Source organism: Lynx canadensis, chromosome C2 (genome assembly GCF_007474595.2).
Source record: "Lynx canadensis isolate LIC74 chromosome C2, mLynCan4.pri.v2, whole genome shotgun sequence".
In the NCBI taxonomy this organism is placed as follows: domain Eukaryota; kingdom Metazoa; phylum Chordata; class Mammalia; order Carnivora; family Felidae; genus Lynx; species Lynx canadensis.
The window spans coordinates 42,277,325-42,348,317 of NC_044311.2; the positions used below are offsets into that span (position 1 = coordinate 42,277,325).

Consider the following 70,993-nt stretch of genomic DNA (forward strand, 5'->3'; position numbering starts at 1 on the left):
TCTAAAAGAATTTACAGTTTCTGTGTCAGGTAACACATTTCACCTTTAATGAATGTTAATTTCACATGCAAATGATTTTCAGCCGAGATTTTTCGCAAATACTCATAAGAATAAATCAGTTACCTTAATTTTTCAAATACACTTATAAACTAAGGTTTTTTTACACCTTTACTACTATTAAATTTCTTTTTGCTCTAAGAGAAATAACATCGCTGTAAAAGCTTATTTCCAACAATAATAAAAGAAATTTCCTCCTTTCTTCTCCATTAAAAGTTGTGATACTCACTTGAATAAGAATAGTTTTGGCAATATGGTACGTCTTTATTGGCATCAATTAATTACTATATGTCCTCTTGAGCACAGCTAGATAAAACCACCTACAGATTTCACAATATAAATATTTAATGGTATATCAGCTCTGGCCCAAAATATGCACAATTTCTAGATGTCTATCATAAATTAATCAAACTGATCATCTCTTATCTTCAATTTGATTCATTATAATTGAATAACTAAATGAGTATGTGAACTAAATACCTGAATAGTTGACATCTAGGATACATGTGAAATATATTTTGTCTAAGATGTTGATTTTTTTCTAGCTTGATGTGTTTTATTAAATATACATCCATTTCAAACCACACAAATTTGGAAATTTCTTGAGCTCCCAAATTGATTTTTACAACTAGTTTGAACCTGTGATGCTTATATCTATCATCATGGATTAAAAATTCGAGGTCCCAACTCACCCATAAGCCTGAATAAACGTCATCTACCACAAGCACACCTACAAGATAGCTAGGAACATATTGCTAAAGGCTAGAAATCTATTACTGCCTTGCTTTCTCCATGTCACTGTAGAGGATCTCAGAGAAGAGAACTCTAAAGTGTGCATTTCTACATCTTTAACTTCTAAATACTTTAAAAAGATTGGATGAGAAGGGCAGAGAGAGAGAGAAGCGACCACCCAGAGTCATTTCATCTTTAAATGAAACAATTCTTTAAAAATAGTTAAGATGATAACAAGTCTGCGAAAATGAGCAAATATCCTCTGAGAACTGAAATATGATTTCTGTGCACATCCAGTTGCCTGCATTTCTAAACTTAAAGCCAAACTACATAGGTTACCATCCACATTGTCTGCCAAGCTTGCAGAACTGTTTTTGAAATGGTTCCTATCTGACACATTATTAATTAAATAATGAGGGTAAACTAACAGATCTGATCTGTTAATTAAGAAATTCTTAGGAGGGAATTATTGAAAAACAGAGGAAGTCTCCTTAATTATTTTCTAGATCACTTATGTTTACTCTTGTTGCAAGTCTCTCCAAATGACAGTTCTCTGCAAGGTGCTTGTTCTTAAGTTTTATCTTTTCGCTCTTGCATTCTGGTGCTGTTGTTTACGCCTTTCTGCTACTTTTGTGCAACATCAAAATTCAGAGTTTTTGTTTTGTTTTTTGTTAACAAACTTCTCCCTGCTCTGACCCGTAGCCCACCAGAAGGGAGGCAAATTCTGCCCAGAGAACAAGAGAAAGGGCTTCCAAGGGAGAGCTGGTGACCCACCACCTGCAGATGGTTAAAGGAAGCCTGAAAGAACCTGGCCAATGTTTGGAGAAACCACTATGGCTTTCAGACGTTCAAATCTGTGGCTTGAGTTGGTGCTGTCCTGGTCCACTGCTTCCTCTTGGAATGAAGGAAGTAAATACTCCTCTCTCCCAAAGGAATGACACTCCCTAAAGGAATACTGCAAATGTCCCTGCTTTTCTTAATTTGTCCTCCCTGTCTCTGCAATCTTATCTACCCCAGAAATTAAGCCCTGGAAACCAGTGAGGTTTTGCCATCTTGCTGGTAATGAAAGGAATGTGGAAAATTCTGAACCCAGCTAGAAACCACAGCTAAGGGAAATTCATTTTTTTTTTCCGATGTCAAAGTTCAGGGAAAGGCAGCTAAGGTCTCTAAATCATTTCAAACCTACAATGTGCAGGTTAAAAATAAGGTTTAAACCAATTTTAGTTTTTTAACAAGATGTTTTCTCCTCCTGCTAAAGTGTTTAGTTTTATTATTGGGGGAAATATTCAGAACCATAAAGCTGAGGAATGGGGAAAACTTGCCCCGTCCCACGGGGTTCCCGGAGCCCTGAGAGCCTCTTGACTCTCATGGCCCCTCCAGGAACAATACATCCTCCAGGATCTTCAGGTTCATTTTCCAAAACTCCCCATTACTAATTGTCCTGAGCACCAGCCCCTCAGTTTTCCCTACTGCTCCTCTCTCTTGTTTCATTCACTCCCCATCTTTGTGGAAAAGTCATTCGTAAGGGAACTGCATTCTTGTGCCCATTTTATCGGCAAGAATCTGTTGCCTCCCCCCTAAACATAAACTTTCCTCCAGTACCAGCTGTGTTTCCTGGTCATCTTACCGACTTTTTGGAAAGAAAGGAAAAAAGAAAAAAGAAAAAGACTAAAGAGGGATGTGTATCCCACGTCTAAATTGTCTTCTATTTAACTAGCAACTAGCAATCATCCGACATTAATTTATACGGTTTGTACAAATACCTAAGCTATTTAAAAGGCTGCTCTGGGTCGTGTGTGGCAGGGAACATCTATCTGGTGAATAGGCGGTGTCACACGGTAGCATGCTCCCTTGTCAAGGCCGATTGTGTTTTAGGCAAACATTTGCGCAAACATAAAGGCAAAGGTCAAGGACTGTTCAGTCCCAGTATGCGCTAATTCACCTAGCGAACCAATGGGGCAAAAGTTGCATTTTATATGCTCGCCCCGCCAGACCCAGGCGCAGAAGTCGCGCCTGCTAATGAACAAAATCGCCTCCGATCCACCATCAACTCCCTTGTCAATTTCTCTCTCTCGGCTCTCTCAGAAACAACTGGCAAGGTCGCATTTGCCAACATCTGGATCGGCTCTGCCCAATCTTTGGCGCAGCACGTATTTATTCCACGTTCCTGAGTAGGGAAGAACTAATAATAAATAAAATCTGGCTCACGGCGGACGTTTGCAGGTCGCTGTTTGCCGCTTAAATGAACGACCACTCGGCGCAGGCGCCCATATATCCATGCCATGAAATACACAGCGCACCATCAACAGTATTCATACCACTGAACCGAATCCCAGAGCCTCAGGTTAGTGACAGGGAAGTGTATATAACTACGCATTCGTAACACACGTCTGTGGAAACGTATGCGCGCGCACGGAACCGCCTTTCGAGTTTCTTTGGGGCCACTTTCCTGCAGTTCAGCGAACACAGGGCATTGCTTTCCGGGGAAATAGGCTTCCCACACTAATATGTCTACATCATCTCCCACAGATCACTCCTAGTTCTTTTCCTAGCCCCTGGAAGGAAAAAATACAAAACGATTTCAAGTGGATGTCAACTTGAGCAACTCCGAAGTGGAATACTTTTAGGGTTAAACAAACGCGCGCGCGCTCCAGCCCTAGGGTTTACTTTGCATCGATAATCATCTGGCGAGAACCAATGGCTGGGTTTTTCCAAACCGTCCATTTAAGGGAAGAGTTTTTTCCCCTGATAAACCCGAGGGTCGCAGCTGTGCGCGTCCACAAGCCAGTAGTTTTTACACGTGCGATATTCATTCCTGAGATTCTGGCGAGCCACTGGCCCAGCTGCGGAGCGGCGCGGCGCTTGCCCCGGAGCCAGAGTCCGTGACTTGTTGCCTCTGTGGCTGGAGCGTGGCTCTCCAAACCCCAGCACTCAGGGCTCGCGGGCCTCTGGGACTGTGATGACAGGGCTCGGGAAGAAAGCACCTCGCTGTAAAACACTCGCAAAACTAGAGCAAAGTCGCTGGAGGCGGCCACACTTTCTCTCCCCTACAAACAACAGGAAAACTCGACTCGAAGTGCATTTTTACTGTGTTCCAAAACCAAAGAGAAAACAGGGGGGGATAAAAAAAAGGAACTTACCCCGACCTGCCACAATACTACATTTTGAGCGTCCTTTAACACTTTGATTCTTCCTTTAGTGCTGCAGCCTTTTCTTGCCTCTTGCCAGAAACCAACTTTCAAACTAGCTGCGGCTAAAAAAACAAAAAACAAAAAACAACAAAAGAAACAAAACAAAAACAAAACAAAAAACAAACAAAAAATACCAAAACAAAAAAAAATCTAAAACTAAATAAATCCGGGTGTTACCCTTCTCACCTCTTGCCAGCTAGAAATCTGCCTCAAATACATCTTCCTTCCTTCTTTCTTTACCAAAATTTCCAAAACACGCTTCACAAGGCTTAAAGTTTGTGTAGTTTGTGTGAGCAAGTGTGCTGGTGTGTGTGTGTGTGCGCGCGCGCGCGCGCGCGCGCGTGTGTGAGTGTGGGAGTTAGTTGCTTTTAAAAAGACGTCGTTGTCATTCAGAGTAATAAAAGTGTGGCCCCATCTTTGGGTGTGGGTTTTTACATGCACCTCTCATTTCAGTTAACTTTTTTAGAGCTGAGAAAAGCTGCTAGCTTACTTTCGGGAGACTTTGCTCGTTATTCATCTGTTTAGTCGCCTCAGAGGCACAAAAGCGGATCCGCGGCGTTATGAAAAATGGCCTGGGCGCGGAGAATGTCACAGTGGTCGGCGTATTATTTTAGCCGTCTTAAAAAAAAAAAAAAAAACTCAGGGAAAGTTTGCTTTTGATGAATTCAATAAAAGAGAAGCTGCAACGGAAGAGATTTTCAGCTAAAATCATACAGCATGGGGCAGAGCTTAAAACAGCCAGATGGCCAAAGGTAGAGGGACCCTCTTGGTTTCAAAACCCAGATCTAGAATTCGCCGGCTGAGCTTCTTAGTTTATTTAATCCCGCGTGTATCTTTTTTTTTTTCATTCCCCAATTGATTTCCCCGCTCTTTTTTTTCACCTCCCTTTTGGTCCCCCACATTTCTCCCCACCCCAGAAGTTGTTGGTGAGACCCCATCTTGGGATTTCCAGAAGTCACTTTTCAATTTCCCCTTTGATAAAAGTTAAACTTTTGAGCGCGGAGCAAAGCAAACTGTGAAGGCGGTAGGCCCCGCTCATTGCGGGCCTTCGTCAGGTTCTTGGTTCAAGTGCCACCGGCCTTTGACGTCTCGGGACAACTAAAGCTTTGGAATAGAAGTGCAAATATGTTCATCCCACCCCACCTCACTCCCCACCCCTACCTCGCTGCCACCGCGGAAAATCAGAAGAGTTTGGCTCACTACTCCGCCTTGTACCCTTGTAGATCCCTCCCTTGCATTCCCAACCCACAGAGCAATGTATTCTCGGTAAATTTCTTAGGGGTTCCCTGTAACATTCTTCGGGGTCAGAGAGCCACAGATTGGTGTGGCCACAGAGGTTCCGTGGGAACTGTGAAATTAATGTGCATCCTTCTTGAGCTGCATTCTTGGAGTCAGATGTTTGTTAAACAAACAAATAGGGCGTGGGGGGTGGGGAGGTGGAGGAGTAATAAACGATTACAGCACCTGGAGCTCTTCCTTTCCAGATAGAAGGAAGGGCCTGAAGCCACTGAGGCTACTACTCCTTAACATCGGCCCTGAAAAGATTTAGTCGGGTCAACGAGTTTGGCCACCGCCTCCGGGAAGTCCTCCGGATGGTCTCCACCCTAGCCTGACTGACGCACTACTGGCCGGAGAACTGGGTGTGGTGAAGGGGTGGGTTTTCAGACGGATTGAAGATTTGGATCGCGCCAACGCACGTCCAAACCTGGAAGATACCACCCCCATCCCCCGATTGCAGGGGATTTGGGGACCTGTGTGGGGAAAAGGGCCGGATCCTGGGGAGCAAAGATTAACACTAGAGTTGTATCGACTTCGGGGAGCCTGCCGCGCCAAGAAAGGGCAGACAGTACCTTGACTACCCTAGCTTTCTCAAAGGGGCAGAGGCAAACCAGGGAAGAACAGTGGGCCCTTTGACGGCAATCTGCTCCAAATACCGGCTCTGTCATTTCCTGGCTGAGGGACCCTGAACACTGTCTTTCAAACTACAACTCTGTTTCCTCATCTCTAAAATGGGCACAGAAATAGAACCTGTTTCAAATGGTGGCGGTTTTTGTTTGTTTGTTTTTTGTTCGTTTGCTTGAAATAGGACTGTGAGTACAAAACGGGCATAAAAAGTGCTCGATAAATACTTAAGCTGATGCGTTGTTGTTACTACTGCTCTTGTCTTTTGCTGTAAATGCTGACATAGGCTTTGCCCTTGAGGGTACCTCATAGCATAAGCTCACAATAAGTGATTCTCCAGACCCACGTCCTCACTGTCTTGGCTCTGAAGATCCAGATGCGTCCAGTCTGGGATCCTTGGAGCTGGCAGAGATCTGGACTATTCAGGAATGGGACCAGCTCTCCCCGTTCGCGCCAGCCCACTTCCACTGAGTGCCTGGCCACTCCTTTCCTTTTCCTGGGCAGGTTGCAGAACCCCAGGTATCTCGGGGAAGACATGAAGTATCCTCAACCCTGGTCCCTTAAAGGCGCATTGACCCTGAAAACAAGCCTCCAAAGCTGAGTTGGAGAAGCCCTTCTGGAAAAGACGAGACGCTGCTTTTCTACCTTTTGGAAGTGAAGGAAAAACAACCCAGGGAAAGAACGGGAGAAAGATGTCAGGGAGACTGAGAGGGTCAGCCCAGCACACCCCAAGTTCACACCTCGGTTTTCCCCGCTCACGTATTTTTATTTTTCGCAGAGGATGCCGGGAGAAGACATCTTCCTTCTTAAAAGCTGACCTGCAAAGGTTTGGGGGCCGGGGGAATGGGGCGCGGTCCCTGAATGCAAGTCGCAGCCCCCGTTGCTCCCGGACCCTGGAGGAAGGAGGCATAGCAGTAGCTGGGAATTCAAGATAACACCTCTGAAATCGGCTATCAAAGTCAATGGCCCCATCTTTGGGGGCAACCGTGCTAAAACCCCACAAGATGTGGGGCTAGCCTGCTTCAACCAGCGTTTAGTGGCACATCTATGAGAAGCCCTTTGACGGCCGCTTTGGAGTCCCCCATTTATTTGTGACGTTTTAAGTGTGGAAAGGTAGATTTCTGATCTCCACCGGGTCTGAGGGGCCCATGAGGACTAGACTTCCTGTCAATGTTTGTCTCCTTTGGGTATCTCACTCCTCAGATTCAAATTAGGGCACTGCCTGGTATCCTGGTATAAGAAGTTCAGGTTCCCCACGACCTCAATGGGTGGGTACCAAAGTCCGCCTCCGACCGGGGCTCTCAGAGTTTCGCACCTTTGGAGGCAGCTGGACCCTCTGTCAAGTTGCCTCCCTCTCTCTGTCCACTCCTTGCTGTCGCCAAGGCTCCTTCCAGAGCCCGTGACAGCATTTCCAGCGGCTCTTCACCTTGAATATTTTTACACCTCCCAAAAAGGAAATGGGAGAGAGGAATTTCCTGTCGGAAGTTTGGGTCTTGGTCATTTGTACATAGTGGTATGGTGCTTTGGTTTAACCCGAAGGTTTCTGTAGTCAGAACTCAAACAAACTGCTTGTAGCCAATTGATGTTTGTGGGGTCAGGTGGATTTAAGTAACTGTTCTAACAGACCCCTTCCCCTCTGGGCTGAAGATTTCTTAAAACTAATAGGCTTTGCTTTGTACTTTACAATTATAATAAAACTATTGGGGACTCCCCCTGCTTATAGTGACCAGCTCAGACATGATGAATCATGGTGTGGCCAAAGCACTCGTTTTTGCCTCCGCTTTTATGACCCCCCCCCATTCCAACAGCTCCGGTGGGCCAAAGTTTGCTCACAAATCCCACCCCACCCCCATCCGACATCTTTCTCTTTCTCTCTTAATTCTCACTTGTCCTTGGCTTTCTGGATGGGTTCTGGCTTTCTGCACAAGTATCAATCGAAAGGAACTTGGGCACAGGGTGGATGGCGTACCCGCCCGAGGTGGAGCTTCGCATTAATTGTCCCAATAAATTGAGATATAGTGTGCATAAAGCAACGGAGCAATATGGTTATAGTCCACGTGTATGACTTAATTAAGCTATTTGCAGCTTGATGCTGCAAGTCAACGGGTGTGCAAGTGGATTAACAATTGCCCGCTCCCTTATCCTCAGGATGGCGCATAATTACTTTACTAGCGGTACATATCAATTTTTGATGATTGCGGAAGTCATGCTCGCTTCACCAAGAAGCCGCTTAATAACTCTCCGTTGTGTATTAAAATAGTAGTGTTTGGAAATATTTCGAAGTCGCTCCCAACATTTTTATAGGTTCTGATCGTGGCCTTTAATAGGCCGCCGTTTTATTCCTGATATATATTTTATAAAGGGGCAAAGGCTAAACTACAAGTCCGTGCTCTGAGAGGGAACTGGAGTCCGCCTCCTGCTTTCCACAGCGAATGCCTCGCGTGTATGCTCAAAGCCGAGGTGGCAGAAGAGGACGTAATGGACTTGTACAAAGGCTTGCAGGGGGGCAGCCACCTCTAAAATTGCTAAAATTGTCTCTTTGGCACCGCGCGCGCGCGCGCGCGCGCGCGCGCTCTCGCGTCCCTCTCTCTCTCCTCTTTCTCACACACACACACACACACACACACACACACACACACACACACCTCTTTCTACTTAAAGATAACCCTGGGAGATTGTGAGTCCTACCTCATTCTAGCACCCCCTTCTCACTTCCACAAATGACACTGTGTCCCAAAGGATTCATGCCCCTCATGGGCAAGGCTAAGGGAAGTAGGGCGTCTGGTGGCGCCGCGGGGTAGTGTGTACTAACACGGGTTGATAAAATTTGCAAGAGAGCTAATAAAATTACCCAACCTGATGACAGAGACATTGACATTCTGACTTCCTGGGCTCCTTGCCCTTTGTTTAGAGTAAGATGGCGCCAAAGCCCCAGCTCACTTCCACCGAGGCTGGGATGGGTGGTGATGATGTGCATTTGTTCTCTGTGCTTTACTATTTGAATCTTAAGTCAAGGCTGATCGTTTGACCTCTCTGAATTGGATTAAATTCATCACCTATAATTTTATTAAAAAGCCCTGTGGCCATCAATCATAATGAGAGCATGGGGAGTCAACATTTTCCAGGAAAATGTGTCAACTTCACGGCCACATGGCGCTTACACCATCCCTTTCCTGTCCTAGGCTGAGCAGGCACACACCTGCTGTTCCCTCTGAGCATAAAGGGTCAGTGAAGCCCTCAATGGGCATGGCATTTGGGAGGAACCAAAGCTGGGGGAGATGGTGCCCACCGGCTGCTTTAGGCCAGGTTGTAAATGTAGTTCCTCCCAGTGAATTCAAGGGAAGGTTTACGAACGGTGCACCCTCCCTCAATATGAAGGAGATTTCATAAAATTCCAAAAGATGAAAACCAAGATCAGAGCTGTTTTTCCTCATTCCTGATACTGCTACTGTAAATCACTTTGAAATCATAGTATATATATCTCAGCCACACTTGCATCTGAGTTTCCACGTTATTGCTTGCTAGTGAAATAAATGTAACAGCAGTCTCCAAAAAAATTTCATTGTAAAAATGTCTAGTGGTCTTTGAGACTGACGTCAATATTTATTCTTAAAGCTAAGGTTGCAGAGCCCCTGTTTTGAAGGTTTCCTGGTCGAAGTTGATTTGTTCTTGTACCTGAAGCAGGTGATGTTTCTGCAGAGACATCTGAATGACAGCGGGAGTGAAGGACAAATCTAATAAAGCCTAATAAAGCGTGAGCGTCAAAATGTCATTAAACTTACAAAGATGAGACTCAAAATCACCAAAAAGGTAAATGTCTTCATTAGTCTGATCTCTGAAGACTGTCGAACATTTCATTAATTTATAATTTATGATTGTTTGACAAATATTGAAAAGTATGTAAATATGAGTGGGATAATGTCTTTTCTGCGGGAGATGAGGAAATGACCCAAACTGTACGTGCCTGCAAGATTACACACAGGACCCAGCTCTCTGTTATCAAACTGTGCCGCCCCTTTAGCCAACATATTGTGCAAGTGACAAGTGAAATAGTGCAGATAAACCAATGGTTTAAAACGTAATAAAGACAACAGCCATTTGCATTTTTTACATTTTATTACAAAGGTAATTTACTATGACACATTTCTGAATGTAATTTATGAAAACATGTTAAAGCAATTACATCGTGTATACAGCCCTCAGAGCTACAAAATTCAGATAAATAATAATATTATAGATCTTTAGAGACTCACTATTGAAAACATATCATGAAGGGAATCTTTTATTTCAAAAATGCATTGTACAGAAGAAAATAATGGCATTAAAATTTAAAATTAAGAATAAAATCTTGAAGAACAACAGAAAGTAAATGAATAATATGCTTTGCTGGAGCTGTAGAATTAACTCTTCATGATGACAATTTGCTTACTTCACAGGGCTTATTATCAATACATTTTTTTCCTTCCTGGAGTCAATATTAGGTGCAAAGTGTTAAAGGTTTCTGGGGAGGGAGGTACAAGAGAAATGCATGCTCCCTCTTTCAAACTTCTGAGCTCTTTCCTTCTCTCCATTTCTCTTTCCCAAAGCACAGAATTGTACCAGCTTTGAAAAGTAAAAGAGAAATCCATTCCCTGAAGGTCAATATGTCTGAACTGATCCTTCAAGCAGACATTCTACACCAGCCTGTCATAAGCTATCAAAATGGGAGAAGAATCCATGGGGGGAAAGGGAAGAAAAGTTTATGTAATAGAGCATGAAATAAAAATGAGGGACGTTTCATTTCTCTCCCAACTCCCTAGACATTAATTTATTTTGTAATAACTCCACAATATATTTTAAAATTGGGAATGCATGGTTAGATACTTTAGATTCAGCCTCTTAACTATTCTTATCAACTTTTCTTTGTTGGTGGAGGGGTTGGGGCAGGAATCATCCTTCGTCCTGTATGTGCACGTACAACACTTTGTAAATGCATTAGCTTTAAAAGAGAACCATAAACTAAATCTGAAATGGGCCCTTCTGCCTATGGAGGGCATGCCCTGGGTTTATTCCACAATCTTGAGACTATCTGCAAGGCCTGCTGTATGTTTGCTTGAAAGATCCCTTGGGGAATGTTACCTGCTATGACAGGCTTACAGCCATCACTCCCCTTCCAGCCTTATTAAAATCTCTCCAACCTAAAGAAAAAGGACCTTGACACCACTCAAAGCCGAATTTGTGGGTCACTGGGTGCATGTAACAATTGTGCCCTGGTCTTCTCTTTCAGTTAGGGAGTCCCAGCAGCCCACAGTAACTGGCCCCCAAAGCTTCCCCCTCCTTCCCAGCTCAAACGCCCAACACCCCACAAATGGATGCAGAGGGGCTGCGGCCCTTCAAGAGTGCCTATAGAGACCCTTCCAGCTATTAGAGGTGGGCATGGCCTAACGTGTCCTCATCGCCTCGACAGCAGTAGGCAGGTGAGTCCCCGCCTACAAACTTTTGCTCTACCCAGCCTCCTGCTAGACATTTGGCTTCAGAACTGACAGTTAACGTTTCTACCACCTTCAGGTGAAGCTAGTGCTGCCGCCCGTCCCACCAAAGATCCCTCAGGTCCGTATTGCTGGGGGGACAGTTCCGCAGCCCAGGGGTTCTAAGTTTTCGGGACTGATCCCCGACCGCCACACCACCATTTTGGTAGCGTGGGTCGCCCTTGAACCCTGCTTTAGAACAGATTCTGACTCTTATACTGGGATTCGCGCCCCTCACCGCAAACACCGATCCCTACCCCAGCCAAGGCCGGTGCCTAAATCTGATAGCCCCTGGCCCTAGCAGAGTCTCAGCCCCCTCTCCCTTGCCTCCAGATCTGCACTGGACCAAGGAGGTGGGCTGTGGGTTAGTTTTAGCCAGGGTGAAGTCAGTCCTCAGCTCCAGCCTTTGTCTCTCTTGGAATGTTTAGGGGCTGCATATGCTTTTGTGTTGCAAACAGCAAGCGGGGTCCCCAGGAGTCCCTGACCCCATGCCTTGGCAGGAGCACGGTTTCCCCGGACAACTGTGGCTGGGCGGGCTCCGGGCGGTAGTCTAGCGCAGGCACACTGCCACGCACACCAGAGCCAGCGCAGACTTGCAGCGCCCCGCGCGCGCGCGCGCGCGCGCGCGCGCGCACACACACACACACACACACACACAAAGAAAAGTTCCTAAACAAACAAACAACAAACAAACATGCTGATGGTGAGCTACCTGAATGCGTGGACTAGATGAAGGGAGAAATATAATGAACAAGGGGATCAATAAAGAGAGGGGAGGAGAGAAAAAAAACCTGCTGTTGTGTCAACTTCAGTGGGCAAATAATTTCCTAATAACAAATGAAACAATGAAAGGGCTACACTGTTTTCTATTACTCTCTATATATGACCCTGTTTATATCTGCATGGCCATGTTTTGATGACTTAGAGTGTATGCAAAAACAAACTTTCCCCGCAGTGTTCCCCCCCCCACCCTTCTCCTCTGCTTGTCAAGCTTTTCTTTCCAAACAGTCAGATGATTTTAAAAAGAAGGCAAAGGAGAAGAAGAAAAAACCTCCACCACCATCACCACCCAAGAAATGATAAATAGCATCGCATAGCTAATCGCTGGAGGGCGCATTTACCAATTCATAATCATTTATTCTTGGTGATGTATGGCTCTTACACTTAAATCTGAAAAGCTTCTATTTGAAGGTGTAAATAGCTTTTTTTTTTTCTTTCCTGCAGTAAACCTTCCTGCATTAGCAGTGATTGATCTCATGTACAATTCGTCCCAGAGTGCTATTTTACAGGGGGAACACTAGCTTTTGGAGATTAACTGGGGAGTCTGTTACATATTAATGAAGCCGGGAGATATACTAACGTTTTGGTAATTTAGTTATTTGTGTCTATAGCTATCGTCGTTATTTTCTTTTAGACCCCTGCGGTTGTTATCCATCGAATTAAAAAGTGGTCCTTAGAATTATTTTTTCTTCCAATAGCAACTAAACGCCATTTAATGTGAAAAACAAATGTTGACTTCTCTCTTGAAGGAACTGTGTCTCTTGGCAAGACATCAAAGTGTTTTAAACTGTATTAGTGGGTTATGTTAGTTTTCTTACCCTGAGTCTGCGCTAAAATAATGACTAACAGGGAGAAAAGGGGGGGGGGCAGTCTGCCTGCCTCTAAGAAAAATTATTTAATCTGGGAGAAAGGGATACAGTTAAAACTCTAGGATAAAAGTATTCCTGGCAAAAGCTTCCGCAAAACATTTGGAAATCCAAACTTAATGTTGGGAGTAGGGTTGGGGGAGGAGAAGCAGAGGTTTCCCATTGATTTGCAACTTGATAATTAATATCCTGCCAAATGAGACATCAGCTTCATTAATGCCTGTGGGTTCACAGATAGAGACTTTTGAGTCAATTGCAAATAAAATCCACATTCCGCAAAGAACTTGCTTCATGGCCCTGGATAAAATGGCACCGATTCTGTTTTCTTGTAGGATTTTTATGGGGAGAGAGTGTATCTAAAATGCTCTGGCTTCCCACACTAGACCTAGGGGAGTGTCTGCAGGCAGGTAGCCTCCCCAGATACTCTCCAGTTCCCAAGTTCTGTGGAGGATTCAGAACCACTGCCAATTGCAGGAGTAACAGGATGAGAGGGGAGAAGCTGTTGAGAAATGCTGTGCTTAGAGTGCTGTGAGCACCTAAGTGTGCCTCGCGTAATAAAAGGTGGATAACTCATTTCCACTTCCACGGAGTCGGGGAACTGCCTGCTGAGTTCAGGAGAGGCCAGGAAGTGGCATAACCTCCCCTAGGGACACATCTGCTTCTGGGTCTTGATCACATGAATCTTAGCTCCAAGGCCCTTCTGACGCCTACCCTAGGCCTCATCCTTCTCCCCTCCCCCCCCAAATAAAGTCTTCTCTACATTCCCCTCCCTCAGCCAGTTATCACTCTCCTCCCAGAAACTGGGATCTGGAGCTCTAGACTATGGGGGCCTTCCAGCCAGGGTTTGCCATGAGGGCAGCTTCAAGAAGCAACAAACTTTCCAGGGCCACAAAACACTGAAGCGTGATGGCGCCAGTTGGCCAGGGCGCGCCCCTTTTGTTTTGGGGGGCGATTTATGTTCTTTATAAAAATGTGGATCGGAAAAAATAGAAAGGGCCTTGAAAACGTTGTTACAATGAAAAAGGGACAAATTAGAAGACATTTTCCGTGATCAAAGGCGGGAGGGAGAGCGCGCATGGGCATTCACAAAGCTTGACTTATTCACTCCCCTCCTTTGCAAGCCGGGGCAACAAGCGTGTCCCCCATTGACAAGGCGCCCTATTCAGACTGCAGGTGCGAAGTGGGCCGGCGCGCCCGGCCACATTATGTCAAGGTTGTTGGAGATTAGTGTTCGGCCTTAATAACTAAAGCGCTTGATTTACATTGGAAAAAAGCCCCCTCAGCCGTGAAAACAAAATCGTTGAACGCGTGATCATTGCGAGGGCGGCTGATATCCTAATACTCGCATTGTCCTAGGCTGGGCCCTGGCGAGACAGGCCTCCTCAGAAAGGGCAAGGCCTGGGTTGCTGGTCGTGGACCAGGTCCCCAGTCACATACCCTGTTCGGATTCAGAAAGAAAAGAAAAGAAAAGAAAAAGCGATGGGTGGAGTTTTACAGGAGCCTAAGGAGAACAGAGTGAGGGCTTCCCTGAGAGTTCAGATCTGGGATAGGAGAGTCATGGGAGTCCCCCGGCCCAAGAATAGGCCCATGGTCCATGGTCTTGTGGCAAGTTTGCTGGGCCTCCAACATTACTTTGGGGGCGAGCTGGGGACATGTGCTGAAGTGTCACGGGCAAGAACAACTTTACTCAAAGATGATGATCATCTAGGGGTGACTGGAGAGCTGGAGGAACTTACAAAGGACTAAGACACATCCACTGACAGGCTGTCTTCAAGAAGAGCTTTGCTTTCAAGCTAAATCCTCCAAGAAGAGCCCATTTCAGAGAAGTGCAGAACAGCGGGCAGCCCCTGCTAATCTTTCTAGTTTTGTCTTCCCAATAACTGAGAGGGGCATCTACCTTGGCCTTGGTCCTGCTTCTCCCTATACCCTATAGGGGTATTTCAGGGAAGATTCCATTCCCCCATACACTATCTGTGTCTCCCATACACCCCTCTTCCTCCACTCATGAGAAAAGATCCAGAGAATAAGACATCTGTAGTTAGAACCTAGGAACAGGCATTTCAATATGGATATGTATCTATTCTAACTGCAATATTTGTGTGTGTGTGTGTGTGTGTGTGTGTGTGGAAGTCAAGCAACTTAAAGCGATTTCCATAAGGTCTGTCCTAAAAGAAAAGGTTTGGTGGGGACAAGGTGAGAAAGCTATTAACTATTGTCTGGCCCTGAAAAGGTCGTAAGTCAGTGCCTTGGTAGCTGACCTGTCAGGGGAAGGTATAAAGGCTTTATTCATGCAGTCGTTTCAATGTTCTCAGCTCTCACAAAAGTGTTTTTATGATTCAATTTTCTTACCTCTTTTCTTAATTAAAAAAGCTGAACCATTAGAATAGCACCTGCATCGTGTCCTGACGGTGCCTGCATACTAATTCCAGAGTCTTTACAACCAGTAATTATAACATAAAATCAGAGATTGAATAAAACAGAAGGATTTTGCTCCCAAAGCCCTGCTAATCCCCTTTTAAAAGGGTCTGGTGAAATAATTCAGAACAGTATCCGGAAGTTGGATTACCGCTCCTTTTTTTAACTTTTTACAATGAAATGATATTTCACACTTAAAGAAAGCTCTGTTTTTCTACAACAGTTTTTTTTTTTAATTGGCAGGGTTTTTTTTGAATGATAGAAAGCATTTGACTATGGATTCCTTGCTTACTAAATGCACCAGCAGAAAATGTAGGGGAAATTTTTATAGCGCATTTGAAACACTTAAACGTTCTCAGGTGAAAGTGGCTGCAGTGTGATTGAGAATTGTTTCTGTGCATCATGCATTAGGCAACTTTCCTTGTTTCCCTCAGAGAAAATAAATAAGCAAATCTTTCAGGGGCAGATACCTATTATTCATGACTTAGAAATATGCACATTTCAGGCAGAACATTTTTGAGAATATGCTGGGTGCATTTTTAAACACTTACTGAATACATTGATGAGTGCAAAAGCTAGAGACCTCCATTAACCCTGCCCTCCCCCAGAGCAAGACCTTGCAGTGGCTTAAGCCAAGGAGTTTGAGCTGTCTGCGTTTTCTCCCCTGTTCTGGCAAGAAACACTATCTTCATCTGGCTAATCTGATCTTGCTTGGGCCAGCCGTCAGCCACAAACAAGGAAAAACTGGGTCATCCTTCTGATATTCTATATAAATCATCCAATAATATTACTAGTGTTTTTTTTAACCCTTCTTTTTGCCATTATCCTACAACTGCATGGTACAGCCAAACCCATAGAAGTTTACCCAATTTTGCTTTCTTCCCTCTGCAAACATTTCCCAAGTCTGCCCATTCATTATGAGGTTCAGAACCATGCACAGCCCTGCCTGACTTGTTTTGAATTGATCAATATTCTTGCCCTGCATGTTGGCTCATACAGAGTCTCACTGGATCTAAAGAAGCCAAAAATGCAAGACAAGTTTCAAATCCATCTCCCTCCTCATATTTACATTTGATTAACTTGCATCCTAAGATGATTTTTTTTTCTTTCTTTTTTTCTATGCAGCTGTTGTATATGTTTGCAAGACTACTGGAAGATTCAGAAGCAACCCCCAAGACCACTCCTAATTGTCTAATGAGTTTCCTTTTCCTGAATGATTTTGGGATCTGAACTTGATAAGATTCCTAGAAAACTCTCAAGCATTTTCCTCACTGAAGATATTTGAGCAAAAAAGTGGTGCTGTCCTGATGCCCAAACAGGAAGTTGGTGACAAAGTGAACATGCTATCATGGGATCTTTGGTCACTTAATGATATCAAGACATGATTAATTTCCCCACAATAAACATCAGTATGAGGAAACTATAATTATAGAAAAAGGCTTTGGCGCGCTAGGGGAGACTCAGTCAGTAGAACATGCGACTCTTGATCTTGGGGTTGAGTCTGAGCCCCAGGTTGAGTGTTGAGATTACTTAAAAATAAAAAATCTTAAAAACAAAAGTTCTGATGCCTTCCTGGGAAAAATATGCTTTTCTGTGACTTTTGCTCAAACGCTCTGTCCTCCGTTGCCCACCCTGGCACTCCCCCCCCCACCCCCCAATCGCATATTTCCTCTCTTCTCACCCGGATCTTGAAAAACCCAACCGACCTAAGACAAAAATAAATCAACCTCTGGGCCGGGCAGGCCGTAGAGTTCACTGCAGTGCCAGTGTCTTAACAAGTCATGGGGGTGACATTAAGACGATTGGGTTTCTCCAGCTTCATCTCGCACCGAAATAAACTCGATTCCCTTTAATTTTTCTTGGACCTTTTAAAAAATAAATGTCTCTGCCTTAGCGCCCTGCTGCACCAGGCTCTGGAACTCTCAGAGAACGTTACCTCACCTGGTTTCAGAACCCTCCTCTAGCCTCGGGGCTGTCTGGAGAGGTACACCCTGCTATGGAGCTTGAGGCCCCTGGCGGTACATTTTCCGGTCAGGTCTGGACATCTGATTCTGGGAGGAACTAGGGGACATGTCTGAAAGTCGCAGTCGGAGTCATATAAAGTAACGATAGTAACATTAACAAGCACTTAACAACATGTCAATGTTAAATGTTTCAAGGATTATCTTATTTAACGCTCAAAAAAAAAAAAAAAACCAACAAAGTGAAGGAGAGTCTTTCAAACTCTATTTTACCAGATGAGGAAACTGAAGCACAGGACAGTGGAGGAAAAGCTCAGTGGAAACCACTAGCAGGCTAAGATACCCCCAAACTGCCCTTGGCGCCGCCATTGCGCGGTGGGAGGTGGGTAACCCCCAGAGGACACGCGAGTTCGTCTCCTAGGGTGAGGCTAGCCAAGGGCACTAGGGCACCGGTGAATGCAACCTCCCCCAGAGGCTACCCCATTCAACTTTCTGCCAAAACATAGTGGTTTCCGTAAGGAAGTCTGAGCTCTCCTGGTGTCAGGGGCTGCTGAGGTGTTTCGCAGCACGACCAGCACGAGTTGCCAAGGGCAGCCATCCCTCCTCACACTCTCTTCTCCCTCCATTCCCAGGAATGGCTCGAGCCCTAACCCCCCGACCCCCCCCCCCCCCCCGGGGCCCTCGCGGCAGGCACACTGCTGTCCGGAGACGGATACAGAGGGCAGGGGAAAGGCCTGGCTCTGGGCTCTCTCCAGGCGCGCACCGAGCGAAGCGCTGAGCCCGAGAGTCCTTCCCAACCCCCATGCTCTCCAGCGCAGCGATTCTGTCGGTGAAACGGGTTTAACGAGCGCTCTCTCCAGGAGGCCGGGTCGGGGAGACGGAAGCGGCAGTGGAGGCAGGCCCCTCTAACCTGTCCCTGAGACGGAGGAGGGGGACCTTTCCTCGAGAGGGACGGGAGGGGGCGCTAATCTCAGTACTAACATCCTATGGCCCTCCTCCCTCGCGGTTCCCAGCGACTCGGACGGGTCTTGGCGGCCCCAGGCGCCTTCCCCTTGTGGCCGCTCTTTTCCCACGCGCGCGTGCCCCTATCGCCTTTGCGAGCCGGGGCCCTTCCCCCAATCTTCTCTTCGGTACTGCAGCCTTTGCCCCAAGAGCTGCTTCTCTAAGGTGTTCTCGATGGAGCCCTAGCACCCCAACCCCAACAGCTGTGACCCTTCCACGGAGCACAGCCCCCGATCCCCGCCAGACCCACAGGAACCAGTTGAAAGAGGCCAGGCGGAGCGTGTGCGGACGCGGCGCCTGCGCAGTAGGGGGGCAGGGCGAGGGGGTCGCAGGAGCTCTCCAGGCTCTGTGAGCGCGGTGAAGGTGAGAGCGAGGCTCTGACGATTCAGGGGGTTCTGACACATCTGAAATCTCTAGTGGCAGGACCAAATAGGGCTTCCGCACTCGAAGCTACAGCCCACTGAAGATCCCGGCCAGGACCCAGGAAAGAGTCGCTGTGGGCTGTAGCCAGTCTAACGGCTTGGCCTTTCGCAGCTCTCTGAAGGGAGTCGTGAGGTCTGAGCTCCCGCCACTCCGGGAGGGAGTGGGATCCAGCTAGGAAGACTCCTGCGGGCAACTGTGCCCGAGGTACCCCATCAGGACGTAGGCAGGGCTTGAAGCCAGCTCACTCTCGCTTGTTCTTTGCCTGTGTTTATTCCGGATGACTACTGGGCTCTTGTCTGGGAAGTGAGAAGTGGTTTGTGAAAGGGTGCGACTTGTCCCAGCGGTGGGAAGGCTACCTTTCCAGGAAGCCATTGAGAGCATCGTTTTACCTTTCCGTCTTCTGTGACGGAAATTGGTTGATGAGTGCCAGTGTTAGTGGGATGAAATTGGGGACGGAGAAGGCCTCCTTCACAAAGGCCGCTTTGGTGGGGCCCTCCGTTTTGCTGTCCTGAACCACTAGGCTTCCGAGGTGTTTCTGTAAAGCCCTGAGGGAGAGGCAGGGAAAAGGACTGGAGGCTTCAGGAGGGCCCCAATTCTTTCCCTGGATGATGAAGTAATAACAGGACACTCGAATTCAAAAGAGGAAGGGAAACGTCACAACATTTATTACCAAAGAAAGTAGCAAAATGGAGCTCCATGTACACAACGCTCTTTGGAGGGAAAGAGAATCACAGATTTTAATCCATTTTTACATATTTACAGCAAGATGAAGCCACAGCTTTGGACTATGTTTTTTCATTCAACAATCACTTTCAATCAAATACATAACAACTTTTATTTTTATTTCAGGTTAGTTCATAATTTAAGGATCTAAGGGGGAGAGATGATAAATCACAAACAGTGGGGGTAGAGATGTATATACCAAATAGTATAAGGTTTCAGTCAGGCTTCTTGTGTGTGTGTGTGTGTGTGTGTGTGTGTGTGTGTGTGTGCGTGCGTGTGAATTTATGATTACAAAACATTTGCCTGTCTGTATAATTCACATTCATTGCAATCATTACATTTCCCATAAATTAGTGATATAAACAAACATATGGGGACTTCCAGTAAACAAATAAAAATCAATATAAGAGACAACATTTTGCAGCAACTATAATAACAGCATGGGTTACAGCTTGGGGAAACTTCTTTACAAATCATTTATTCAGCACACACAGAGTAGGGAGGCCAGTACATCCTTATGTATGTAAACCACCTTTAAAACCACATCGGGAGGTTTGGGGAAAGCTGGACAGGGTGAAATTTTCTTTCCTGGGCACAATATTAAATGAAGAACTGCATATGTGGATGGGAGGAGGGTATTTGCATGCACTTTGGGGACACTATCTTGTAAACTGAACTTTCTGAACTCCAATTGCCAAGACTCTGAAGAAAACAGGAAATGATAAAAATGTCTCTCCTTCAGGCCACTCTACTTTCTATTAATGGCAAAAAGGGCTTGCTGATTGCTGCTAGTGGGAAGAAACACACAATGGGTCTATTTTTAGAAGAGATTGTCTTTGAAGGAGCAGAAAATATTAACAATTGCTTGGCTGCAGTCAAAGGTTCCAAGCATCCTTGGCAAGAATATTGGGAGTTTGAGGGGTCCCCAAAGGAGGTTCATCCAAGTGACCTGACTGGGACTGATGAGTGCAGGCCAGTGCAGACCGAAGCGGACACACAGTTTGTGCTTGGGGTATGTACCCTCTGCCTACACCTCCTCTGCATTCTTTCCCCCATGTCCCAGAGCCTGTGCAAAAGGCCCCTCAACATCTGTGCGCCTCCACAGAACTTGGGCCTGATGTCTCTGTGTTGCTTTTGTTTTTCCTTAGCAGGACTGAGTCCTAACGTTATCAGTTAGTGTACTGTGCATGTATTTTTTTTTTAAGAAGTTTGATTTTATCTCTTTAGAAACGGTTTGAAACTAACGGGGCAGAGGGAGTTTGACAGAGAGGAGAACAAATCGCTGACAAAGAACCTTTTACGTTTCATCAGCGTTGTTAGGACGACAAGCAGGAATGTCTCAGATAATAACTCCCACTTCAAAGATTTCTCAGCTCAATAGAAAGCGGACCATCCTTTTTATTCAACCACAAGGACTGGCACTAAAGAAGACTCTACTGTTTGATTTTTTTTTTCACCGTGTTTATTTTTCCCCTATTCACTGGGGTACTTGGATAAAATAAACAACAAGACAATTAAGGGAACATGGACTTCTAACTTTCCTGCCATCTTCCCTATCCCCTTGGCCTTGGGCTCTTGAGTTCATGCCCAGGGCCAGCCTAGGCCTGATGGGTATCCTATGCCCCACACTAGGGAGAAACAATATGGGGGCCTGCAAGAGACCTCTGGGATAGAGGGGGCAGAATGGGTTGATCCGGGGACCAGAGTGGTAAAGTCCCAAAGGCACAGTTTGAACTCCTTAGATTCATCCAGTGTGTCCCCTCCACAAGTCCCTTTCAAATTCAGGCCTCTACCCTGCTCAAGTGGCAGAGAGGCGTTTTGCACAAAATCGAGCTGGGGATGCTCATTTGTTAAGCTTCTGAGGTTGCCCTAAAGTTATTTACTCTTGACCCTGGAGCTTCTTTGGGGGCGCAGTCAAGGTGCACGGAGTCCGGCTCCTCCTTTCCTGAATGCGTCCCTGGCATCAAAACGCCCCCTCCCCACAGGAGTGTAGGGTGAACCCCTAAACGCGGGCGACGCTGGTTCCAAAGAGGAAGTATATACTGGAGAACGTAGTGACAGTATTAAATGGCGTGAAAGCAAAGGTCAGCGCAAATGTATCTTAATAGAGTGTCTGCAGTGAAGTGTGCCGCCTTTGAAGCGGCCGCTCCCCGCGCGCATTTCCATGGCGAGCCTAACGCGGCATGCTGATGCACCGTCAAACTCACACTTTCAACCCCAAAACCCGACTCTTTGAACAACCCGAGCTTGATTAGACCTTTCTCCTTTTCTTTCCCCTCTTACAAACCATTTCCTCGCCTTTAGAAACTCGCCATCAAACCCAAATGCGCCCTCTGATCACCGCAGAAAGCAGAAACAAAGGGGGCTGAGCGGCGATTCAAGCGGCCCTTTTCTTCCCTCACATTATTATCCATTTTTATTATGATCGGGAACAAGTGCCCATTCGCGTGGGTTTTGTTTACCGGAAATTAAATGAAAATGATTTAGTCCGCGTCAAACAAAAATATATACTTGTATACACAAGAAAAAAGGCCTGTTAGACGTAAATATTATGTCCTTAATGAAAAGCCTGGACGGGCTCCAGGCTTGGCCTTTCAGGATTTCAGTGCAACTTGCCCATTGCCATAGAAATCCTAACTTACCATGAAGATGCACCGTGGCGAAGAAACATTGCTTTGTGCGCGGACCCTTTGATGTCGCAGGCGCTAGATGCGGGCGCTCAGCTGCGTTGGGCGAGATTACCTTGCGAGCAGCGCGGTGGACATCTGTAACAAGCAAATGAAAAATTAAAGGCTATTAGGGGCCGACCAAGCATTTTTATTTTATTTCACTATTTTGGATGGGAGTGGAAGGCAAACAGGGGCCTAGAAACAGAAGAGAAAGGAATGAGTCCGATTTGTTGAGGGAAGAATTTTTAAACCTCAGAAGAAGCAAGTTCTGCAGATGCCCTCTCCACCTTGGCGGTGGGGCGGGTGTTTCCCCGATGGGAACGAGTCCTTTGCTGCAGGCCGCCGGCCCTTGGCCAGGCGGCCTCTGGACTCCATTGTACGGGTGAGAGCAGTGGGGGGAGGGGATTGCGGGGCCACTTCCACAAGAATGGATTCACTAAGTGTGTGTTTGGAAGATTCTGGTTTTTTTTTGAGAGGTACTGAAAACACTCCCATTCCAGTTAGGACATTGTTTATCTGATGAAAGTGTGGGGCTGCAGGGCAGGAGTGAGAATTGTCTAATAGTGTCTGAAGGGGAGACTGTAGAAGAAAACCCAGCAGAGTAGCAGGGCCAGGACTTGTTGGGCAGTCTAGCGGGCTCCCCCTAGGTGGGACTAACAGAGCGCCCATCTTCCAATTCTTAGGGGATTGGGATAGGTCTACCAAAGCTTTTTCACCCTTCTTTTTTCTTTCTAACCCCCTCCCTCATGTTAGCAAGGATTTGGGGGCAGCCCCATCCCCTCCCTGCAGAGGGTGAGAGGCTGGGCAACAGGCCTTGATTCCTCCCCTCCTTGGCAACAATTGCAGACTTTCCTCTCCTCTGCCCCCAACATCTGGTTCTTTATCTGGGGACTTGGTCCGCAGGATATCGAATACTCATTCGATCTAGACCCATTGGGTATTTGCCTTTAAAACATTTATGATTGAAGTTAATCTCTCTTGTCCTCCCCCCCCCACCTTTTAAAAAATAAGACGAACAATTGTATGATTTTTTACAAAGATTATCCCAGAATTGATGAGATTCATCCAGGCACTGTTCCCTAGGCCAGATCCCTTCACTGTGGAGGCCTTGGCTCGGTGACGTCATTGGCCCACTCTGCACCCCCAATGCCAAGCACCCACAAGATTTCAAAGGCAGCTCTTCTACAAGGGTAGGGGGGTGGGGAGAGGGTGATTGTTCCCAGGAGGCTTCAGAGCATTGAATCCTAAAGCCCCTCTAGCACTCCTTTGTCTGCATTTTCGGTTGTTAGGACTCACACCTTATCTCAGAGGTATAAGTATAGGGAGCAGATATTTCTGGGTGCTTGGGCCAGCTCTTGGGAGAATGGCATGTGATCCACAGGGGTAGGTGCTTAAACTTCTCTCCCTTTTAACTCCTTTGTATAAGTAGTTGGAAATTTTGGGGCCTGGGACTTGTGCATTTTTGTTTGAGAGGATAGCTGAAGGAGGAGAGAATGTAGGGAGGCAGAAGTAGAAGGAAATAGGCAAGATAATGGCTCAGGGATTCCCTCTGCCACCTTCTGCGATTGGAACTTTCGAGGAGGCTCCCAATGGAAGCTGGGAAGGGAGTCCCGGTGGCAGTCCCAGCCGCCCAGGCCTCGAGGAAAACATTTCACATTCTGTGAACCACGAGAGGACTTTGTGGTCTTAATTTCACCGCCTGCAGCTGCCAAGTTCGCACATAAACTCTCCTAATGTGTATTTTTTTTTCTTTCGTCTCTTTCTGTACTTTCTCCACCCAAACACTGGTGTCACGCTACTCGGTCGTGAAGGCGTCGATGGGGGTGGGTGCAGGGTGCTGGGTGTGATTGCGGAATAAATATGGGAACCATATTTATACTTTAAAATAATGGATATTATATTAGCATATTCAATGAGCTCTAACAACTTTTAGCGGTTACCTTCCTCCCTCTCTCCCTCCTTCCCTTCCATCCTTTCTTCCTTCCTCACCCTCTCTTCAAGACTCAGTAACCCCGCCTAGACAAGCAGTCAGTGTACCGGAAGCGGCAACCAGAGCAGCAGCGCTAAAACCGGAGGCGGTGGCGGCAGCGGCAGCGGCGGGACCAGGTGGTGGCTGGGGCTTTGGGGGTGCGGCGGGGGCGGTTGCGGAGGGGCCCGCGCCCTGACACACGTACCATTCACTCAGGTCGGCGCCACGCGCCGCCACCGCCGCCGAGGAGGCCACCGGCGGGTCGCGGCCGAAGTCCGATGAGGGCGACACCAGGGCAGACGGCGTGGCTGAGTCGTAGCCAGAGCTAGGCGGCGGCGGCGAGCGCCCATGCACCTTCATGTGCTTACGCAGAGAACTGGGGTGCGTGTAGCACTTGTCGCAGCCGCGCACTTTGCACGTGTATGGCTTGTCGCTCGTGTGCACGTGCGAGTGCTTCTTGCGGTCGCTGCTGTTGGCGAAGCGCCGCTCGCAGCCCTCGAACTCGCACCTGAAGGGCTTCTCCCCTGGTGGAGGCAACGCAGAGACATTAGTGCGCGTGGGTCGTGGCCCCAGTTTGGCCTCACCACCCTTCTCAATTTCTCTGTCATTTTTAGAAAAATACCCACAGAAGATTTTCATAAACCTTCTTTCCTTTTGGCCTCTCAGGACTAGCACCCCCTTCGCCGGCTCAGAGCGAGCCCCGAGCTTCCTCCAGCACGCCGTCACCCCTCCCCCTCTCCCGCCCGGGCCGGAGCGGGGGGCGGGGGAGGGTACGGAGGAGGAGCGATGAAGACTCCATCTTTGTCGAGTTTCCATCCTGATCCACTCTGGTTGTTTTCCTCCAAATTTTCTCCACTCGGAACCAGAAGTATCTTTGCCCGAGAATAGAGTTGACCGAGGAGCTAGCGTCCGTTTGCTTTAAAATTGCTGTTCTAGCCAAACGTCTGTATTCCTCCCACCACCCCCACACCCCCCACACACAGTAGTCAACCCCGCACGCACCCTACCATGGCCCAAATTATTTACTAGAGTAGACTTTGTGCAAACGCCAAGGTGATGGAATAATTTAAAGATGCGCAGCCGTTGCACACGATATGTGCATAATGTGGATTCGTGCTGCAGGAAAAGGTATTCTGAGCAATGATTCACTTCAGACGCGATTTTTACGGGAAATGGAGCCCCCTCCCCCTTCCCTTCTACCCCCTGAGGGCAAACATTTAGCAGCATTCTTCAAATCTTGCCTAAACCGTCCGGGATCCCTCCAGATACGCGCGCCGGCAATAATATTTTATTACGCTGCTGCAGCAGCCTCCCGGAGACGCTGCCGCTGGCAGCCTGCTCTCCCAGTCCGAACTGACTTGAGAGGTCGAAAAGCCTCCCCAGACCACCCACGCCCGGCTCTCGGGCCTTGCGGGCCTGAGCTGAGAGGCGGGCGCTGCAGGGTTTGCCCGCGCCAGGCGGGATCCGGGGCCTCTCGCGTAATCGCACCCTTGAGCTCGGCGGCTTCGGGATGAGCGCAGCTGCTGAGATCAGACCAGGCCAGGACAAGCGGGCAGCCGGGGTAGACCCGCGAGGGGTTCGGATTCGTGGTGCGATGCCCTATAGAGCCGCGGGAAGGCGCGAGCGCGCGTTAGGGTGGAAATATTCGCCGAAGACAGAGCCCCAATCCTGGAGCTCACTGGCGGCTGGATTCGCTGGAATGTGGGGGTGGAAAGGACCCCAAGAACCCGGAAGCCCAGGTTCCTGCTGGAGCTGCAGATGCTGTGGCAAGGTGGAGAGGAAGTGTCTAGGCGCTTTAAACAATGGATGCCACCGGGCGCCCAGGGTTGAGAGAAAGGCTACCAAGCGTCTGGCTAAGAAAGAGATGCATGGCTGGAGGACTGTTGCCTTTGTGGTCGCTTCTCCGCCGCTTCCAGGAAGGCTGGGTGCTTTGGGGCAGGTTTGAACACACAAAGCCCCTATTCCTGAGCCGGGCTGAAGCTCAGGCGGAGTCAGAGGTTTGCGCACAACCCTTGCCTCCGTGCGGCTGCGGATAGTGAGCCCAGGGTTCTGGCAGGGCCGGGTCGTTGCGTTCTGACCCTGCAGGAGTACTGCTAATACAGTGGAACACTGGGCGGTGCTGGCATCTGCCATTTCTCGGCACACTGGTACCATTTTATTAAAACAAAAACAAAAACGAGAAAGATGCAGAATACACCAGTGTCCCTATTTGCCCCTTGTTTTCTCCTCTCTGATCCCTGTTGGCATCTGCAAAACTAAAACTTTTCTTTCTCCCTTCCTTCTTTTCTTTCTAAGATTACTTACAAGAACCATGCAATTCAGGGCCTGCAAAAGAAAACAAGATTTGCTGAGAACACAGAGGAGGAATAGAATTTGAGGTTGACCGCCCCCCTTCCCCAATATTCCCCTGCACACTTATCCCATCTTGCCAGCACCTCGTTGGTCATTCACGTAAAACAGAAACAATGATTTCATCCCAGACGAGGAGCAGAGGGGAAAAAGCATGGCACTTCGAGCAGTCTGGAAGTTCTGAGGCCCCAGGGATGCCAGGTGAGGCCGCGCCCACTCGCGCCCTCCCGGCCTCTCCCCAGCTGCAGGAGGCCCCCTGGACTTCACGCTTAACACTGCGCCCCCACCCCCACCCCCATACACTGCTTCCCGCCCCCTCCCTTCCCACAGTGTCCGGGCGCTGCTCCCTGGGTGGGTGGGTGGATGTGCAGAGGCAGGGTAGGGCCAGGACCCTGCAGCCGGTCCGGAGCGGCCGGGGCCTGGGGCTTAAGTCAAGAGGGGCCGGAGTCTCCTCCCAGAGGCTCAGCACCCGGGAGCGGCCTCTTCCGCGGCCCTGAGCCAGGCCCGCCGGACAAAGTTCGGAAGCCGCGGGGCAGTTCGGCTAGCGCCATTTTCTCGCACTTGTGGCTGGACCAGGTTACCGAGCATCTGTGTAGCGGCGCGGTCACTTCTCTACCTGGGACCCCCCGCCCTGTCTCTCTCTAACGACTGGCGGGGAAGGTGGGGCGAGCCCCCAGCTGAGGGGTCCCGAGAAGGGGGGGTTGGGGGACAGGCGGCCGGGTCGGGCCGGAGCTCGGCGGCTGCCCCGCATCTCCCTCGCGGCGGCACCATTGTTCCGGGATTGCTGTGACCGCCACAAAGTGAAACCTTTCGGCATGGGGCTTGGGGCAGCTGCCTCCCAAGCCGGGCCCGGGCTTCAGATCCGGGAGAATCTCAACTCCTGAGAAATCAGCTCCTGTTCGCCGCTTCCGCGACTCGAGGAAATGAAACGTCATTAATATTTGAAAAGGCAATTATTTTCCTGTTGAATCGAGAACTGTCTTCATGAATAATTTGTAGTGAGGTCTATTGCCATTTGAGAAACATTTTGTTGTTTTTTTTCCCCCCCTCTCTCTGTCTTTTCATTACTTAGGAGGGGGGGTTTGAGAGAAACGCTGGAGCAGGAGAATCTCAGTAGGTTTTTTTTTTCTTTTTTCTCTCTTCCTTCCTTCCTTCCTTCCTTCCTTCCTTCCTTCCTTCCTTCCTTCCTTTCTTTCTTTCTTTCTTTCTTTCTTTCTTTCTTTCTTTCTTTCTTTCTTTCTTTCTTTCAACTCCAGAGATAATGAGTCAGGACTGCCAGTGGAAAGGACGCACTTAAAATTCTGTCCTGAATGGACGCAAACCTGAGCCAGCCCGGGCGCACTGAACTTGCTTCTCTGCTGTAGGTCGATTGCACTAAGAATTTAACCATTTTCTGCTTCATGGACTTCAAACAGTAGGCCGGCAAAGAGCAGTAAAAGTTTGTTTGTTTAAAAAAAAAAAACCCGTCATTAAAAATGAGTTCCTTCTCTGGCTCAGGACTGCGCGTCTACCTTCGCAGTACGGGCCATCAACTCCTGGAGTCAGCGGGCCTGTGGGAGGTGATGGGGCCTCACTTCTCCTCCCCTCCTCTGGGATGAAACTCGGAGAGTGCTAAAGGGGAACTCCCCTGCTTGCGGAGGGGGTGGGAAAGATACTGGAAACAGTGGGGGGGGGGAATTGTACATTTCTAGATATACTATGGAAATAAAGGAAACTAAGAGTGGACTTTGGTCTGGACTCCACCTGTGCCAGCGTCCTGGCCAAGGACCTTCCCCAAGATTGCAGGGCTTGGGGGAGAAATCAGGCTTTGCAAGTTTCTTTCCCCAGCAGTATCAGCCTGGGGGAGTCCTTTGACTTCAATCCTTGCTGATACTGCCACCAAGAAGAGAGGTGAGTAAGGTAGAGCCCCAAGAGAGTAAGAGAAGCGGGGGGGGGGGGGGGGGGCACCAAGCTGGAACTTATTTTATCTTCTCCTCTCCCCACCAGTCCCCTTCTCCGGCCCCCAAAATAGAGGAGAGGAGATGTTGCCTTCTTAAACTTCTAGGGTGTTTGGGTGAGAAAACCCTAGCTAGAGAGAATACAAACATCGGCTGCTAAACTAATTAATGTAACTTCACAGGCTGTTCTGGGAAGTGTGAAAACTTTCTCCTTGCAATTGCATTAATTAGAGATGCTTCTGGCCAGAGGAGTTCAGCTTTGCATGCTCTTCAGCAGGCTCCTGTTCTTTCTGTTAACTAGAACTAACAGATGTGGTTGACACATGTCCCCATTTCACTTAACAGCTCAGTAAACGACATATAAGGCAGATGAGTCTCCTTGGTCTCTCCTAAAGCAAAGGAGTTTGTCAAACATCCCAAGTGTCAGGTCACCAAGGGTCCAAAACCTGGGCAAAGTCAGCCCATGAGACCCCCAAATCCTCAAGAAGACACCAAGGGCCCGATGATCCCTCAGTTCAGGTGGTAGTCAGGTTGTCAAGTCCACCAGGGGAAGAGCACTTGCCTCAGGATTCCAAAAGGACCAAGAAAATGAAATTGGTACTATGTCTTATGACTTTGGGGAATAGTGCTGTTTTAAAACCTGCAAATCAAGCTCGATCAGCGAACACACATTTGCACACACAGAGACCCAAGTATGTTCACCCTCGCCCCCTCTCACAGAGCAGAAATCACTTGCTTTCCTCCACACACAGGCTCAGGAAACTTCTGTGATTCTAATAGAAGGGCATAATTAGTATTTTATGGACTTGGGTCATGGAAATACCAAGATAGCCTCCCTCCACCCAGATGGAACTTGAGGAAATCCAGCCCCGAGGGCCCAGAAGAGGCCGCCTGCTCCCCCAGAGGGTCCGCACGAGACAGACAGTGCCGAATACTGACCTGTGTGAGTTCTTTTGTGTATTTTGAGATTTTCTGATCTAGCAAACACCTTCCCACACCCCGGGAAAGGACAGGGGAAGGGCTTCTCGCCCGTGTGCACGCGGATGTGATTTACAAGTTTGTATTTGGCTTTAAAGGGCTTGCCCTGGCGCGGACACTCCTCCCAGAAGCAGATGTGGTTGGCCTGCTCCGGGCCGCCGACGTGTTCCACGGTGACGTGCGTGACCAGCTCGTGCATGGTGCTGAAAGTTTTGGAGCAGAGGCGCGGGGGCGCGGGGCTATCGGCTGCCAGCCACTTGCAGATGAGCTCCTGTTTGATCGGCTGGCGCATGTAGCGGAAGAAGGCACCGGGACCGTGGGGCGCCGTGAGGTTCACGGTCAGGTTCATGCCCCCGTAGCCGTGCAGGGCCGCGGCAGCTGCCAGGGCGTCGCTGCGGGCCACCGGTCCCGGCGTAAAGGGTTCGGGCCGCGCGTACATGTCTCCAGGGAGCCCCAGACGCAGGAGTCCGTTCAAAGTGCCGCTGGGGGAGGCCTGCGGTGGCTGCTCTTGAAGGCCCGGGAACACCGAGGGGCTGGAGGCGGCAGCAAGCTGGGGGCCATGGTGTCCGGAGCTGCTACCTGTTGTGGAGACAAATAGCGCGCGTGAGAACGGGCGGCGTGGGCCGAGCATTCCACCGGGCCCCGGGGGGCAGGCCCAGCCCAGCCACACCACGGCCTCTGCCGTCAGCGCCGGGACCGCGAGCCAGACAGAGGCAGCAGCGAACGGAATGGACAGCAAGAGGCCAAGCACCTCCACTGCGGACCCGCTGGGCAGCAGTTCGGTAGAGCCCCCTGCCGCTCCATGAGCGGGAGAGGGAGAGAGACTGCAGGGCAGGTGGAAAGGGCAGTGGGGTGCGCAGTGCTGAGTCTGTGGGTTGCTCGGGGACCCCGGGCTGTGCTCCAGAGGGGCCCGACCTGCGCCCCCAGAGCGCTCTGGCAGCCAATCCCCTGGAGCACTCAGGGGTCTCGGAGCCCTGCGGGGAAATGGCAGTGAGGGAAGCGGTGATGTTTTAGGTGGTGGTGGTGCGGAAGCGCCCCAGCCATTTTTTTAATTTCAGTGCCCAGCTCTGCTGAAAGAGGGTGGCCTGCTGGATCCTGGCCGGGGCTCCCCAGAGCTCCCTAGGTCAGGTCGCTCAGGCCAGTCACCTGACAGCAGGGAGGGCAAAGAACAACCACAAAAAACTTATGCAAAGTTTTTTTTCCCCCTCAAGTTTCGGGGTGTGTTCCCCCCTCCCTCAGTCTTTAATGCCTACTTGAAATCCCGTACACTACAGAGGTAGCAGCGGGGCGCGTGAGGAAGTGAATAGAGATTCGGGGCCATGGCCGGGGCCCGCGGAGAGGAACAATCGCCTAGGTCGCCTATTGGCCCGCAGCCGGGACCGACGTCAGCAATGACAGGTCCCGCCACACACACACACACACACACACACACACACACACACACTCCTGCTCCAGCGCCTCTCCACCCTACCCCACCCTACCCCCAACATATCTTGCTTCTACTGCTCATGCGCTCTGACCCGGGCACGGATTCTTTTCTCTCCTCTTGAGCCCCCTCCCCCTCCTCTCTGGAAAGCTGAGTAGATCTGCTCTGCCTCACTGCTCCAGGAAGTGAGAGGGGTTGGGTTATGCCTTCTTTCACCACGACTTTGGGGAGGGGGTGTTGCGCCTTACGTAAAATACTCGGGTTATTAGACGGGCAGTCCAGCCCTGCGGACGGGGCAGCACCGGGCGCGAGGGGATGGCGGCCTGCTTGGTGGGTTTGTCCCCGGAGCCAGAGGCGGGGGGAGGGGGGGGAGGGGGCTGCTGTACCCAGGGGCTGCAGACTACGCGTCCGGGAGCGGAGGAAACTCTCAGGCTAGCAGCCCTTGAGCTTTATTATTATTTTTTCTCGCTTTTGCCGAAATTTCTCGTGTCCCTCATGTCTCTTTCTCTCATTTCCTTGGACTCCCCGACCCTTTCCCTTCTCCCCACTCTATCCTTCCCACCTAGCCTTGCCAGCCTCTCCTTTCAAGTGGCGCTCGGAGACCCCTAAACCCAAGAGTCCGGCCCTGACCAGACCCAGAATGACCTGGGAGAGACTGGCCTCGAACCCACGCCACTCTCCCGAGAGGGGCTAAGAATCCTCTCCGCCACAAACCCCTTCGCCCCGCGGGCCGGCTGGCCAAAGAAACAGAGGCGAGGGGCACGCTGCAAGGAGAAACAGGTCCTCATCCCCGGGTCTCCCCGTGTCAATTTGCAGTCTTGAGCTCTGTACCCTGACGCCAAACAGAGCCTCTGGGAAACGGGACCGCGATCACTTCCACTTTCAGCTCCCTCCACTTGTTGCCAGTGGCCGGAGTCTCTGCGTCTATGCTCGCTAGCCCTTAGGGCTCTGAGAAGAGTGGACACCAAGTTTCCCAGCCCAGGCTGTGAAAGGGACTGCGGGCCCACGGCCTCCTTTCGCCGGACGCCCTCCCAGGCTGAGGCTCTACCGTCTTGGGGTGGGGGTCGGCGGGCGGAAATAAACCTTTCAGTTTCGGCCTAGCCTAGTACCGCCTGAACAGGGGGGAGTGTCCTTTGTCTGCGCCGCCGACCGGCTAGGGCTGGCTGCACAGCTTGGCGATTTAAAGGGCTGCTCGCCCTAACGCCTGCCCTGCTCTCTGAAGCCAAAAATGCCAACTTAGGTACTTGGGCCTCCCTAGCGGCCATAGAAAGGGCCTCCAAAGCAGAGGAAAGCTTGGATTTTTAAGAGAAGTTGTAAGGATTGAGTAAAAGATCCCATATCCCTAGCCGAGGTGAGAAGTTTGGACAGATTGCAAGGAACTCTGACTTGGAGTTGATTGAGCTGCCCCACCCACCCCCAGCACGGAGAACTATTCTTATACATTTCCTGGTCAGTAAAAAGGGTTTCTTTTAAATTTTTTTTTTAAAAATAATTAACTTACTTATAATGGTTGGCAGATTCTTTGAGACGTTCTTCATTTAATACATTGTTCCCCGCTCGGGCCGCATTTTAGCGAGGGATTAACTTACACAATTTCCCTCGGCTTTGACAAGTCCAGGTCTTTTGCTCCTCTGGCCGGCCGGAAGAGCTTAAGCAATGCGACCAATAGATGCTGCGTTAGCATTAGAAAGAAAGAAAGAAAGAAGAAAGAAAGAAAGAAAGAAAGAAAGAAAGAGAAAGAAAGAAAAGAAAGAAAGGAAATGAAAGAAAGAAAGGAAAAGAAAAAAGAGGAGAGAGAAAAGAGAAGAGAGGGAAAGGAAAGGAAAGGGAAAGGAAAAGGAAAAGGAAAAAGAAAAGGAAAAGAAAGGTTGAAGGAGAGCTTTTGACAGTCGAATCCCTTCTGCTCTGGAAACCAAGGATGTGTACATAGTGTTGAGACTAGACTTTGAGGATTTGTCTCCTTCCTGGCTTTTACCTCCTCCCATACTCTCTCTTTCTGGGATTTACCCTTCTGCCACAGAAGCCTCCTCTCCTGTCTCTCACTCTGTTTTCCCTTCCCCCTTGTGATGGCCAGGCCTAGTCTTAGTGGTTTCAAGGCTCCTCACTGCTCAGGTGTCTGTTGAATGCGCAGTTGTCTAGGCAAGTGTGGGCCAAACCCATGAAGGGCTCCTAAAGACAAACAAACAAACAAACAAACAAACAAACAAAAAGCCCCCACACACAAAAAAAACCCAAACCCAAAATGAATGTGTTCCTCCCTGGGACCCCTTGCCTAGCTGTTTCTCCTAACCAACTCTGATAGAGCTTAGTCAACTCCTCCTGTAGCTTTCAGGCCTAAGTGCAGGGATACTTCTGCAGTGGTCCAGCAATAAAAATATCTTCTTTTCCACCTGAACCTACATGATCTACAACCTACTGTTCAGGATGTTTGTCAAACTCATCATCCACTTTTGCTCCCATTAAATCTCTGATTTGCACAAAAAATGGATCCCTCAATATATAACTGTGACCTCACCTACATCAAAAGCTTTGAATAACAGCAGAGAACAGGGGTATTAAAATTGTTTTAGTCTATGGACCCTTTTGGAAGCTTTGTGAAGCCAGTGGACTCTAATAGTCTTGTTTTTGTTAACACATATAGTAGAAGAAACATGTAACTTTCCATTAGAAAGTGGTGAAAATAAAGATGCAATTTTTCCCTTTCAAGTTTGTGGACCCCCTAAGTTCTAAGCCCTGACTCTGTAGACTCTAGGGATAAGAAGCAGAGGTTTTATACTTGTAGACTGTTAGTACGCTATATACCGTTACTAACTTTACCCTTGAAAAACTTTGAACATGTGCATGGCTTTTTGTGCCAACAGCGAAAGGGCAGATATGTCTGATTCAGCCAAATTCACCGATAGTAACCTGGCCCCATGGAGCTCCTTCCCAGATGCAGCATTCTCTTGAAGTACTGAAAACATATGGACCCATCCCAGGTAGATGCTTCTTGAGTAGCCAGGGATTACTTGACCTGCAGGTCAGTAAGGCTGTCTGATCCTTGCAAGTTCGTTAGAGCCACATGGTTCACACGTTGGCTAAACACAGAAATGGGACAAGGAATTCTCCTAGAGGGACATTTTCCCAGGGACAGAGACAGGGAGGGGAAAAAAATCCACTTAGCCACTAATATAGACAGGGAACTCTAGGTGATTACACGAGGGTCTTTAAGGCATATCTCCGAAATAAGACCCAAAGCAGTATCCAGGTAACCACAGATGACAGGTGGAACGCCGATGGCAGGGAGGTATATTTTAGTTTTCGGGGTGGTTTCTTTGAGTCTTCCAGTGCCAAGTATCAAAGAGTCCTGACTTCATTGACTTGACAGGGCAGGCTGAGGAGTGGTGTTCCTCAGTGGTGCTCACAATTTTTCTTTCAGAAAGTTATCTCACCACACTGACTCCCAATACCAAATGCTTGGCTGGAGCATTCTATTTCTAACCATGCTGGGAGTTACAGCCCTGTTGAGTTCACTTTCCTACTTGATTTGCAGGAGAAAAACCACCACATTCTGCAGCCCAGAGATCTTCAGCAGAATTCAAAGAAGCACTGGAGGCTTTTGTAGGGGCCTGTGTGGAGCAAGCTCCACCACCAGATGCCAAACATCCGTCCAGTGCCCAGAATCCTGCCCTAAGAACCTTTGTTCACCTCAGCCTGGCCAAAGCAACAGCATACACTAAAGTGATTTTTTAGCCCTGCTGTATAGAAATATGACATTTGGTGGCCCTGCCATCTGCCAGAGCTCCTCACATCACTGGTTCAAATAGGGGAATGTCTGACCTCTCTCCTTTGGAAAAGAAAGAAATGGGGGAGGTTTCAGATCAATAGCTAGGCTATTTTTCCACTTTGATCTTTTAAGCAATGCTAACTGATAATTATCTGTTGCAGGTTATGCCCAGAGCAGGGTCTCAGGAGCTGAGGGCCACCACACAGAGCCTAGACGAGAACAAGCCTTCTTGTCTGAATATTTGCATCTAGATCTGCAGTCACTTGTTCAATCCTTTCTTCCCTGTTTCTAGCCAGGTTACCACCCCAAACAAGAAACATATCTCTTTATAGGCTATTCACAGACAGACTTTAGATTCCTGCAGTGAGAGGTTGTCTCTAGTCTTATGAAAAAAAATAATAACTTAAGCCCCAGGAGCCCACTGTATGTCCCAGCCCAAATTGTACAAAGGAGATGAGATCTAGGATTTTGGAGATAAAGGAAGAGATTTCCCTCCTCTGCTATGGAAGTTTGGGCTTTAATCATCATTAATGGAACTGAGTATGAAAGAAAATATACTTGGATAAAATTTAATTTCCAAGCAAGGGTTCTGCTAAACATCTTTTGACAAAAGATTAAGAAACATGGTCAAAGACCTTCCAGAACAGCACTGAGGGATTAAAACAAGTGAATTTACATAATAAGCACATCTCTCTTGAGAATTCTACCATCGAATTATCCCAAAATAATAGAAGAAAGCCATTTCCTGAGTTGTCCATTTAACTTTTGTTAAGAAGGTTGATTTTCCTTCCACCAAGGGAATACCTTGGAGGCAAGCATCATCAGTTGGTGGTATAGTTGAAATGAGGAAAACTAGAAGCGCCTGGAAGGGAAAACACCCAACCCTAAATCATATGCTTATTCTAAATGGAATATTAAATTAAATTCTTCACAATGAAGGTATTCCTGACAGAGTGGCTGTCAGTCACTCCCTGTTCAGACACCACATTGTGGGAACGTAGTTGCCGCCACATTGCAGAAGGCTGGTGTCCCTGGTAAAGATGATGCATATCATGTAAACCCCATCACCAAGATCAAAGTCTGCTCCTTTCATGGAAGCCAATACATGTCAAACCTCATTCCAATCAAATCGTCTGGAAATGAATTCAAGATGAATATGTCATAGAATAATGTGACAGTGGAACTGCAGAAGGTCAGGGGTGGTTGTTTCAATGAGAGAGTCGTCAAATATTAATTCTAGAATGTCCAGATGAGTAGGCATTGAGGGGGATTAGCTGGCTGCTGGTGGGATGTTGTGTCACTGATTTGTGTGCAAATGCATCAAACGCCAAGGTGTTGTTCTCAGTTTCATTGGAACTCAAGAAATATCTCCAAGCTCACAACTCAACATCACCAGAAGACCAAACAAAACTTCCCACTATAAAAGAATAACTTCAGCAAACCAATATTCGAAAGAGGATTTTAACTTACTAGACTCTTTTAGGGAGTTTCGGTAAAGCCGTAATCTTTTCCTCATCACCAAGGAAGTCTTGTATCTCATTTTCTGACTTTGAGCCTGTTTGAGAAGAAAAGAGAGATGGTCACTGGTTAAACAATTTCATACATGTTTGTATGGCAAGATTGTGTGGCCTTAATATATGAGTGAAAAACAGTGTGGTCTGAAGAGTCTTTCAGTCTTTCTTAAACCATTTTCAAATTTTAAAGTGAGAGAAAGCACTCTGCTGGGAACTACCGTTGCAAAACAATATATCCTTCATGATACAAAATATTAAAAATCATTTTCCTCCTAGACATTTTTTTGTGAAACTCATCTGTTGATTTCCCTTGTAAATAGGATTTAAGCACCAGCCAGTGTTCAAATACCTCTAACTTCTTGAACTTGAATTTAATGTATGAGAAGTTCCCATTTTTTTCTTTAAGTTTACTGAGTTCAGTAAAATGTAATGAGGAGGGCTAGGTGTCCTCTGGGAGGTTGACAGGTTAAAAATTGAGGTACAAATATTGAAATTGAGAAGAGAGAAATTTCTTTGTGGATTTGTAGATCTTGCCCATAGTGGTGTGGGATCCCTTATCCTTACATGGCTTCCACCCTCAAACCCATTTGGAAATCATCATTGGTTGATTTTTTAAAGTTAGTATAAAATTCACCACAATAGGGGGGAAAAAAAGTATCATTTCTATCATCTGGTCCTGGTTGGCTCCAGTTCTTAGTTAAGAATGTCAGAACTGCAACCCCTCCCCCCTCCCGCAATACTTGCATCCCTTATCAAATTCATTTTGTGGATAATGCTACCAAACCTTTGGCCATCTTAAAGTCTGAAACCCATCCTGGGGACCTTTGCATCTGTCAGGCAACACTAACGACAGTGGAACAGCCAAAGAGAGACGATCCACCCAGCCCCAACCCTCAATTTGGCCTAGAAAGACAAACAGTCATTGAAAAGGTCTCAGGCTGGACAAACACAGCACGCCCTCTGTCAATGAGGACGTCTGCCTGTCTTGACACTCCAGCCCACAGAACAAGCGATTGTTTAACTTGTTGAACCACAGGCCAAATCCAAATGGGGCTCTGCTATCTCAAAGGCTTTCCAATTCTCTATGCTCAAAGATCTCTTTCTCTCTCCCTCAACCCTCAACCTAGGCTTGAACTAGCTTGTGTGTTTTTGCCCTTTCCTCTATCTTTTCTAGGTCCAAGCCTGAGGGGTGTGTGTGTGTGTGGGGGGGGGGGGTTAGACTCACCTTTTCCCAGAGGGTTTTATTTATTTTCAATTTTTTTTCTAAACAAAAGGCTTCTATCCCCAAAAGTAATAAGCTCTTCCCTGCACAAATCAGGAAAGAACGGGGGGGGGGCAATGTTGCGTTCCTACAGAAGTTTGGCACGCGAGGCATCCTCGCTCTAAATTTCCTCATGGCAGGATATCTGGCACTGGAAACATCCTGGTTGGTTGGGACTAGTAGAATTTACCTTTTTGCTTCAGAGGAAAATGGGTGTGTTTCCCTAGAGAGCCCCATCCACCCACAATGCTGCCCAAGTCCCTCCCTGCTTAAGAGGCCTGGGTCGCTTCTACCCCTAGATCCTGGCAGTCTTTTGTGCATTACAAACCCACAGGCATGCAAACAAATGCTGCAGAGGCTGGGCTTTGGGCTGGCAGCCTGGCAGCTGAGAGCTTATGCTGCTCTGTAGCAGCTCCATCACCAGGCTGGTGTAGAGAACCAGGGTAAATATCTCCTTTGGTTCAAACTCTGGTCCCACTTAGCAAGCCAGTTATCTCACTGAAGGAGGGGTGAAAGAATATGGGAACAATCCCTGGGCCCCTAGACATGAGTTCCCCACTAAGCCAGGGATATAAAAGCTCTGAAAATGCTTGGCTAAGTTCTCCTCAAATTACTGCTCCTGGTTTGTCTCCACACACTCCCATGGCTACTTAATCAGGAGTCAGGAGCACAACCTGGAGACATCAGAACTTACCTTCCTCCTCACACTTTGAGAAGAGGAAAGGGTGCCAGCCAGCTGCCGTAATTAATTGGTTTGGGGGAGAGCCAAGCAGGTGGGCCGGTGGGTACACGCAAAAGACACTGTTTTTCTTTGGGGGAACACCGAGGCTGAATGTTGTAGGGTCGCCCCGGACTGCTCAAGCCTGCCCAAGGTCAGAGGTCACCTACAGCCTGCTCTCCAAGCCAGAGATTTTAGTCCGGGAGCCACGAACGCTGCTCTGCACTGATTAACCCGCAGGCACTCAGGCAAAGGCATGCCGGCCTCTCGGCCACGGCTCAGCTGGGACAGTGCAGAATAGGGGCCCTTCAGCCTGCCAGGGAGCTCTGAAGCCAAAATCAAAAAAAGCTCCTGGCTTCTACCCGCAGTCTGCTATTGCCAGCTGCACCGACATCTCCCCGACTCCCCTCCATCAGGCCCTTTAGCACAGAGACAAGGCTGGACTGTGTGACGGCCTTCTCGCCCTTTTCTCCTCCCTTGAGGAAAGAGTCCCGGGGTTTCCGGCTGCGGGCTGAAGGCTGGGTGACCTCCGTCGGCTCAAAGAAGAGTATGCATTAGTGGGTTGCCAGCAGGACAAGCCGGGACATTTAACTGTCTCTTTGAACACCCCCCACCCCCACCTGCCGGCAGCTAGATAGAGGAAAGGAAGTTGGTGCCTCGCCTTGGGTCGCTCTGAGACCAATGCTGTTCGAAAGTGGGTAGAAATATGGCCTTGGAATCCATAGGGAGCCTCCTGCAGACAGTGCCGGCCAAGGTACAGCCCTTCAATACCCCTTCTCCATTCCTAAGACCTCGCTGGCTTCCAGCTGTCCCCATGGACCGCCAACCTCATTCATCAACCCAAAACTTTCCGGTCGAGCCTTTGAGGCAGTCCTAGCTTTCTTTCACATCTCGACTCAGTTCCCGCCTTACTTGCCCCAAATTTCCTGTGTCCCTAAATGTCTAAGATACTGATCAGAATTCTAGGCGGCTGCGGCCTGCTCCCCAGAGAACTAGTTGTAGCCCTCGTTCGAATCTGGGAGAAAGAAAGCCAAGTCCCGAACCCGTGGCCCGCTACGCGCAGAGAGCGGATCCCAGCGGTCAACTTCCTGAAGCAGGACGAGGATACGCCAGGGCGAGGATCCGGGCCCCGCGGCTGACCCAGCCAGCATCTCCCCTCCGGTTGGGGCGGAGAAGTTCCATCATCTTGCTGCCAGCAAGGCTGACTTAGCTCCTTTGACCCTGGAAAGGGGAAGCCGGGTCCCTCCCTGCCATCCTCGCAGGGACCGGCGAGAAGCTGCCTGGAGGGGGGGGGGGTCCTCCTCCTGGAGAGGGTCCCGCTCACTTGGTGAAAAGAAAGCTCTCCGCCACGACTCCCCTCCTTGTGCCTATGGTGGGGCACCCAGGCAGTTTACAAGGAGGGGAGGAAAGGCGGGTGGGTAAGAAGCTGGTCTTGGTCCCGGTGCCAGTGGGAACCCCATTCGTCCTCCTTGCCCCCCCCCCCCCCCCCGGGAAGAAAAGATGGACTCATCCCCAGCGCTGCCCTTGGCGGAAGGGCCCCCTCCTCCCCTCAATGTCAATGGGGTGGGGCCTATGCCCACGGTTGGGGGGCTAATGAGGGAGGGGATGGGGAGAAAGTCTAGCTGGGCCTCTTTCCCCAGTGGGGTTTGGGTGCCAGTGGCCCCGCGAAGGGCGCTTGCTACCCGGCAGCTGGCTGTACAGGTCCCGTCTATCTGCCCCCTGGACTCACACACTTACCCCGCTCCACCTGTTGCCGGGATCGCCTCATTTCTGCACATCACTTTGGGGTGGCCGAGGGGGAACCACAAACCCCTCCAAGCCTCTCTTTTGTGGTTCCAGCGAGGCGGTCATCCTTCATTTCTCCTTTTCCAGCTTTCGGGAAGCAGTTAGGGAATGTATGATGAAGCAGAAATGAGCCGTCAGGATGATATTTTAATGGCTTATATGTCACGTTGGTGCATGTGGCTTTGAACTGGAGCCGCTTGCGTTTCCTGCAGAGAGCGCCGCAAATCCCACTTGATAACTTCTACAACCCACAACTTTTTTTTTTTTTTTCCTCACATTCACTCTTACCCTGTATATTTGGAAGCGTTTCCTAAAAATACCCTCTTGTCAACGTCCCCCTTGGATTTTCCACGGACTGGAGAGAGAGGACTGACTTTTCTTTTTTGAAGAATTATTTTCCCTCTCCCCCTCCCAACGGCTACCATTCCCCCTCAGGTCCCCTCCCTTGTTTTTTTTTTTTTTTTTTTTTTTGAACGGCAGGCGAGGTGGGTTCAATATTTGTTCTCCCTAGTGAGAACACTATTACAGCCTCTAGAGAAAACTTCTCCTTGCAAATAAGGTTTTTACAACTGAAATGAAGGCAAGATCCAACTTCCCCTTGAGTAGTTCTGATACATCTTTTGAACAAACTGTCTAATTGTTTTGTTTTGGTTTTAAAAAACCACCCCTCAAGCCATAGCCCTTTTCCCTCCATTCCCCAACCTGGTTCCACTCAAAGTTGGTGGGGAATACTGGGCTGCTATACTGACTTGTTGCTGGGTACAGAACATATGATTTTTTTTTTTCCTTTCTCAAATTTCTATTTCCCAGCACAATAAGTGCAAATGCTGGCCAGGTCCCTTCAGACACCGGGAAACCATCCCAGATACACAAGCGGAGTTTTGAGCCGGGAGAGCCCAGGGAAAGGGCAACTCATCTTGCCAACACCAAGCGACAATCTAGTCGATGAAAAGACCAGAAAATTAGAAAGGCGAGGAGAGGCTGCCGCTGACCCTGCCTTCCTCCCACCGGTGCGGCCCGCGCGGGCGACTGGGCAAAAAAATATTCATTTTCATTTTTTCCTCTCGCCGGGGCACTGGTGAGTTTCCTAACGGGGCCGCCAGTGAAAGGATGAGTTGAGGTTTCTTTGTCTGAGAAGAGTTTAGGGCTCTGATTCAGCTGCAAAGAAGCCAAATGAAGTTAGAAACAAAGGGCAAATTGAAGGATTCCGACTCTTGGCTTTTTGTGTTTTCCTTACTAGAAAATAATTAGACCTAATGAATATGCAGACGCTACAGCTAAACCCTCGGCCGGCCGGCCGGGGCTGTTGGGTTTTAAACAGAGCTTCCAGAAATGCAACCTTCATCCCCCAACCCCCCGCATCTGCGTGCATTTTTTGAAATGCATAAATGTTGCTCGCCTTAATTGATTGAGTCACAGGGATTTTTTTTTTCCTGCTTTTAAGTGCCATACTCCTCTACCTTTCAACAATCATTTTAATATATAGTCAATGGCTCTTTGTGGACGGGACAAAAAGCAACTACGCGCAGTTGTTGAATAGACTTTGCGCTGGGCAAAGACAGGTTAATCGAGGGCCGCATCGCGAAAACAAGCGAGTGTTGTATGTTTGCACTGAATCCAAATGTCTGCATTTTCCTAACTAAATCAAAGGGAGTGTTATTTCTTTTTCTGCTCACTCATCTGAAGGTAAGTAAATTTTCTCTGGCGATCAAAAGCCTGGTCGGCAACAAAGACCGCGCCCGCTTTTTCCACCGTCCTGGTGTGGCGAGTTGCGGAATTTCAATAACTGTGACAAGGGTGACTGATTTGTGAACCAGAAAAGGTTTGAATGTCACAAAATTTACATTGGTCCTATCTATCGGGGATTTAAATACCAAAAAAGTATTCGGGGATTTCTAGGGAGCTTTGGGCAGTATTGAAGAACAATGGCGCGTTGGGAAATTTACAGTTTTACCTGAATGAAAGGGGCCTCGGTTGGGAACAGGAGTGCAGAGGGAGGGGGTTAGCGGGGGCAAACCAGGGAGACTAAGGAAAAGGAAGAAAAAAGAAGAATAACCCAGGAGAAGGAAAAAAAAAACCAACTCGGCAACAATGTTTCCAATTTGCCACACACAAAAATATGTCACCTTAACAATCTGGAAAGTTAAGAGAGCTCATCCACCTGTGCTTATTGGGGGGGGGGAGGGAAGCGCAGGAAGCCTGGTTTATTTGATAAAAGTGAGAAAATCGAGGCAGCCGATTACCCTCAGAAATCACATTTCTTGTAAACTCATAGTGGAGTGCCCGTGTGCTACCGAGATCTTAAATTATGAACAGGAGGGGGACGAGGCAAGAGGGAAGCAAACTTCAAAAGGAGCAAATAACAAAAGCCTCCTTTGCTGCCCTTGAAGGGGTGGGGGTAGAGGGGAGAAGAAAGAAAAGAAAGTTGCTGAATCGGGACATTCTGGAAGTGCCTTAGCTGTGTTTACCAGCCCCATCCCCACCTCCTACTCTCGGAGACGCCCGGAGTAGCTAATCGCTCAGCTAAGAGCAGGTCTGAAGAAGGACTAGATAGAGAAAAAGAGAGAGAGAGATGATAGAGATAGAAATAAGAGTGAGAGGGAGTGGAAGAGGGAGAGGGAATGGGAGACAGAGAGGCATCAGAAGAGAGAAGGAATGTATATCACTGCGAGAAGGAAAAGGAATCGTGGCAAAACAATTCTTCCATGAGAAGAGGGAAAAATTTGGCTAAAAAAAAAAAAAAAGTTGCTACTCCTGGCAGCCCTGTTTGTCAAAAGGGGATGTCAAGCGCTTTACAATACCTGGGATTGATGAGGCGGGCGGGCCAATGAACGGCGCGCGGCGCCTCGGCGCGCCCTCCGTTGGCGCGGCGGCTGCAGGAGGGGGGAGTGTGGGCACACCAATGGGCGCCCGCGTCAGCAGCACGTGACACCTCCCCCTGCTCCCATTCATCAAGGGGGGGACGGTGTCGTCCTTTCAATTCATTTATCTGCAGGAATGATTGCTGCTATCAGTCTCGCGCTCACCGCCCGGCTGAGGAGGTGAAAGTTTCTCCCCAGGAAGATAAACCGCAAAAGACAATATTGTGCATGATTTGCGCCTTTTCTTTGGTTTTTTCTTTCTTTCTTTTTTCTCCCCCCCCCTTTTTTTTTCGCAAAAAGCAGAGGGGGAAAAAGGAGAGTGAAGGAGCGAGAAGGCGAGCCTGAGAGAAAGGAGAGAGAGAGAGAGAGAGAGAGAGAGAGAGAAAAGAAAGGGCGAGGGGCTAGTGGAGAAGTAAGGAGGGGCATACGGCGCGAGGCGGAGAAAGGGCGAGCAGTCGCGGCTCCGGCGCTCACATTCCTCTATGCTACAAATCCGGGAGGAAGTTTTTTTTGGGGGGCTGAGATGCTCCATGCCTTTCCCTGGGCAGCCTTGACGCAAGGTCCTCTCGGCAGAGACTGAGCGGCGAGAAAGTGCGAGCCGGGCCGGCAAGGTCTGTTTGGCGGGAGCCGGAGCCCGCCTTGCTTGCGGCCCGGAGCCGTCCGGCTTCCCCGAGCTTGATCAGGCGGGCGTCCCGGCGCGTCGCGCCGCTGCCTGCGGGCTAGGACTTCGCGAGGTGGGTCGACTCCTCCTCCCTCCTCTTCTTCTTCTTCCTCTTCCTCCGCCTCCCGTTCCTCCTCCTCCTCCTCCTCCTCCTCCTCCTCCTCCTCCTCCTGATTTTCCCTCCTCGGCGGGCGAGGGTGGGGGGGGCGGGGGAGGCCGGGGCTCGCCCCGAGCAGCCACGATGCTCCTGGACGCCGGCCCCCAGTACCCCGCGATCGGCGTGACCACCTTTGGCGCGTCCCGCCACCACTCGGCGGGCGACGTGGCCGAGCGCGACGTGGGCCTGGGCATCAACCCGTTCGCCGACGGCATGGGCGCCTTCAAGCTCAACCCCAGCTCGCACGAGCTGGCCTCCGCCGGCCAGACGGCCTTCACGTCTCAAGCGCCCGGCTACGCGGCTGCCGCGGCCCTGGGCCATCACCACCACCCGGGCCACGTCGGCTCCTATTCGAGCGCAGCCTTCAACTCCACGCGGGACTTTCTGTTCCGCAACCGGGGCTTTGGCGACGCGGCAGCGGCAGCCAGCGCTCAGCACAGTCTGTTCGCTGCTTCAGCTGGAGGCTTCGGGGGCCCACACGGTCACACGGACGCCGCGGGCCACCTCCTCTTCCCTGGCCTTCACGAGCAGGCGGCGGGCCACGCGTCGCCCAACGTGGTCAACGGGCAGATGAGGCTTGGCTTCTCCGGGGACATGTACCCGCGGCCCGAGCAGTACGGCCAGGTGACCAGCCCGCGTTCGGAGCATTATGCAGCACCGCAGCTGCACGGCTATGGGCCCATGAACGTGAACATGGCCGCGCATCACGGCGCCGGCGCCTTCTTCCGTTACATGCGCCAACCCATCAAGCAGGAGCTCATCTGCAAGTGGATCGAGCCAGAGCAGCTGGCCAACCCGAAAAAGTCGTGCAACAAAACTTTCAGCACCATGCACGAGCTGGTCACGCACGTCACCGTGGAGCACGTCGGCGGACCTGAGCAGAGTAACCACATCTGCTTTTGGGAGGAGTGTCCGCGCGAGGGCAAGCCCTTCAAAGCCAAATACAAACTGGTCAACCACATCCGCGTGCACACGGGCGAGAAGCCCTTCCCCTGCCCCTTTCCTGGCTGTGGCAAGGTCTTCGCGCGTTCTGAGAACTTAAAGATCCACAAAAGGACGCACACAGGTACGAAAACGCTGTTCTTGAATCCTCACCCCTCATCCCGGGTCTGGGACCCGAAATCCAAAAGTCAGCGGCCGGGGCGCACAAACCCGGCCGCGATTGGGTCTGGGCGTCATTTTCCAGTAGGCAGGCAGTGAAAAGTGTGTGCTGGTTTTGTTGTTGTTGTTGTTGTTGTTGTTGTTTTCAGTTTGAGGCTTGAAATTATGAAGAGGTATAGAAAGGATCGGACAAGATGTATCTAGGAATATAGATTTTAAAATGAGGACTAAAAAGCCTGGGAGAGCAGAGAGACAAGCCCAGCTTTGCGGAGACCTTGGTGCGCGCGAAGCCGAGAGAGGTGGCAGGCTCTCGGCGGCGGAGGCGCCAGCCGCTCCAGCTGCAGACAAATCTAAACGTTTGCTTCCAGCCAACATCTCTCTCCACGCACCTTAGTGAGGACTTTGTCAAAGGAAGGAACTGAGAAAATTGGAAGAGATAGGACGAAGGCGCAGAGAAAGAAACAAAAACAGAAAGGGGGGGCGGAGGATTGAAAGCAAGTAAGTTGGGCCTGAGGAGGCTTTTGGAGACTTCTGCATAAAGAGCCCAATTTTAGCAGTGACTTGATTTTGAGTAGGCTTGAAGAGTTGGGATAGTCGGCGGAAGGCGAAGTCTTTTTTTGTCAATTAGATTCTATGAGGTAGTTTTCAAAACACCGAATATTCTGCATTGGCCTTTAAAAATAAAGAGACCGGTCGGGAACAGTTAAGAGAAAAGTTCGCGGCGAGCTCAAGGCTGTGGTCTGAGTCCCAGGCCATTCCAGGCCTCTAGCGCCAACAAGGCCGGGAATCCTGTCTGCTTTCCCATTCTGGTTTGCCGGGGTGATTTCTGTGAACCGCGTTTGGAACTTGGGGTTTAATGCCGGAGTGAGGGAAGAATTTGCGGCGCCGAGCTCTCGGCCCCGATTACCTTATAAAATGTGAGTGTGTGTAGGGGGTGGGGTGGGGTGGAGGAGGCGACCAGGGGGGTGCGGAGCATCGGGGAGGGGGTAGGGGGTGGAGAGAAGAGCAAAACAGCAGGAGAAGCAGCTCGCGATGTGAAAATTAGAAACCAAGAGCTAGGTAGAAGCCGCCGGAAATCGTCTGTATAGCCTCAGGCAGAAAAACCAGCAGTCAGACCTGCTGCTGCTCTGGGATCTAGAAAAACTACCACTACTTATAATAATACTAAAAAATTAAATCCGGATCTGATTGGATTAGGAGTTAAAATGGTTCAGATACCAATAATTCCGCTGAAGATATAAGACTTTATTGAAGACCCAGGTTTTTGAACTTGCAAAGTATTAACACTGGGCTGCTTTGTTTTGGTTTTTATTTCTTCCATGGTTTATATTTTTAAAAACAGTTGCAGGATTTGTTCTAATCAGACTTCTTTCTTGCCTTTCGCACCAGGGGAGAAGCCCTTCAAATGCGAGTTCGAAGGCTGCGACCGACGCTTTGCCAATAGCAGCGACCGCAAGAAGCACATGCACGTGCACACGAGCGACAAGCCCTATCTTTGCAAGATGTGCGACAAGTCCTACACGCACCCCAGCTCGCTGCGCAAACACATGAAGGTAATCGCCGCGCTCTCGCTGCCCGCCTTCGAGCCGGGGCCTGCCCTGCTCTTCGGCCAGGGTCGGGCGGCGAGTCAGGGTCGCCGGCGGGAGGAGCGGGGGCGCAGGCAGACAGGAACCGGTTCCACTTTGCTGAGTGGGGCCGGGCGGAGAGGGCAGGGGCTCGAAAGGGGGGGGTGGGGGCACCCCAGGGCGTTCTAAGTTCACCGCCGAATGAGAAAAGTAAAACGCAGTGTGCACTGGAGCAGAAGCCGCGGCAGTTTGGCCCAGGTAGGGAACTAGGGCTGTACCGGCGGGCTGGCTCTGCCGAAGCTGCCGCCATTGGAGCCGCCGGCGTCCGCAGAAGAGTTGGGCTCTTGCGCGCAGGCCTGAGCGTTTGCTTACCTAACTCTGAGCAAGCAAAGTCCAGCGGCTGCGGGAGGGACCATCGCGGGCTCTGGCCTCCAGTGCAGCCTCTCTCTTCCCAGTTCTATTTTTCTTTTGTGAGTCCCGGGGGCGCTGTGCCTCTCTGGAGCGCTGCCTTCGCAGGGCGGAGGCGGGCAAGCCTCCCTCCGGCCCGCCAGGCCTCCCGCGAGCTGCACGGGATTCAGCGCGGCGTGGGGAGGCGGCCCGCGGCCTTCACCCCTGCTGGGCGGCCGCCGCGCGCGCTCGGTGTCTCCGTAAAAACGCGACTTTATTCCCGCAGGTCCACGAATCCTCCTCGCAGGGCTCGCAGCCTTCGCCCGCCGCCAGCTCCGGCTACGAGTCCTCCACGCCGCCCACCATCGTGTCTCCCTCCACAGACAACCCGACCACCAGCTCCCTGTCGCCCTCCTCCTCCGCAGTCCACCACACAGCCGGCCACAGCGCGCTCTCTTCCAATTTTAATGAATGGTACGTTTAAACTCAGAAACAGAACACCGAGCAAAACCCTATTTAAGAGACTGAACACACACGTACACAAAATATTACTGAATGAACCCTGCGAATCAACACAGCCCCCCCACCCCCTCGCCCCAGACCCCGCAGTCCTATTTTTTTTAACCTGCCAAAAGACCCAGGACCGAGTAAGAGAAAGAATACCCCAAACCTTTTATTTTTTTTCCTTTTCTTTCTTTCTTTTTCTTTGATTTATCTTTTTCTTTTTTTTTTTTTTTGGCAAAGGTTTGGTAGCCGAGGGGCGGGAGGGTGGTCGAGGAGAAGGCGGCCGCCTGACCAAGTGCCGCCAACCCCGACCGAGGGCCAGTTTCTCGTCGGAATCGAACAGGCTCTCTGGGCGTCCGTTTTTGTTTTTTGTTGGTTTGTTTTTTTGTTTTTGTTTTTCTTTGCATTCTTGTAAATACAGAATTACTAGCTTAAAAAATGTACTGTTGGATTCTGTAAATAGTTATATCTCGGTTGGAGCGGGCGGGTGGGTTCGTGGCGTTGTGGTCTTTGCATTGGGGGAGGGGGGAGGGGCTGGGTGGGTGGGGGAGGGGAGGGAGGGTGGGCGGCCGAAAGCCAACTGTTTGTACTGAATGGCAAGAATGTTCTAGTAAATGTGTACCAAAATGTGAATTACTTTGTACGATTTCAGTCTCCACGTCGACCTAACAGAATATTATTGGTATTAATGTGCTTTTTTTTTTTTTTTTTTTTTTTGTATAAAGTGCAAACATTTCGTCCCAAAGTCTAAGTACTTTAGTGCAGTAAAATGTTGTTTCACGTCCTGTCAAGAATTCGTATAGTACGAGCCTGGATCTGCGTGTCAAACTGTTCCATTTGTTTATGTAAAGTGATATTAAAAAAGATATAAACTATAACTGTCCGTTGCTTTTGGCAAAAGATACAACCACATAATGTATATAATTCCTAGTTTCCATATTTATCCGCATGTAAAGGGCCGGTTTATTCATGTTACAGCTATTCAATATTTATGGCTAGAAAAACTCGTATGTACACTTTAGTTTCCAGAACTGTTTGGTAACCTTTCGTACCTTATTAAAGATTCTTAAATCTCAGTGATTGTGGTAGGAATTTCTTCTTCACCCCTAGCAACCTGCTGCCTCTTCGGCCAGCTTTAGTGGGTCTTGAGAAAAGCTTTCCAGTCTCCCTCGCCTTTCTTTTCTGTCATCGCAGGTCGTATAAACGTGATAAATGAACGCTACCCTGCTGGCTCTCCGAGAGGGTGTAATTAGTATTTATATCAAAATTTATGAAACAAATTTTCGGCCGCTGTATAATTTAAATGACCTTTGCAGACGTAGAATAACAACCATAAAAATAACAGAAATAGATTGCACAGGCGACATCAATATTAATGTAGGTGAATTGTCAGAAGCTCAGGGGCTCACTCTGCAGTGTTGCAAATGAACTTGAAGCAGAGGGTTCCGCTGCCCCCCAAATTAAATTCCCCGGGCTGAAACCGACTTGCAGATTTACAATATCATATTTTAAATTGCTGTCTTCAATTAAACCATTTATGGCTATAACTAATTTTCAGGATGTTGATGCATGCTTTTACAGACCTTCCTTCTTTGTACAAAAGTAAACGTCCATAAAGCGTCTTACTTATATTTCTTCAAACGTGATGCTAATTTAAATTAATTACTTCCTATGATATGTTATTATTCCTATAATTTTGCCACTGTTATTAGTTCTTTCAAAAATACATCTAGGGAAGAGAATTATTTTATGTAATTTGATTATCTTTCTATCTCTTTTATTTATTTCTCATTTACTTAAGAAATTCGTTCCATTGGCTGGCGTTGATACAGTAAATTTGTAAATGAGGAGACAATATAAAAAATCTAAATTACTTGTGCTTAATGACTGTAGCAGAACGCCTTTTCTCTAAATCAGATTGTCTTTCTTGCAGTTTAGTTTGATAGATTTGCAAGCTATGCTGCTCCTTCGAAGTTAGCTGCGCTGGTAGGAACGCGAGCTTCTTTGTCTCTGGTTGTAGCTTGCATGATCGCCCCATTAAGCAGACAACGTAGGAGAGATCACAAATCAGGGCCTTGGCTGTAGCTGCAAGGGTGTGGATGTGTCAGAGCAGGAGGCAGAAACTGACCTCACTGTGGGCAAGGACGAACCTGGACCTGCTTTTTTAATATACTCTGTGTTTCAGGGAATCACAGGCCATATTGACTCAGTGAAGCAAAGTAAGAGGGGGAAACCCTACAAAAGTGTAAGAACCCCTTCAGATACTCACATCTATTTTAAAGTGACATTAATTTTTCAGAGTATGCCATTGACCAATTACAAAATCAAAATGTTAAATTCTCTTTAAAAATTCTTTGTTGACGTGGCTTTTCATTTATTGCCATTTGTATTTGTCACTTAGCCGACAAAGTTTTATTGGTGGAAGGGATTGCTGCACTTTATTTAGCACATGGAAAACTGGAGATGGTGGTGTTTAACTTTTTAAAAAATACTATTGTGATTCTAAGAGTAAATATCAACCTTCCATGAAAAGAGCGCCACCTTGCAAGGTTTGGCGATATTTAAGGAAGTTGAACACCTACATAAGCATTGCTTCTAACTCCTAAGATTTGTGAGACCAAAAGCTAGCCCCAATTGGCTTTGGAGGTTCCAGATTGATTAACAGTGTAGTACTTGAAGTGACACCAGACATTAGGCCCAATAATTTTTTTAAACATGGAAAGAAGAATAAAGATAGCTCCATCTCTCTAGGAAAGTCAGATAAACACCTCAATTAATAATCCTTTCTCTTCCTATTAGGAATCAGAATGTCTGGGAGCCTGACATGAGTATTTATGACAATGATCACAATCACAATAATAACAATACTTTTTAACTTTTTTAGTATATTTGAGAAGATAGTAAATGAGTGCATTTTTTCTTTTGACCATTCATAAAAGCAGTTGACTTCAAATTTGTAAATATAAATGTGTCATTATTTGTTATGTTCCTGGTTATTTAATATTATTGTAGAATAATTATACTATGATACATGATTTAAGTAGGATATTTTAAATATAAATTTTAGGGGTCAATATTTACTCTAAAAAAACATTTGAGGAATACTGTGTGTGTCTGTGAATAACACTCACAGGAAAGGAACTTTTACAGCAGAAGCCAATATTTATGCCAAAGCCCCTCATGCTTTCTTTTCTCCAACACCCACCACAAAGAAAAAGTCATTAATGATGTAGGTCGCTTAAAAAAATGCTTCAAACTTAAATGTAGCCTATTATTTTGCTGGTACCTTTAATGTCTGCTTCTTGAGATGTATTCTTCATACTTTTCTTCATGGGCTATTAGGTTTTGAAATACATGAATGTGAACAGCGAGATATATTGTTAGACCCTATTTAGCAGGAGCACAGGATGCTGCAAATGGCTGGTTTCTGTGTGTAGCTGTAGATTTTGGTTTAGGTAGAAAGCCATCCTGATTCATATTTCAACTGCATTGTAATCTGGATACTACCAAATGATTGGAACAGCTGACAAGTTATTAAAAAGTTATATTGTGTCAACAAAAAAATGCCTAAGTACAAGCAATCATATTTGAGAAATGAAGAGAAATGAGTTGTGGTTTGTGTGTGTGTACATTTACAGAATAAGCATATAAATATACAAGCACCATTTATATGGGGGCTAAGTAATTTTCAACCATTTCAGATCCTTTGTTTTCTTCTTCAAAAGCTACCCCCAACTGCTTTAAGCATTTGCAGCTGATGATTTTGATTTTTTAAAGTCAAGCATTCAAGTTAACCTTTAAGAAGCAAACCACCTCCAAAAGAAAGATGTAACCTTTCAATTGGCCCATATGCTTATCATTTTTTTTCTTTTTCTTTCTTTCTTTCTTTTCTTTTTTTTTTTTTTTTCTTTAGCTGACAATGAAAATAGCACTAACCTTCTTTGGTGATGGGCCTGGCATTTAGATGTTTCTATTTGTTGATTGTGAAGTTTTCTCAGAACTTTTAAGGGCTGGCAACAGAACTGTACTCCCCAGCTCTGAAGCCTTCCAGACAGCCCATTTTTGAGGCCAAGATGTAACCAGTGTGCTGGATCCCTTGTGAATCAGTGCTGGTGTAGTTAGTACCTAAACATACTGCTTTCCAGGAAGAAGCTTGGAGAAGGCCCTGGTCCCTAAAGAACAGCATCAGTTTAAGATGGGTTGGGGAGTAACTATACATGGTCTGGCAAACTCAAAAGGAAAGCCCTGAGCTTGGGCTTTTGATTATTTGTGAACTAGATGTGAAACCATCAGATTTCAGAGATTCCCAATTCACATTTCTTTCTTTCTTTTTTTAATGTGAAATACTAATTAGAAATTTATCTCCTCTCTAGGTATAGAGTTCTCACTTCCTCCTAGCACCAAGTGTAGTTCTTAGAACCTTGTGTTATTATTGGCTAAAAAAAAAAAAAAAAAAAAAAAAAAAAAAAAAAAGTCTTGCTTTCATAAAGATGGTCACAGTTGACAGCACTCTCTGATTTTAGAATTTTTTAAAATAGAGGGGCAATGAAAAGATATATCCCATCTATGCCAGTTAAGCCACTAAAGGTTGACATTATCTATGGTACTCTTTCAGCTTTTACCACCTCATTCACCATCAGTAATATGTATCCATTCAAACTGGTTGGATATAGAAAGTAATACTTTATAAGGATACCTATATATATTTTTTTCAAGTGACCATTACTAGTTTGGGGCTAGAAATAATAAAAAATGTTAACAACTTCCTATGACATGTCACATTTGAGCCTTTTCTTCAAAGTTTATTGCAAATATAATGGTGTAATATACACAGAGAATGGGCAATATTCTCCATTAATCTATGCAAGACTGGTTGCTCCAGAGTCTCTGCCTGAGCAAGAGGCAACAAGACCAGGCCAAACCAGGGACTATTTATACCATGCAAGCTGAATTCTGGCATTAGTTCCTAACGTTTATTTCCACTTTAGAGGAGGAACTAGAACAGTATAAAGTTTCCAATTGATGTTAAATTGGAGGTGGGTTTCTCAAGAATGAGAAATAAGAGTTAGCTATCCAGTATGGAAATAACATTGTTTGGCAGCGAAGATGCTAGAGACTTAAAATTGTCAACTGTCCACAATATTTTGGCTGCCTCTAATGGTTGCAGGGCATCTCTAGTAAATGCAGGGAAATTCACTGGTTGTGAAACTTACACAGTGATATTTTCACCTACAGCACCTACAGCCTACTCTTAAGCGTGGATATAAACATATGGGAATCGTATCTTTTAAAAAAAAAAAAAAGCCTCCAGACGTTTGAAGGCGAGATACCTTAGCAAATCTATCCTTTGTGTAACAATTTTCATTAAGCTACAGAAAACATAAGGACGTAAAGACAGTGAGAGAAGCTCACATCTTGATTCCTTTTTAAAAATCATCTGTCCACTCGGAAAAACCCTAGCTTCTCGCAAAGCAAACTGAGTTGTGGAGGAAGGTAAAACCAAGAGAATGGCGTGGGTGAGTCTATGTGTCAAGGGAGATTTTTGTCCTAGAGAATTTCCTGAAAATATATAAACACAGGGGTTGGGGGTGGACGTGTGCGTCGGGGGTGGAGGGTGCGGAACAGCAAGACTTCCCCACAGCACCACCACCAAAGGCCAGGCGGTCAGCTTTTGAGGGGCCCTTTGCGCCACCCTGCAGGCCAGCGGGGCGCTTTCCAAGTCGCTGCCGCGGGCTGGGGCTGCGTCTGGGAACGCAGTGCGCATGCGCGGCCCGCGGCCCGCGGTTCCACGTGCTGATGAATATGCAGCAGGCGCCTTTGCCCACGCGGGCTGCGGAGGGAACCTCTCAGAGGCTCAGGCCTGTGAAAGCCGCCGGCCGGGCTGCCAAAATAGTGCGGCGAGGAAGCTGCACGTGTTTGTTTTCAAGCCGCGCTGGTTTAAGTGAGTTCACAAAGCCAGGCAGACAGAGTAGGCTGGAGCCTAAGCTCGCAGAACTTAGAAAGAACCGAAAGCTGAGCCGGCCAGGCGGTCTCCCTTACCCCGAGGGCCTGCGAGGTGCGAGAGTCCCAGACGGGAGCCAAGTCCGCTGAGGATTCCTCCACCTCCCGTCCCCGCCCAAACCGGAAGCTGGCATCCTGGCTCTTCTCATCCCTTAGCTCCTAGACGGGGCACTCTCCCCTCTGCCCATAGAGAGAACCCAAGCCTGAGATGGCGGGAGGGGGGAGCAGGCAGTAGGGGTTTCCTAGTGCCCACTTCTTTGCCCAGATATAGGCCTGAATGTCCCCCTGTCTGTCTCTCTCCCCCTTTCCTTTCTCTCTCCTGGTCCCTCTTCCTCTTTCTGTGCCCTAGCCCTAGTTACCCATTTAGGGGGTTAGCAGCAGCTCGCTCTAAGATTTTCACTTGACCCTTCCCAAATAATGCTCGTCAGCTCGCTTGTCTACGAGCGGATGTAGTTCTGTTAACCTCAAACGTGCTTATGTGATGACTGGTGGAGGAACTGCCCTGGCTGAGAGACCTGGCAAGTGTAGGGTTTGCTGAGAGACATCCGGAGTTCAGGCGCTGGTGACATTCTTGGGGTTCTGCACGGTGCATGACATTTTGTGGCCAATGTGCTGACAGTTACAGAGCGAGTGAATAACCTGTCTGGTGGAGTGACCAACGCTTTTAAACAAAGGGGAGGGGTGGTGGAAGGCCCTTGGATCATTCTATTCTCAGACGCCTATAGAGTCCTGTCTTTGAGTGTGTTGGTCAAAATCCAACCAACTGGATTGGATGCCATGGCATCAGATAATGGCTGCCGCAGGTTCTAATCTTCAGGATTTTACTTTTAACTGAACGGGTGGACCCATTCCATGACACCCATCCCTCTTGCTTCCTCCACTGCCAACAGGAGAGGCCTTGTGCCACTGCAGTCTTACTGAGGGCCAGCTTCACCCTACCAGCTCTGATGGGGGGCCGTAGCATCATTCCATCTGACAGTCACCAGTCGCCAAGTCTTCCGCTGAAGGGTGCAGCCGAGAGGGGTTTTGGAAACGTTCCTGCCAGGACGAGGCCTTTTCTCTTTGCCAGCCTTTAGGTCTCAGAGTTCGATAATACAAAGATGGTTTGAGAAGAGCCTCACGGACCTGGATCCACAGAAGCCTGGCAGAAGCCCCTCACTCCCACACCCAGGGACTTGGCGGAACGGGCTGGAGCAAGGGGTTCTCTTGTCCGAGGTCCCCGGAGGCCAGAGCGTCCAACGTTTAGTCCCGGGTGCAAAATCCCTTGATCCACTGAACCCCTGCCACAAGAGCCACCTCACGGGAAACCCTTCGCGATTTGGGTCCTTTTGTGTTTAAACGTGTTATGGGGAGGGCGATTCCACGGACTCCATGCTAATGATGAAGACCTGTGTCGGGCACACTCTGAGCAGAAAGCTCAAACCCAGCGTGGGTTCCTGCGTTCCTCCCCAAAAGGCCAAAGCCCAAAGAACCCTTTTCATTTGGCGAGGGGCTTGACGAAAGGGAGGGGCGTAGGCGGGAGCGGGCCGGGGTCTGCAAGCCAGCGGCCGGACGCGACGGACTTGCCCGGCTGCTCAGCTTGGCCGCCAGCATCAGTGCCTGCGACTTGGTTGCTTCCTCTCCGGCCAGAGAGTGGGGACGCTTCTCCCCCCCCCCCCCCCCCCCCCCCCCACGGCGCCTCGGGGTCGGCGCCAGAGGCCCAGAGGCTCTGGCCTGATGGAGGCGAGGCAGGCTCTGTGGCCTCCCCGGGTCAGTCCGAGTTTAGTCTGCGGAGGCGACGGCGGGGGAGCTGGCCGGGGCCAAGATGGACCCCAAACCAGACAGGCGCTTTCCTCCCCCCCCCCCCCCACCCACTCGCGCCTTAGTCCCTGCCCATATTGCCCGTCTCCGGTAGGACTATCTGCCCGGCTTCTGTCTGCTGCCAACCTTGCCCGAAACCTAGACCCCAGACTTGGTAAGTCGCGTTCTTCCCCCACCCCGCCCTGCCACCTTCCTAGCGGACTGGGCCCGCGACTTCGTGCACGCGCGTGGCCCGAGGCGCGCGCTGAGAAGTTGGGCTGGTTTGGAGCAGCCGCGCGAATCCGGCCTCTGCGGCTGGTGTGTATGAACGCCTAGGACCTCAAGGTAGTGAGAAATGTCGCGGGGCTCCCCAGTGAGGCGGGAGCGAAAAGGGTCCAGCCTCGCTCCCCTGGATCCTCTTTGTCCCTCTGGACACCAAAAGCTACCTTTTAAGAATAAGCTTTCTGCTGGTCTCTAAAGAGAGAGAGAGCGAGAGGGGAGAGAGAGAGAGAGAGAGAGAGAGAGAGAGAGAGAGAGAGAGTTGGGGGAGTATGGGGGAGGGAAACTGTCCCTTCCCTAAAGCAGTGTCTAATCCCTAAGGTCTCCAACAAAGTTTACTCAGAGGTTTCATTCGAATGCTGTGAAGTCCTTGTCGTTGTTGTTGTTACTATTTTAAGTGAAGATTTCTAAGTCACGCTTCTCAAATATACGTGCCTCTTGAGGACATTTCGACAATTACCTTGTCCACTAACTCCACTCCCTTCCCCTGGAAAAAAAAATAAACGTAATTTTTCAGTAGTTGCCCTAGGACCCATCGTTTACATGTCACTAATGTGAAGAAAGAAGGAAAGAAAGAAAAGCAGCCTTGGTGTTTCTCGCTGGAACTCCGTGTGCTCTATTATTGAAACGTGAAAGATGGATTTTGGGGGGGAGGGGTAGGCAGGGCTCTGGAAGAGTGCTTTTGAACCGTGCTGCCCTGTTGCACGGGACTGACCTTTGGCTGACACGGCCACGGAGCGGGCCGTTCGTTAACGAGGATTTGATACATTAGACATTCGAGCTGGGCGTGTAAACCCACACTCTGAATCCAGATTTTGCTCAAATTAGTGTACGAGGAAATGATCTTTTTAAGTCCCGAGGCTTAACCAAATGTCAGGAGGGCCAATCGCTGCCTGAAAAGGGCAGTGGAGGACACCGGGTAAAAGACACATTCCTAGCTCCTTAAAAAATAAACAAAACAAAACCAAAAAGCCTTCTCTGAATAATTCCTGAAATCTCCCAAGTCACCACTTGGACGAAATGCTTATAAATAAAGCTAATCATTCGTTCTAATAAATTCTGTTGTGTTAAATCCGAATACTAAGCAAGACTGTGAAGGCAGCGGCGCAGTTAGGGCAATAATCCTTTTCTGAGATTCGTATATTTTGAGATGCTGTTTTACTCGGTGGAGATACTGGAGTATGACAATTTATATCCGCCAGGCAGTGGGGCACACACAGAGGAGGGAGTCACAGATTTTAAAGCCGTTTCAAAGTTGACGCGTCCCTCAATTTGATTTGGTTCGATTTGTCTCCAGACGTTGGAGCCCGGAAAGGGAAGGCAGGCTGGCCACCAGCACCCTGGCCTGGAGCGCAGCGGCCGCACGGATGGGGCAGAGGTTGGGGACTTTGCTGCGGCCACTTGCAGGGTGCGGCGGCTCCCGCGGTATTTATTGACTGATTCGGGAAGGTGTCATTATATCTAAGGTCACATTAAAGCTCGAACTTAAAAAAAAAAAAAAAAAAAGAGTACCGCCAGAAAATGCTTTTCTTTTCTTTCCCCCAATAGCAGAGCCCGCTGTTGTCAGTTGGAATGGGGGGAGAAATTCTCTCCTGTCGAAGTTTCCAGCCACTCTAAGAGTGGAAGGGGGAGGGCGAAGCGAAACGGTGTTCTTGCTCTGTACCTGGCAACCCTCTAACCGCTGGTTTCTTCACGTTGCTGTCCTGGGGAGAGTATCGCAGAGGCAGACGCAGACGTTTTATGCACCTGAGTGCTGGGTTCTGCCGCTGGGTTTTGCTGGGTCTACGCAGGGGCGGTTCCTGGGATGCGGATTTAATCCAGGGGAAAACGTACACGAAACAGTTTTTGGCCTCCTATCTTTGCTTAGAGAGGCTCTGTCTCCATTCCTCGGTGTCCTCTGAGTGTAGATGAAAAGACGGAAAATTAAACGAGAAAGGCACTTACTATCATGGGGAAAAAAAGATAGGTTAAAAATAAGGAATCTAGGGGAGAGAGGTCATTCTCCAAGGGCCTACGTTGAAGAAATACAGACAGGGCCTATGAGAGCTACAGGACTTGCTCCACAATGGGTTTTGTAGATAGCGTCCCCACGCACAGGCCGACCGCTCGCCAAATTCTGGTTCCCGACCCTTAGGACAAGGGCAACTGAGCCGGTTGAACACTTTTCGAGACGATAGACGTCCTGGCCCCCTTTGGAAAAATCACACCTTTCCAGAATCTTGAGAACCCCGCAGCCTTGAGAAGGTTGAAAAAATGGTCTAAGAGTTAAGAAGAGAATGGAGAAAGAAGGGAAAGGTTGGTAGAGGATGGAGAAAGGAAAGATTGTGGCCAGTTAACTGAGAGATCGAGTTCATTTTCCCCCAGTGGCGGGTCCCAGCACCCTCGTACCCAGTCTGCGATCACCAGTTACTGGTGCAAGGGCGAGACACTGCCCGGGACCACCAACTTCCGAGTTGTGTCAAGTTGAGGTGGAAACGGTGGATCTATTTCATTTTAAGGTCCACTTTTGGGAGTCGGTGGGATTACTACAATGCTGATGCTTGTAAGAGTGGAAGGAAGGAAGTACTTGCCGCTTACAGACTTGCTCCGAGTTTCTTTGGCCCCCTCTTCTCTACAGCCTCCACCCTCGTCTAGCCCCGGGAGCCTACACCTGGGTTTGGGCCTCCGGACCCGGTCGCAACTCTGGGGTACCCGCGAGTACCCCGGAGCCGTGAACCCTGAAGTTCTAAATGCGACGTGACTTACTGGCTGGCTTGAGGAAAGCCTCTTTCGCCCCTTCTGGGATATCATCCAGCCCTGCCCGGGGCTCCCTCCCCGAAGCCCCCAAGGCCTCGGTAGGTCGGTCGGTCGGGGCCACCTTCGGGGCTGCTCGGGGGACCTGACGCAGGCCGCGCTGCCGCTGACGTCAGGGGCTCCCGGTGGCCCGAACCCCAGTCCTGGCAACAAGGCGCCCGGCGTGGGCGTCATTAATTATTAGAGGGTAAATATTGCAAAGAAAGCTCAAGCTATAATTCAGGCGGGATATATATATATATATATATATATATATATATATATATATATATTTCGGTTTCTCAAAGCATAGTTACCAACTTCGCACCTTCTTGTGGTCCCGTCTGCCCTCTGGGTCCACACTTTTGTAGGTTTGAGCTCTTCACTTTGTAACTGGTTTGGGGGATTCTTGGTGGAAGCGCCAATATTTGTTCATGTGGGAACTGCATGGTTACAACTTCCCTGTAGATTCAAGCTTGAGGAGCTTAATCATCTCTATCAACCAAGGGGGTGAGATGTGTGTGGGCATTGCTTCATAAAGCTGGATCTAGGATGCTCACATCCCCTCTTCTGTTTCGTCAGATTCTTAGTCCGAGATCTGATACTATTATTGTTGTTGTTGTTGAGTGAAGAGGAGGGGAAAAAACCCTATCAAACACCGACAGGGCCAAGGTAAATGAATAATGCCATTCGGTATCAGGAACAAAACCTTCCATTTGTAAAATCAAACACAGCTCTCCTTTTTTCTTTTGTTTTAAAAGGAATCACACCTATAATATCTACTTAAAATAGAATGTTAAGGAGCAGTAACTTCTTCAAAATAACACTCGTTCTCGGTGCTAGCTCTAATACATTTTCAAAATCCTTTCCCCGAGGATTACTGCCGAATAAACATAGGGCACAGCAGGGTCACTGTGGCACGAATTCTCCCTTGGGCTCTTCTCTACAAAAGGAAAAAAGAAATCATGCCATATATGATGGAATTCCACAGGTGATGGTGAGGTGATTTTCTGGAAAAAGAATGAAATCATGTAAGAATTAAACTAACCCATTTGAATCAAGACAATTTTTATAGGAGTGGAAACAATAATCCACAAATTTAAGCGTCTTGCATATTATCTTACTTGTCATAAATAATTTCTCTGCAATTCTCTTGTTATATTAGCTGTTTGAAAGATCCTGTATATAAAAATAAAGTTCACATGTATCACTGCATAAGACCAAGAAGTAGCAGCTCTCAAAAATATAAAATTATCTTCATACATATGAATATAAAATGTATTTGTCAGGATCCACAGGGCCAGAATGAAAAGCCTCTCTAGTTATATCTATAGGAGGTAGAAATATCCTGAAAAGTATTCTGAAAGGCAGGTAATTTGTTTAGTGTTTCACAGACAGAAAAACAACTGACCGAACTTTAATTTTTCTTTTGGAAGTTTTAGAGCCCTGCAGGCAGCTTTTGACTCAGAACTGTGATGGTGACCATTTTATTCTCAAGTTTATAATTTATTTTTAACCCATAGTTATGTGGTAAATATTTAACAAATATATACAATCTCTCAGAAGTGTGCAATAATTATTTTCTAAAATATGAGTAAAAATGGAGCTCATTCTTATACATCAGATACATATATTTGCAGTATTGAGAGCTTTGTGAAGGAGAATTTTAAAGAGTCAACAGTCACATTAGTAAATGTACAAAATTCCACAAGCATTCATTAATAAAAATTTCCAAGAATTGTGTATTAAATGTATTAGAAAAGAGATAACTGCACACAAAAAGAAAAATGAAAAGAAACCTCATTTAGGGAAATAAAAACAAACAAAGGTCCAGGGTCCATCATTTACTTTTTCTGCTATCATTATTATGTATTTCTATGGCTTGTTATACCTAGACTTTTCTTTAAAATTCCAAAAATGTGTGTTAGCTGGAATAAAAAATATTTGGAGTTGCGGACAACAGTTAATTGGCATTCAACAACTTCGGTGCTGTTTTCTATTTTACGTACTACTACTTTTATATACTACAAATCTTTCCAGAGAGTTCTGCTATTTTTGGTACAGCAGGCTGAAATTTATAGGCCTAACATATATTCCAGACTATGTTTATAACACCCTGGCTGAGAAAAACCCTAGGATATTCATTAGATTTTTTTTAAGTCAGCTAATATTATTACAGTTCCTGAATCAATAAATATTTACAGATTTAAGGCAATAATTGAATTGAAGGGCCACATTTGAAAGTCATTATGTGTGTGTGTGTGTGTGTGTGTGTGTGTGTGTGTGTGTGTATCTTCAAATAAGTGATTTGTACAATTTAGACAATATCCTATGGAGGTTATGTGATTTTTCTGCTGCTTCAAACATGATTTCACTTGCTGACCTCGTGAAGTCAGTTGATATTCTTGGCTCTTACTTAGATTTGCACTTGTGAAATCAGTGTCCTAGACAAGATGCTCACTAAATTTTTATGTAGTCCTCAAAGTAGTGATTTCACTTAGTCTTGCTTATGGATTAAAAAAAGCAACAACAAACCTTTTAACTTTTTATTTGTGAAAAAAAAAATCAGGGAAATCTTAACTGATTTGGGATATAAATGAAATCAACTAGCAATTCCTATTGTAAAACCTCATTGTTAAGTTTTCTTTTTTTTTTTTTTCCCTGAGAGTCTTGTTTCAGAAATGTGTTCTACTAAACAAGGAAGGCTACAGGAAACCTCTTTTTCTCCTTCTTAGTTTGAAAAGGAAATAAAATACATTTCCAGTGTTTTGTTTATGTGAATTACAAGGAGTATTTTCGTAAACAGGGGCAGAGGATGCTTAAGAGATGGAAACACTATTAAATTCAAATGTTTAAGAGCATGAATTTAGGAAGTGTAAACTAAGTTCTGGTCGTATACAAATAGATGTATATTTGAAGGCGATACAAATCCCACCATGTAAGTAACAAGAATAAGAGGAAAACACAATGCTCCTGCACACTCTCCTCGCTAGATCAGTGTGAAGAGCTAAATATATTGAGTATATTATTCAATCCACAGGTTCTGCAGCTGTTGCTTGTTACTTACCTGTCAGCTAACTGCACTTGACTAGACCAATTAATTGATTAATTAATTACCCCGACAAACATTAGAGATAAGTATAGTTATTGTTAATAGAGACTATGTCATTTCAAAATTAAATTTCAAATGCTTTCTTCCTTCCAGGCATATAACAGGAGAAATATACACAGTTATTCAAAATATAAGGTAAAATATGGTACTTGTCATAAGAGAGGCATACAGAAAATTGGGGAATGTTTTACTTTTTGATTCTCTTTAGAAGATACTGGATGTCACTTGCTGCTTTAGAAAATCAGAACAAAATGTCATATCACGGATTTTTCTTTCTCTTTCCTTCATGCCCTCTTTTGCTCCTTTTCCTTCTCTTTAGCTCCTCCTTCTTCTCTTCTTCTCTTCCTTGCTCTAGAACCTAAGGTAAAATGAAATTTTCAGAAGACCTTTCTCAGGATGGTGGCAGTGGTGTTGTGAGCTCACTGCCTGAATCCTTGCCAGGCCTTTGTCTTTTGGGGGAAGTTTTGTCCGAGTGCCCATCTGTAGTCAGCTAGCCTGGGCTCCCATGGATGGGCTTAAACTCTGGGAATGCTGGGATCTGGGGCTGGTCAGAGCTTTTCAGCAACCAGGGTGTCCATTTTAATGGTCGAAGTGGGTCAGACCAAGCAGAGACCAAGTTCTGACAACTCTAGGTAAATATCTGAAAAGAGAACACTGATTGGTCACCAGGACATTTACACTTTATAGAATTGAGCAGGGTTTCTCTCTTTTCTATTATTTGTTTGATCTAAATACAGATTCCCTTGTCACTAACAAATAAATCTTTTGTTTGTTTTCATTATGGTTCTTTTGTTCATTTTAATTCAGTTTTTAAAATATTCACTATAAAAGTGTCAGCATAGGACTAATTTTTCAAGACTATTTTTTGTTCTGAAATATTAAGCCATGTTTTCCCTTCCCCTAAGGCTGATGTGATTCTCTGGCAGTATTTTCCAAGGAAATTTTATGTCCACTTTATAACATTTGATAGTCACCCTATGAAACTAAGAAATAATTCATGTTTTCTGAAAAGGGTTCCAATCAGTTTCTTTAGAAGCTCAGAGTAGGACTAACCTGTAACCAATCAAAGAATTAGAGGTAACTGGTCCAATTACATATTATTCACATTCCTTTTTTTTTCCCTTTGTGCTGTTTTTGGGTCATTTGGGAAGTGGCACAACTCAGATCAGTTTGATTTGTATTTTCTAGCTGTTTGGATGAGTTGATTCAAGCAGGAAGGGTCACAAAGTGTGTTTGAGGACTTTGTTGTGTCATTGTCATGTGATTCTAATCCTTTTTGTAACAAGTTTTAATATTGAGCAATTTCAAATACATACAAAAGTAGAGAGAATAATGTAATAAATCTTTATCACCCAACTTCAGAGTCTATCAACAAATAGCCCAGTTTATAATATTTCCATCCACCGTTCTCCCCCAGAATTATTTTGAAGCACACCCTAGACATCCTATTATTTAATATGTAAATATTTATTATTTAATAAGTTCTTAATGTTTGCTACAAAGCAGAGTGGCTTTTTCAAGTCAACTAGTATGTTTTTCTGAAACACTGCCTGGCCTGAGCTTTGAGCTGCTGTTCTCGATCCTTTTAACAGTTTTGCTTCCAATACCAGAGCCTTTATTAGCCACTGGAATCAAGGAGCTCTGTAGTTATCAAGAGCAAAAGAATAATTCACTTGATTATCATCATAATCAATGAAGATGGAAGCTTCAAGTGGGAAATCTCATAATCTCCAGAGTCTAGTAGTCATAATGGAGTGAGAATAATTCACTCCAAAGTCTCTGATTTGGGGAAAAGTGATGACTAGGAATCTTTTAATGAAAAAAAAATCCTATGAACTTGTACTGGTATGGAAAAATCATTGTACTTGAAAAACTATCACTTAAATGCATTCATTGGGTTTCAGCTTTATTTCACCCAAGGTAATCCCCCAATTATTGATATAATAATAAATATGAATTTATGCACTGTGATTTAAATGTATTGTTTCCTTATCTCATTAAGTCACATGAAGCCATATGTTGTTGATTTTTCAAAAGAGAGTACTGATATTTTAGAGCTCTATGCCAAACTATTTATGTATGAAATTATGTGATGTCTGAATTTGCTTCAAATAATCTTGGGTGAGGGGTGGGAATGAGTGAGTGTAAGAACCAAGACTTTTACTGCAGGGAGATGGGTACCTGGGATTATGGTAATATTCTCTACTTCTGTATATATTTATTTTTTCTTAATAAACTAGCAAAAATGAAAAAGATAAAATGTCAAGAAGAACTCCACTAAAGTGTTTTTCTATCTATCAGTAGAGAAGTCAAAAGAAGGAATGAAATTATATTAAAAATTAAAAAGATAAAAGTTTACTTGCATCATCCTGGACTACCCAAGCGTGTCCTTGGAGAAGCCAGTGAATCTCTTTCAACTTCAGTTTTTACATACATGAAAATACTCCCTCTGGTTTAAATAAATGCTAATATTTTTTCCATATACCCCTATGTATTAGATATGAATTCATAACACCTTGCCAGCAAAAATGTTGCTTGATAATTTAAACTTGTAGTTACTTGAATGTTTGTCATCTAAATGTTTCAAGATCTATGGAAAGGTCTGGTTGTCACTTTCTACTTGTGGTCGTTTTGTGCATTGATTATGGTAGAACATTTCTCAGTATGTGGAGAAAATACTGACAGTTATAGATTTTAAAATGAGATTCTTGCTATAGCATAATGCTTTTCTTTTTCTACTTTTCTTATGGGAAATAGAGACTCTTGAAATTCAGGGTTAACTCCTACCTCTTGTTTCTCCTTCCATAACACATCTGCCCTTCAGACTTCATTTCTGGGCCATTCCTTATGGAAGTAGAAAACACAGCATCCTCATAATGTAATTCATTATGGAACTTGGAATTGAATTATGATTTTCAGGTTTGAGTTTTTATAGTGGGCCTCCAGTTTTGACTTATGTTGCCCTTCCCCATTTCCTGACCAGTTCTAGAATATTAGGGATAAGAATAAGTAAATCCTTCAAAGTGCCAAGTTATCTTCCTCTCAACCTATCCTGCCCAGATTGGCATTCTGTCTCAGTTTTCTTCCATGTTCTCACTATGCTGGATTTTCCTGTCTGCAACCCAAATCTCTCCAAGGATGCAAACCAGCCTAGACAGCACCATGAGACTAGAGCATTCGAAGCATTCTAGTTCTTTCCTCCATGGGACTAGATCCTGGTCCTACATCTCTAGCAGTAGTGGTTCTTGTAACAGCATTCAGAAATGATGGCTCTTCTTATCACTTTGTTATGTCTGCTGTAATGTATGTATGTATGTCTCTCATATCAAGCCATACCTGACCATGCCAAGCTGTGGAAGCCATTCACTGAACTAACTAACCATCCCCAGACCAGCCTTTGAAGTCAGGTAAGCTCTCTCTGGACCAGTATTTCTCAGGGGGCTTGCATCAGCTGTTTATACAAATTCATATTCCTGGCCTTCAGTTCTAAGTGAATGAGAATGAGAATGTCTGGGTTAGGCTGTTATTGGGAATCTTCATTTTAACAACGTGAAGTTTAAAACTCATTTGATTGAGGTCCTAGACTGTGCCCTTGGATGTGACTTTTTCTCTGGGCCTTGCTTCTATTGTTGTGATTTTAAACTTCCTGGTGCCTGCACTTTCTAGAGTCTGAACTTCCATCGAGATTCATAAAACAAAAAGCCAACAACAGTAATGATGTTGGACAGGTTCTTAGCAAACAAAGCTGGTGGTCTCAAACATACTATTTGTGTTACCACCATTACCCTTACTATAATCGCTGTCTTCTTCTTGATTTAGAGTTAGAGGAAGAATATGTGTGTGATATTAATAATGATAATGTGCATCAAAGTGCCTTTTAAAAAGTTAAAAAGCACCTGATAAATGCAGTGTATTATTCAACAAACACTCAGTTAATGAACTCATAGTCTGTTTGGGGACACTGTACAACTTGCCCCCTGAACAGAGTATGAAGAAAATGAAGAACATGTTTTCTGCTCAGGGGAAGCCCATAATGAGGATAACATGCACACATAATGTTATAGGAAAACAATTGGAAAGCAGCATACTTGATTTATATCCCAAACATACTCTTTAGTGATATAATTCTGAGTGCCCTGGGAAATATAGGATAACTATGTGCTTATGTACCAACCATTGTATCTGTTGATGTATCTATGACTCTGTGTATTCATCTCTATCAAACATCTGCTTTCATCACCTCTACTTTTAAATATCTTTAAAGTAAATGTGATGCAGTTAGAATATAAGCTCCATGAGGGTAAGCATTTTTATGTTTTGTTTACTGATATATTTTCACTGCGCAAATGGTGCCAGCTACATGATAGACATTCAATAAGTGTTTGTTGTCTGACTGACTGTCCTAGTGGTTGACTGAATGAAATTAGTTAGAAAAGATTTCCGAAGAGCGATGAGTGTAAAGAATATCTCACAGTGCCCGCCTACTGGTTGACAATGGTTGTGTAGAGAAAGGGCCATAGGACATAAGATAGAATTGGCTTAGTGGTGAAAATCTCCATATTTGACAATTCCAGTCTGCCCACTATGGATCATTTCAGTAACCAATGACTTGGGGTGATTGTAATTGTGATTTTCTGGCTCAGAGGAGGAACTTCCTACCTCCCTTTTATTTATTTATTTATTTATTTAGTTAGTTAGTTAGTTAGTTTTACATTTTTTTTTTTTGAAGTTTATTTATTTTGAGAGACAGAGAGCGTGAGCGGGGGAGGGGCAACGGGAGAGGGACAGACAGAATTCCCTCAGATGGTGGAGCTTGAACTCAGCAACCATGAGATCACGACCTGAGTGGAAACCAAGAGTCAGAGGTTCAACTGACTGAGGCATCCAGTCGTCCCCACCCCCTTTTAGATCTGTGTTATGAGGTGTAACTGAATTCTGTTTGTGGAGATAAACATGTGAGGTTTTGTGTTTGCTTGTTTGTTTGTTTTTGGAACGTGGCATTTCCTTCCTTTAGGAATTGTGTCTGTTTGTATACACAGATACATTGGGCAGTGACGTATATTTGCCAAATGTCAATAGTTGTAGTTTAATTGTAGTGAAGTCTTCTCCTTTGCAACTTCATTTTCTAGTCTGTCTGAGGAAAGATAGAATATTTTCTCTTGGAAACTAATGAGTGAGGATAGTCGAAATTGAACAGGCTACTGATTATAAGCAAGTAGCAGCCAACCAGGATTCTAAATAGAGCTGGAAACATAATTTGACAATCTTTTCATCTAGATGCCGTGTGAAATTTTAATTGTCCAAAGATTATTTGCACATATAGCAATTTAGTTTGTTGCCTGTTTCCAAATACTGAAGAGCAGTGATACCATGTGTGGGTGTATATTTTAAAATTGCAATTTCCAACCTTTCATTCACTCATTTAACAAATATTTATCGAAGGCCTCCTAAATCCCAGGCCCATTCTGGAGATGCGGTGGTAAGTCAAATTTCCTCATGGGGTTTACATTCCAGTGGGGAGAGCAGTGACAACAATTAACATGAAAGGAATGCATACAAAAGGGAACTTCACATAGTCGTCAGTGTTGTGCTTAAACTCAACCAGTGTAGTGGGACCGGGAGGGCCTTGCAGGGTGGAGAGGCTAGCGTAATCAGTGGCCTTTCTGCGGAGCTGACGTTTGACCTAAGACCTAAATGATGTGAAGGAACAAGGAGAAGGGGGTTCTGGCTAAGGAAAGACAAAATCTAAAGGTGCTAGAGTGGTAATTAGTTTGGCATGTTAATTAATCCATTCCTTTATTCTTCTCCACAAATATTTGCTAAGTGCCTGTTTTGTATCAGATGCAATGTATTCTAAGGTGCTGGGGAAATGGTGACGAACAAGACAGATACCTTGAATACCAGCTCCCATGGAACCATATTCTAGTGAAACAGAAAGACAAACAAAGCAAACAGAAAAATACCAGAAAATAATAAATGAGATCATACTAAGCGGGATGGAACAGTGCGATAGATACTTTTTTGGTGGATATCCTAGCTTGAGGGACTAGAAAAGGCCTTTCTGAGTAAGTGACTGGTATGATAGGAAGCTCACATTTGTGTCATATCCTACCTTTGGATATTTCGAATTATGTTTTGGGATACAGTAAAACAGGCTGATGATAATGTGTGGCTCTTGTTGGTCTACCTGTAACCTCACCATTTTCTCTTCCCCTAATGAATGCATATGGGAATGCAAGGAACTGTAAATTTTCAAGTTTATAAAACAGGAAAAAAATTCATAAATTTATGTACTTTATTAGTAGTAGCAAATTACATGAAACTTTCCCCACTGGGGGTTTGGGATATTCAGGCTTAAAACAGCTGTTTTAATTATTGGGAACGTATGGCAGAATTAAGGAATTTTTTGCTGAATAAATATTAAAGAAAAGCTTTAACCATGATGAAACTTAAAACTAAATAATGAGAGTATGCAAATTAATATAGATTTGAGCAATCCTGCAAAGGCAAGAATCAGCCTTGGTCTTAGCCTTGTTATACTTTTTAATTAAAAGCAGCAAATTCACCATTGAGCACATTTTCTTATATTTTATAATTTTTCCCACGTTGGGATATTGTCTTAGTTTTTACTATCAACAAGATATTGGTATTTAAGTCAAGATTCAACATCACAGGGAATAGAACTCTATTTAAAGTAGTTCATGTTGAAGGGTGTTTATTGATAGGAAAGAACATGGACAGGAAACAGTGTAATGTCTGCATGTGGATGACACTGAAAACATCTCTTTATCTACATATCTGCTCCACTAGTTTCCTGTTTCTCTTTTTGCATACACTTTTTTAAAAAGATTTTATTTTTATTATTGATTATTTATTTATTATTTTTGTTATTTCTTAACAATTTTTAAAAATGTTTATTTCTTTTTGACAGAGAGAGACAGAGAATGAATGGGGGAGGGGCGGGGAGAGAGAGAGAGAGGGAGACACAGAATCCGAAGCAGGCTCCAGGCTCTGAGCTGTCAGCACAGAGCCCAACGTGGGGCTCAAACTCACAGACCGTGAGATCATGACCTGAGCCGAAGTCGGATGCTCAACCGACTGAGCCACCCAGGTGCCCCTAAAGATTTTATTTTTAAGTAATCTCTACATACAACGTGGGGCTCAAACTCACCACCCTGAGATCAAGAGGTGTGTGCTCCACCAAATGAGCCAGCCAGGTACCCCCATAATCTTTCTTGTCTTATGTATGTTTCTTTGTTTCTCCAGAAATTCACTTTACATGTGGTATTGTTTGACATTGGTCTCAAATTCCATGTGGCCTCTAGTTCCAATTTTCACAGCTCTCTGACTGCCTTAGTCTTACAATGACCAGTTTCAAATTCCTGGGAGAGATACTTTGATTTTCCCAGTTTAAATTAGGTATATACACTGGTCCAATCAGCTGTAGCTGGAGGAGGGGAGCAGGAGATAGGAGCTATACAGTATGTTCTTGCGATGTGTTATGTTATTAACAAACAATCGATCTCCCATAATATAAAAATAAGGACTATCTCACATTTAAAAACTTGAAATAATACTTAATAAGGATAAAGTACCATTTTGATATCCTCTTCCACCCACACCAATCCTGATACCATTTACCCTCTCCCTACTCAGTACTCTCCCTAGAGCTAAATGTGCTTTAGAGATATACACACATACACACATTCCATAGAAAATAGTATAATATCACATAAATTTATTTCTCTATTTAGCAAATAGTAATCGAACGCACTGGAAATTTAGCACTGCATAAAATGAACAATAGTTGTTGCCCTCATGGAGTTTACCTGCCAGAGGAGACAGACAGACATAAAACTCGCTAAATAAATGTTACATGGTACTTGGGAAGATCATGAGTGCTCTGCAGAAAAATAAATTCTGAAGATAATAGGAAAGAAGTGGCCAGAGAACAGACCAATTTGAAGGTGACATTTGAGCCAAGACTTGTAAGAGGCCATCTAGAGAAAAGACATTATAAGCATACGGAACAGCAGGTGACTGCATGTTCAAAGAACATGAAGAAGTTCTGTCAGTCTGAAGCAGAATGAACAAGGGGGAGAAGAGTAGGAGAGGTCAGAGTAACTATGGGATTCTGGGAGCCGGGGAGGAGTTGGGACTGCTCACTGAGGTTCTTGTTAACAAGTTTAAGGCCTTTAATTCTCTGTGAGGTAGAAGTCACTGTAATATTTTGAGCAAAGTAACTTGATCTGACTTATTTTGAGTGGATCATCATGATTTCTGAGTTGAGACTAGACGGAAAGAGGCTGGCAGCAGTCAGATGTTAGGCTATTGCTATGATTCAGGCAACAGATCATAGTGATCTGGACAAGAGAGTAGCAGAGAAAGTGATGAGTAGTCAAGATTCTGGATTGATTCTGATGGTAGAGCAAACAAAGTTTCTTCTGGATTAGATGCAGATGTGAGAAAAAAAGAGAAATCAGTGTTGACAACAAGGATGGCCTTGAATAATTGGAAAGATGCAGTTTTCATTAACTGAGATAAAGAAGATTGTGGAAGGGGAAGTTTTTAGGGCATGTGTGTTAGGGAGTGGAAATCAGGAACTCAGTTTTGGAAATGGTAGGTTAGATATGCCTTCAGACATTTGTGTGGAATAGTTGAGCAGGCAGTTGGATTGGAGTCATCAGCATAGTGATAGTATTTAAAGCTTTGAGATTGAATGAGACCACCAAAAAACAAATATAAAGAAAGAAGAGGTATAAGGCTCAGGTCTTGGCCTCTCCAAAATTTAGAAGTCATAGAGATATGGAAGAACTAGAAAAGGAGAGAAGCAGTGAGTGAGAGAGGAAGAAATCTAGGAGAGGTGGTGTCATGACAGCTACGTGAAGAAAGTGTTTCAAGAAGGCAGGAGTGATCAGCTGTGTCAAATGTGATGGCAGGCCAAGTCGGAGTAGGAGAGAGAAGTGATCATTTAATTCAGTAACAGAGGGTACCAGTGATTTGACATGAACAATCAGGGGGTTGTAATGGTAGAGATAATGATCTCTTTGGAGTAGGTTTGAAGGAGACAAAAGGGGGAGAGGAATTGGAGATAATGAGTATATAGGATAAATAAAATGGCAATATTATTTTTTGGGAACTTTTTTATGAAGCGATATGTGCTAGGGATTTATACTATTCTTTATAGCTCTAGCTCATTTCTCCTAATGATCATGTGATTTTTAATTATACGGATGACCACAAAGTGTTTAAGACAGTTCTCTAAATAGACCTTAACTCTTTTGTTTTAGTAACAAGACTATCGATCATCCCTCCCCTGAAAGAAAAATATAGATGAAATGTTCAGAGGGAATCCATAGATAATAGGAGAGGCCAAACCATGTGCAGACAAGAGTTGAGATAAGCCTGGCTATGGTGGGGATTTCATAGTGGAAACCGGTTGGAAATAAACTCCCCCAAACTTTTCCCCGATAACTCTTCCTTGGTTTAGTGCCAACACTAGGCAGGCAAACGCAGTTCTCTGTCTCACAAGAGACACAAGCGTAGGTCATAGATAATTTTACCAGTTGTATTTTTTTCAAAACATTTAAGTTTGTGTAAGTTGATTATGAAACCAACTACAGTTCTCCATTATCCTTTGTGATCGAGTGGAAGGTTTTTTAGTTGTTGTTTCGGTACCAATCTTCAGGATGAACATTCTTGCTTTCTTATGTTATTCTGTCTACTCTCAAAACAACTCAACCTATTTTGGAATGCTTTGTAGCTAGAAACCCCTTTTAGTTCCAAGTCTCTCTTATGAAGACAGGAGCTGTTTCTCCCCAACCTCCCACATTGCACAGCTGTTTATGAGGCTTGTAATTAATGAAGAGTTGCTAATAATCACA

The 70,993-nt window shown here is 46.6% G+C and overlaps 2 protein-coding genes across 2 annotated transcripts; one reads left to right on the forward strand and one right to left on the reverse strand.

Annotated features, from left to right (window-relative positions):
• Window positions 1-24,224: 24,224 nt before the first annotated feature.
• On the reverse strand, window positions 24,225-39,297 carry ZIC4 (Zic family member 4). Its single transcript, XM_032594580.1, has 4 exons — window positions 39,190-39,297; window positions 36,124-36,208; window positions 29,423-30,040; window positions 24,225-24,721 (listed from the first exon to the last, which is right to left on the reverse strand). Exons 1-4 carry the CDS (start codon window positions 39,295-39,297, stop codon window positions 24,225-24,227), a joined length of 1,308 nt encoding a protein of 435 aa, XP_032450471.1.
• A 4,397-nt stretch (window positions 39,298-43,694) lies between these two features.
• Window positions 43,695-47,255, forward strand: ZIC1 (Zic family member 1). Its single transcript, XM_030329911.1, has 3 exons — window positions 43,695-44,676; window positions 46,101-46,264; window positions 46,950-47,255. Exons 1-3 carry the CDS (start codon window positions 43,695-43,697, stop codon window positions 47,145-47,147), a joined length of 1,344 nt encoding a protein of 447 aa, XP_030185771.1. The 3' UTR covers window positions 47,148-47,255.
• Window positions 47,256-70,993: the final 23,738 nt, after the last annotated feature.

Coding starts and splice junctions, on each gene's coding strand:
- ZIC4 (XM_032594580.1), bottom strand. CDS start 39,297: ATGCTGGCTGGGTCAGCCGCGGGGCCCGGATCCTCGCCCTGGCGTATC. Junction 30,041..36,123: donor AAACTCCCTAAAAGAGTCTA/GTAAGTTAAAAT, acceptor TCTCCACAACAG/GTAGCAGCTCCGGACACCAT. Junction 24,722..29,422: donor ACACAAAAGAACTCACACAG/GTCAGTATTCGG, acceptor TGCCTCCACCAG/GGGAGAAGCCCTTCAGGTGC.
- ZIC1 (XM_030329911.1), top strand. CDS start 43,695: ATGCTCCTGGACGCCGGCCCCCAGTACCCCGCGATCGGCGTGACCACC. Junction 44,677..46,100: donor CCACAAAAGGACGCACACAG/GTACGAAAACGC, acceptor CTTTCGCACCAG/GGGAGAAGCCCTTCAAATGC. Junction 46,265..46,949: donor CGCTGCGCAAACACATGAAG/GTAATCGCCGCG, acceptor TTATTCCCGCAG/GTCCACGAATCCTCCTCGCA.